The 72,089-nt window shown below is 40.6% G+C and overlaps 4 protein-coding genes and 1 long non-coding RNA gene across 6 annotated transcripts; 4 read left to right on the plus strand and 1 right to left on the minus strand.

Moving 5' to 3' along the window:
- Positions 1-516: 516 nt before the first annotated feature.
- Positions 517-4,095, minus strand: LOC145443597 (uncharacterized). Its single transcript, XM_080321543.1, has 2 exons — positions 3,847-4,095; positions 517-3,354 (listed from the first exon to the last, which is right to left on the minus strand). The coding sequence occupies exons 1-2, from the start codon at positions 3,908-3,910 to the stop codon at positions 881-883; spliced, it is 2,538 nt and encodes an 845-aa protein (XP_080177669.1). The 5' UTR covers positions 3,911-4,095; the 3' UTR covers positions 517-880.
- Positions 4,096-9,803: 5,708 nt separating this feature from the next.
- On the plus strand, positions 9,804-11,198 carry LOC145443798 (uncharacterized). Its single transcript, XM_080321762.1, has 2 exons — positions 9,804-10,289; positions 10,553-11,198. Exons 1-2 carry the CDS (start codon positions 10,094-10,096, stop codon positions 10,735-10,737), a joined length of 381 nt encoding a protein of 126 aa, XP_080177888.1. The 5' UTR covers positions 9,804-10,093; the 3' UTR covers positions 10,738-11,198.
- Positions 11,199-11,360: 162 nt separating this feature from the next.
- On the plus strand, positions 11,361-12,504 carry LOC145443805 (uncharacterized). Its single transcript, XR_013916541.1, has 2 exons — positions 11,361-11,983; positions 12,468-12,504. It is a non-coding gene; the product is annotated as an uncharacterized LOC145443805 (long non-coding RNA).
- A 16,946-nt stretch (positions 12,505-29,450) lies between these two features.
- Positions 29,451-29,834, plus strand: LOC145439145 (alpha-(1,3)-fucosyltransferase 4-like). The gene has a single exon (XM_080316630.1). The coding sequence runs from the start codon at positions 29,451-29,453 to the stop codon at positions 29,832-29,834; it is 384 nt and encodes a 127-aa protein (XP_080172756.1).
- A 5,225-nt stretch (positions 29,835-35,059) lies between these two features.
- Positions 35,060-49,474, plus strand: LOC145443812 (4-galactosyl-N-acetylglucosaminide 3-alpha-L-fucosyltransferase FUT6-like). Of its 2 annotated transcripts, none has more exons than XM_080321776.1 (6): positions 35,060-37,104; positions 37,891-37,986; positions 43,346-43,419; positions 45,758-45,874; positions 46,490-46,999; positions 48,673-49,474. In XM_080321776.1, exons 1-6 carry the CDS (start codon positions 36,682-36,684, stop codon positions 48,935-48,937), a joined length of 1,485 nt encoding a protein of 494 aa, XP_080177902.1. In that variant the 5' UTR covers positions 35,060-36,681; the 3' UTR covers positions 48,938-49,474. The 2 variants fall into 2 exon arrangements, with proteins under 2 accessions (XP_080177902.1, XP_080177908.1); XM_080321782.1 differs by having other exon boundaries at positions 37,891-37,965.
- The last annotated feature ends 22,615 nt before the right edge of the window (positions 49,475-72,089 follow it).

Below are 72,089 nucleotides of genomic sequence, written 5' to 3' on the forward strand. Positions count from 1 at the left end.
AGAATTGTAAGTTTGAATCGGATTATGATTGGGAGTAGGATTGGAATACACAAAATTTTCAGATTAGGTTTAGAATTAGGATTTGAAGCATCGGATTTGGATTGGATTAGGACATAAAAATTTCAAATCCGCTCAATTCTGGTCTGAATGCAGTTGCTTTCTGAAAATAATGGCTGATCACAAAATTATTTTAACACTCTCATCTTTGATTGGAAACCATAACATATTTAAAGCGCAAAGCCATTTTGAAATTAACTTTTGTAACTGCAACAGCACTTTCGATACAGTTGAGAACATTCCGTCCGATTTTCAAGTGGTTGAAATCGGAGTCAGAGCACCTTAATAAATTTTGATTTCTGTGACCCCAAATGCTACATACTGCACAGCCTAAGAAAACGTCGACTTCTTATGTCGCTACCTGTCCTGTTGGTAACGTAATGACGTCGTACTTTATCTATCGACCCCTCCAATACATGATTACGTCACAAAGTCCAAATCATGAATTTGAGAGCGAGAATACCTTTTGCGAATTTTCAAGCATACAGCGGATGTCACAAACACGAAAATATTATGGATGGGAAGGTATATATTGCACATAAATCGTAACCATTGATACCTGCCGAAGAACAAAATCATCAGAGGTTGTCAAGTACTCATAATTAGCTATTATGTAGAACTAGACGTAGAAGAAACCTATATAAGAAAAGTATAAGTAGTGATTTCCAAATATTCCAGGCGTCGTTTTCATATACAACAATTGAGTAGAAGTGGAAATAGTACATAAGCACTCACCACCTGAACGAGAAGTTCAAGTAGGCAAAACCTACCTGAGTACTTCAAAAAAGTACAAATATATTTCGCTACCGACAAACTCTGAAAATTACTTACGCCGACAGAATATTTTGGTAATTAGACATAAACAGTCCGAATAAAGGATTGGATTTAGAGCGCTGTTGATGGGGAGCAGCCCAACGGCCGACACAGTGTACGCAGTGCTCGAAATATCAAACCCGAACAAATGCATGAACCCGAGTACGCATATAGGAACCCAGCATACGCAATCGGTGGCCACCAACAGAAATATGCGAGCCTGCATTTTCTGTATTTCGTTACGTCTCTTGATAAGTGTTCTACTCGTGTTCGATGTTTCGCTTCTCGTGGAGCGAGTGTCTTTTCGTGACTTCCAGAACTTTTGCAAACTGGCAGAGGGCAGTTTAATGTTCCTATTCGAAGGTATATTGTCTGGGTACCTTTCCGAAGGGTTGCGTTGAATAACCCTGCTGCTCTTCGACAGCTTGTATATGATGAGATACGCCGCGAGAATGTACATAAAAGCCGCTAGATTTAGCGATAAAAACACAGTGGTGTGCTTCCAAGACGAGTCTCCAATCGAGACGAAAAGCGTCGGCAGGCAAACGCTGTGCGCGCTGTAAAAGCCGAAATACTTCCACTTCGAAAACGAGGGAAATAATTCCGCGGATAATCCCTCCAGCTCACCCCAGGACATATCGTTTTGTGAAAATCCGAATCCGGTGGAGTTGTTGGAAAACGCGATAGTCTTCAACAAAATGTCGTTGGCCGTCGTGCGGTTTACGACAGGTGGACGAACGTGAGGCAAAGTTATCCAAGCTTCCGTGGCATACGAATATACGGTACCGGGCAAAACCGGAATAAGCGCAATCAAGAGTGATATGATCCATATCGCGACGCACACCGCCGCCAGCACTTTCAGCCGTTTCAAAATCCGCAGTCCGAACGGCTTAACAACAGTCGCTAGGCGTAAGGTCGTCAAACCCACGAGAATCAATACTGAGGTTTGGCTTGATAAAACCACTATCACGCCGAGAGACTGGCAGAGACAGCTGGACCTCCAAGCTCTGTCATGCTCCCAATAGTTTGAAGTCTTCGACAGCGACACGATTCCCAAAATTATCAGGTAGACCCCCATCAGAAAGTCGGCCGTGGCGAGGTTCAAAATGAATACGCTGTCCCATATTCTAATCGACTTTTTCCACCCGCTCGGTACTCTCCTAGTCTTCACTTTACGAGAGATATCATGAGCCTTGAAGCGGTTGTGACATTCAGCTAATCGTGGTCGAGTTGAGGAAGTCAGAGACATAGCCAGCGAACGTAACTTAGTCCAGGGGTGAATGCGATGAAGCGTTAACAGTGACTGCAGGGTTTTGACGATTACCATGGAGTTTCCAAATATTGCAAATATTCCCACCAGCCACATAAAAGTCAGAATATACCAATCCTTCACCATTCTATCCTTGGAGGCGAAAGACCATTTCCGCTGTTTGATTGCGAACCATTCGTCACTCCCGTCTTCACAATCGCTCACTCCGTCCGATATTGCCGACGAATTCACGTAAAGAGGACTGCCGGATTGGCAGTAAAACCTCCGCGGGCACACCATCTCGTCAACGCCACCGGGACAGTCGATTTTATGATCGCATATCAGGGACCTGGTCAGGGATTGATTGCTTGATTCCGTGTCTAAGTACAGAATTGATTTAGCTGAGAAAAAAGACGGCGAAATTTGACGTAACTGTCGCGGCCAAGGCTCACTTCGGGATCGCCTTGATTCGAAATCATTCATCGACTGATTCATGGCTAGTCTGGAATTATATGTCGACTTTGCTGTCTCAATAAATGAGTGGACACCGATTCTCAGAGATTCACATGTCGCTACAACTTTAGTACCATTGCTGGGCTTGTGTTTCTTTGGCCTTCCTTTACTGCTTCGCAGTCTATCCTTCATATTTATTTCGCAGTACCTTTCGTCCTCGCCTTCTGGACATTGGCGCACCCGGTCGCAAACCTCAGTCGGGCTCACGCACATTTTGTATTTGTTAGATTGATTCGCGATACTGTTCTCCATATTAGAGATGGATGAAGAGCATAGGATTTCTTTGGGCTTGCATACGTCGCACGGAGACACGTTTGTACCGTCGTCCTTCGTCAGCACTCTGCTTATCCCCGGTATGCACGCTCTGTTGAGGAAATCCAATCCGTTTCTCGGCGTACGCCAATTCCCCAAGATATCATGCAAGCTCTGTGCTTTACCGCGTCTGTTCCATATGCGAAATGTGCCGTTTCGTGACCGTAATAGGTCCATGCCCCTGTTTACCCCGTTGTTCATTTCCGGATGGGTCATAGTGCATAGGTATTCATCGGATAGGTCCGAGCAATGAAATTTGCCGTCACATACGTGTCTTTTCGGAATTGGGCGCGAAGTAGAGATGCAATACGCGATGTCTCTGTCGTCACCGCTAAGGAAGCTTTTGCACGGGTGCTTATCGTTGCAAAGAGGAAAGTCCGGTCCCCCGATTCTGTTCATAGGCCTCGACTCTGTTACGATAAAGCAGTGTTGGTAATATCACATCTTTGTTGCATCTGCTACAGGCTGGACAAAATAGATTATCTGGATGACTCGATTTCAATGCGAGTAGAATATTCGCGCATCACTCAGTAAACGATTCAAGAATATGGAAGAAATGGAAAGTTCAAATAGTTATCTATTATGTGACCTCAAAGATACTGATGTCAGTTCTAAGCGTATGGGCAGATGAAATCCAAAAACTTTTCACTACGCCTTTTTGATTATACTTCATACAAATGCTGTGTGTTGATCTGGACTGCAGAGAAATTTAATCATGAGTAATGTGCGCATAGCTTTGTAGGCCTACTACATACTGTGGGTGCTGTGTTGCGGCTGAAAGAAATTTCAAGGCAGACACCATGAGAAAATGTACCGAAACTATGATTTTCGTTGATAATACTTAATATAACTCTTAGTGAAAAGGAGGGTATAATTATGTGCAATAAGAGGCGATCTCTTACCTGCGGTCCATCGGAGACAGTAAAAGGCGAGTTCGACAAGTATGAGGAAGAATCGGCTTGCCATCGTAGAGTTATTTGGATTATCAAACTAGTTGTATTAACCTGCAATGCAATAGTTTCATACAGTTTTAAATGTTTAATCTTAACCAGCCGGTAAAATGTACATGCAATGTCGTTGATTTGTTTGTTTGTTTGTTTTGAGGTATTCATGGTGTTTGTCGACTACTATTGTCATTTATACACCAGGCAAATTTTCTTCATTTTTCCCGTAGCTGCCGACTTATAGCACGCCCCACTTCTGGGCCTTTATAAGACACCGCTTATACGGATAAGATGGCGAAGAGGAGCCTGGATAAACCTCCAACACTTAGGTAGAAATTCAGGAGTCGACCTCGGTCGGACTCGAACCCGTATCCCGTTGGTGTTGCAGCTGTGATCATACCATTTATTTAACAAAAACTGATGTCAGAACTTCGCATGCAGACATCGCTGACAAGGCCGCGCAGACAATCTCGCCAAGAGGATATGACTTGATAATAGTTCTGTATATGACCATTGGTAAAGGACGCAAATGAATGTATTGCTTTTTGTCAGATTTAAATGGATGTATTATCAGATAAAACGCCACGGAAATCTACCAGCATTTGCATTTTGATCATTACTTTGCGTGAAGCAATGGTGCTTTTAGTTAGAAACTGAGAAAATATATACAATACTGCGGATTGCGCCACGTTAAAACAATTGGGCTCGAGCAGATGTTGTCCCATTGACTTACAGCAGCATATGGATCGTGTGGCATTCATCGGTCCGAATATCGTATTATCGATTATGTAGTACAGTAGCAGTGTCATTGTCATTGAGTGATGAGATCTTTTGTATTATCTACACCAGTTGATTTTCTACGACAATTCATTTTCGATCACTCGCAATTTCTCTTTACTACAGCGATACCCTCGGGTGGTGTAATAAGTATACTTTTAGACTATCAAGACTAGAAGATACCCAGAAATAGCCTGTTGCCGAGACGCCACTGCGAATGGCGCGAAATTCAAAATTAAACGACTTCAGCGCTCTGCTCAACAGACATTTCAAGTGCTGCTTTTTTGCAGTCAGTAAAGCTGTTTTCACTATTTTGCCTCCAGGCACATTGTTTGTGTCGCGAGAGCTAGTGATACGTCGTCAAGTGATGGTAATCCTTATAAATATTGTTTATCGCTAAGAAGATCAGTGTGTTTCAGTAGTACCGGGTATAATTATCGGATAGTATTATCGATCAATACGCTGCTATTGTGGGTGGCGATCGGTGAACGTTACGAGATAACTAAGACGTACTCGCCTACCTCAGATAGCTCAAACGATTGCAGAATACGTAAGGGCTTGCAATATATTTAATCATATCCCATGGCACAAAGGTAAATCTGCGGTCATAGTCACGTGAAGTATCTGGCGAAATTACAGTGATATAGCAAATCTTATTTGACATAAGTGTGACAGCGAATATCACACACACTGTTGTAAACGAAAATCATGTATTTATTTGAGTTCCATCATAACCTAGGAAGCCAATCAGGTGAACGGCACATTCTGGCACAAAATACTGCCTACACACCGATTCTAATAGGGGAATGCGAATCAAATACACAAATTCTCACGGAGATAAATCCCAAGGATGAAATGCGGGGCTCTCTTTTTTTGCGCTACCCCAGCACGGGGCAACATTGTTGTACGCAAGCGGAAACCACTATAGTCCTGCGATATGAATGCGTCAGATTGCGTAAGAATCTCTCTACTAGTTTCTGACGATTGCCCGTAACCAATGACCATGAGTGTCATGCGAAAATATGTGCGTTTATTTCATTATGAATATAATATTTAATTGCATTTGATGTGCTTAACGTCCAAGAAGCTCTTCGTGTGAGTAAGAATTGGTGTAGTTGACTCTCACCCACAAAATGTGTAAATCAGCAAAAAGATACCTGAAAGTGCCGTGTACCTCATTTCCAATCTACGCTGTTGTGGAAATCTATCAAGTACACGTATTTACACCGATGCCTTTACAATTCACGGAGTCATTGTCGTTGACAACAATTTCGCGGTATTTGACATAGCAGGAGAATCACGCAGAGTCTAACGGTTGTGCAATTAGCAAGCTATCGAATTAGAGCTGCTCTTATGCATGTGTTCTCTGGTTATAATCACGCCAATTCGTGCAAACAGGTGAATGAGAGATTTGAAAATTGCGGTCGCGCTTTTAATGCAAAAGTGCTTTGCGACATTTACGCTGCCGGGTGAAATTATGTGAATAACGTCCCGTTACGCTGATCGCTGTACATTTGACCAGAGGTCAATTTCCATACTATCGTTTAGAGTGGCTCGCGCGAACAGCTCATGCGCGATATAATCTTGATCCAGCCTATGCATAGGTTATCCATCAAGATTATTGTATAACCAGTTATATACCAGATAGCACCGGCGTTCGAACCAAGTCCCGTCGTTGTTTCAGAGTTCCTGTAATAAACACTACGCTACTCGCTCCACCGTTCAGAGAAAATGAAATGATACTTTAGATCGGTGGCACTGCCATCTTGCAGCGGAAATTTGCAATCTGTCCTCGATTACAAGCCAAGCCGTCACATTCTTTCGGAATCCAGACAAGCACTGCGCATTCCGCAGTTGGATTCAGGCCACGCCGAATGGGATAGATAATGTGAAGATTAAGAGATAGTACATAATGCGTCGTGTTAGAATCCCCTTGTGAATTTTAGAAATTTCAAAACGCATCTGCTGCCGTGCATTTGCGGAAATAGTTTAGTTGTTTATTATGCGTACGCACTATGGTTATAAGATTTCGATGGATAACGGTTTACATATAGCCCACACAATTGCTTTGCCTTTGTAACCGTATACTTAAATAGTTCGCTTTTCAGTGTCTTAGACATAGGCTACCTATGCGGATCATGTGACCATACCGGGCGGTAGGTTGTAAGCATTGCACGAAAATAAAATATATTGCATTCGGTTGATTGGTCAGAAGTACGCAAGTGGTCGGAATCATCACAGAAGTCATATTTTACCCGGCTCTGTTACATAAAGTCCTTGACAGTAATGCCAGCCGGTTTGCTGATCTCATGAAATTTCGTGAGCGTGTTCTATAGAACCGACTGACCAGTGGAATAAGATCGATACGGAATAATTGCGGTGATTATATGTTTGTACTCTGGTTGTACACTACAGATTCCCAGACAAACTGCAAATATTCGCGGTATAATACCTATTGCAGCTGCATGCTCATTATGCATAAATACGTAGCTACCATCTCTGTAATATAATGTATGCACAGTGCACACCGCATCTTGTAATGACGCTTGGTTCCTGTTGCCTTGCTACCTATAAAATTACGTCCTCAAGTGATAACAAACAAAACGTCTCGATACAATATCGAGTATATGGTGACGGACGTGGAGTTACTTTATTTATAGTGACGGAAGCTGCAGATTTCTCTACATGCCGCCTATTTTAAATTTAAAAGTTCAAGATTTTAATGCTCAAGGCAATATAATCGCAATACGTCAACATTATCGGTCGATTACTGTCGATAGGTTGCCAAGTTTACTATCCGATCAATGATCACGTGATATTCAAAAGTTTTACGCAGCTTATATCGTAATATTTGATTGGCGTATGAGTGGAATTGTTTATCTTCCTCGATCGAAATTATAGCAAGACTCTTATACCTTCAATTATACCTTACGCCCTGTAATAGTGATCGTTATATCCGTTTTATAGCCGGCATGAATATAATTGCGAGGCCAATGTCATTAATTATTATCGTCGTGATGGATGTCAATCAAAATCAATGTCGACGAATTGAATGCGGAGAATTGAAAATATCGGTAACACGCAATATTTTGTTCTCACTTCCCAATTAATTTTCAAATCTCTGACTTCTACTTGAGTGTAGCATTACTGACTAGATAGACCAACTCTGCATTAAACTACGCTAGCATGTAGTTGAAATTGTGCGTTACTTTGTACTTCTATATTCGTTGGTGGGATTGTAGTGTTAAACGTAATGCTTGCTTTCAAATTGCTTGGACATGAGGAAGTTGGCTGAATACATAACTTAGGAAGCGATCGGCAATCTAGACGACTGTCACCTTTATTTCTCGTGTGTCACACTTGATCATATTGGGTATAGAATTGGTTCATGCCGAAAGAATGTCGATACTTTATTTCGTGACGTGTTTCTTGGTGCAAAGTTCACAAATCACAAATGTAAGCGCCAATCGTATTCTGTACCGCTAATCCTGTGTCAGGAACATAAATAAAGCTTTCATAATCGCTCGTCTGGGCGGCGCTGAAGATTCAATGAATCTACATGGACTAGCTACATTGACAGAGAGAGAGAGAGAGAGAGTCTTTATTTTTCAAATATCAATATTCAAGGAACTGCTGTGAGAAGGACGGAAACCATATGGATTAGAGCTCCATTAACCAATATAAATATGATACTGGCTAACACTGATTTATGCGCTCTTGATAGCGAAGTGAAGAAGTCATTGAAGTTTTTGCGGCAGTGACCGCAGTGGATTTGATACATAAACTTGTATATTTATATGTTGCGCGTACACACAAAAAAATCTGGTAGATTCACAAACAAATTTCTGTAAATTTTACAACGAATTACCGATCGCAGCTAATAGCAGCGTGTAGTTTGTCATTTTACATTTTGATATGTAATATTACATTAATTTAGCTGCTAAGTCAAGTTACCAGAATTTCTTCGCAAGGTTACTGACAGTTACGCGCTACGGCATTTTACCGAGCTATTGGCAAAATTGATTAGCTTCCAAGCCCCAGCAACCGGTGGATACGTGGAAGTTAGGGTTGTTCAGAATTGATCGACTTTCAAAATGTCGTGGTTTTCAGTCCGATTCCCATGCCTTACACCATAAAAACATATTCTAGGTACTTTTTTTCGTAATTCATCCCTTGCATCCGTGTGCACATTGAGCTGGAAGAATATCGGCTAAAAATAGGGGATTCCCCTAAAATTTGAGTGTCGCTATTCGGATTAGGCTAGTAAAACGTCATATATAAGCTGGTTTTATGTAGCTATTGCGGTTGGAGTGCTACATAACCTCACTATAGAAAGTATTGTCAGTTCAGGACACCATTTTCATGTCCCACACTGCCTTAGAACTCCTCAAAACTGCCTAAGACTGATAGTCATTTTGTTGGATCACCTATCCTACACTCTTCAACCCTACCCGAGATTGTTCATCAATTGCCGGGATCACCACGTGCAAGAATACAACTGTAAATGTATCATTCACTCACAGCCACATTATAAACATCACATTGTTCAAAGGAAACGAAACAAAAAGGCAAAGAAACAGATCAACTTGGCACATTGAATTGCAATGGGATGCAAAGCTCACGAGAAGTCGTTTCGGAGGGAAATTTGAGGCCTTGGCAGTGCTGACATAGTCTGCGTATTCCAACGCATTTGAGAAAGGCAAACTTCTTGGCAATCGAACTCTGGAGAGTGCTACAGGAAAAGCACAGGCTGATCTTTCATTTGAACTGCTGGAACTTTATAATTTAACAAATAATGTCAGAGCTCTTGTGTTTGACACAACACCGTCAAACAATGGAAAAAATAAAGGTGCGGTTCTGTTACTTGAAGAATTGATAAACAGGAATGTTTTCTACTTTCTACTTCTGCTTGTCGCCATCATATTTATGAACTAGTCATCCGGGGAGGTCTGGAAGTGAACTGTGTTTGGATCCGCGACCACAGGCCCTGAAAACACAGATTTTAATACCTTCCAAGAAGTGAAAGATATTGATCAATTAAGAAGCTCTAAAACACTTCAGTTTGATGAATGCAGCTGGTTGGCGATCAAAGCTGATGAAGCTAAGCAAAAAATAATTCCAGTGATGAAGCCATATAATGGAAAGCAGAAAGAAGTCTTGATAATAAATGACTACAGAGAATGTGCAACAGGCACCATGGCGATTGTAGCTGCCCAATATATTGATAATCGTTTTGGCAAGCCTGGTGCTACTAATAGCACTGGATGGATGAGTCAAGTGCTGTACTGTCAAAAATGTTCATGTGGAGAGAGCAAATGGGCTATTCTGAAGAGTTCATTAGAAAGTTTCCCTGTTTTATGTCCCAGCTTGCTTGAAAACTGGTAATGCATGTGACGCACAGTATATTGATCTCAAATTTCTTCATGGCATGACAGACTTTTCATTGTGCGATTTCACAGTTGCTGATGTGGCATATAAAAAGATGCGAGAACATCATTGGCATCTCACCGAGGAAACGGTGGTATCAACAATGTTCTCGGCTAAACCAAAGATTCCTGACAAAGTGAAGGAAGCGATGGCTGCTAAATTGCTGCAAATGCCAATCCTTGAACAATTTCGCAGAGGTATAGATAGGCTATACCTCTGAGTCTAATCTCTGACTCTGTCTCATAGTCAATGAGTATGGTTGCTTTAATTGAACCGGAATCATGGTTTCTATCCAATGCTATACATGTCGAACATGATTGGTTTAGTCTTCCAGTTTCGGAATGGCATACTGATTCGCATTTCGTGACTGCTCAAGAATTTGTGAGTAGCGTTGAAATAGTTAACGGCGCAGCAGAGCGTTTGGTGAAATTGAATACCGACTTTGATGCTTTCAAAACAGATGACAAAGAACAGCGAGCGAGCCTCTTACAAGCCGTGGAAGATAACGGGAACAGATATGCCGATTTCTCTAAAGCAACCATTTCATCCGGACGTGATTTAAGTAGTATTTGCCAAGTTGATCTGTTTCTTTGCCTTTTTGTTTCGTTTCCTTTGAACAATGTGATGTTTATAATGTGGCTGTGAGTGAATGATACATTTACAGTTGTATTCTTGCACGTGGTGATCCCGGCAATTGATGAACAATCTCGGGTAGGGTTGAAGAGTGTAGGATAGGTGATCCAACAAAATGACTATCAGTCTTAGGCAGTTTTGAGGAGTTCTAAGGCAGTGTGGGACATGAAAATGGTGTCCTGAACTGACAATACTTTCTATAGTGAGGTTATGTAGCACTCCAACCGCAATAGCTACATAAAACCAGCTTATATATGACGTTTTACTAGCCTAATCCGAATAGCGACACTCAAATTTTAGGGGAATCCCCTATTTTTAGCCGATATTCTTCCAGCTCAATGTGCACACGGATGCAAGGGATGAATTACGAAAAAAAGTACCTAGAATATGTTTTTATGGTGTAAGGCATGGGAATCGGACTGAAAACCACGACATTTTGAAAGTCGATCAATTCTGAACAACCCTAGTGGAAGTGCATGTCACTGTGATATCATTCTCGTTGAGATTTGACCTGATTCAACCTCGTTCGCGAGACAGGATTAGGTCACACGGAACTGGTTGACCCTAGTACCAATTTCGGTATAGTGCGTAGTTGGTTGCAAGAAGCAGCTGACAATGTAGTTACATCATATACATTATATTATAAGGCTATGGCTACACGGTCGGTCTCGGCGGTTAGATTTGTTGTAACAGATAGGGCTAATGAGTTACAAAAATCAGTTTAGGATATATAATCTTATTCCTGAAACTAGAAATATCAGCACAGCAGCAGGCTCAGTTGACCATTTCTTAATGGCGGACACGGCGACCTATAATAGGTTACCGTAGGTTGCGCGTTGCAGGTTTTTCTGAGATTCGTAGTAAACAACCAACAGTCAACTGTGACATCACAAATAGCGTCCGGTTAGGTAAGTAAGTAGGGAACCACACGTGGACCAATAAATATCAATATATACGAAATTAGATGCAAAAGAAAGGGACTATAGGTGTTGATAGATGTTTCTGTATGAAAAACCAACCTGGATTGAACATTATAACGTGGACAGTAAATATTATTGGTGGCATATGTGAGCGGATGAATATCACTTATTTCAAAGTCGTCTGCGTGTCGAGCCGAGTAGCCGACTGGTCGGCCATTAATATTGAGCTTTGGGCATGCAAAGGCTGACGGTGCGAAGCTTGTGACTTGTGATTGAAGAAAGTAGAGACTTTCGTTGAAGATTGTCAGGACTGATGAATGGGATGCGCATCGTAAAAGGTACAGTAGCCTACTGTATAGTATTAGTTACCGTTAATATCTACGACTGTGCACACCACCCGGAAGACTTTGGTTTCATGATTTAAATATTTCAGTCGCCTTATTCTCAGTTCTATTTTGGGATATTAGTCAACTTGTATAATGACCTGCGACACCACATACTCTGCCGCGGAGTAGTTGAAACTGTTGGCTTGTTATTGACATTTATTAGGTCATAGCTTAGATATGTTTTCATCCACTGCTCGCTATGTTTGGCTCACATGCCGCATCAAATGAGGCACCTTTTCTTTCAATACATTGATCACTTAAGTCATGAATCTCTGCTATATCATGTTAAATGAGGAGTCGTCAACTCACAATGTACCAGTACCGGTACTTCAAAACTTGTTATATTTTTGTTAGCCTATTTGTCTTAGTCTTTATAAGTCATGTCTAGGTTAGCAACTTGGCTTAGTATAGCGACTTACGCATGAATTATTTTTAGTGGAACTGCAAGATACCAGTCACACAGAAGGAATGAAGACGAGAAAAAGAAACAATTGGAAATTTATCCGGCGTTGGAATTAATTCACCTTTTCTTGGGACCACTCGTGCTATATTTGCATGCCTCCTAAACTAAACAAGAATTATACCTCCAGCAGCAATACTTTTTCATCGTGAATCATGAATGAATATACAGTTGTCCTAATGTCGTCTTGAGAGCGTGAAGAAACTTTTGCGATATTTTGGCATCGCGTTGCTTTGGGATAGGTATGAATGTAGGCTGAGACGTGAATTTACAAGCTGGCATGTAATCTGATTTACAGGGACAGCATGTAGGGTTGTAGGTAGGTAGGTAGGTAGGTAGGTAAGGCGGTAAAATTACAGTATCGGTGGTAAATGTACACAGAAGAGAATGTAGATTGAATATACCAGAGGTGACTGTAACATTACAGTCTGGCATGTAAAGTTAGATTACCGGACAGTTGTAAGTTGAATTTACATTGAGTGACGGTAATGTTATATTACTGCCAAGTGGCTGGCCACCCTGCTTCCAGACATTTCGCGATAAATCGAGGTAAATTTTTTTTTCAGTGTATCTTTTGTGTTTCTTTTGAGCAGGAGGACCCGATGTTTTCGTTTTTGCAGCGGCTTCAGAGCGCTAACAGTGAATTCCGAAAACGGCTATCTTTCGCCCTCTGTCCTACGGTTAACCCCAACCTTAATGAAGTATATTTATCAGACCATAATAGATCCAGCGGGAAGTGGTTTTGTGGGTGATTGATGTCGCTGAACAAGAGAATGACCGCGGCGATAGGTTTTGCTATATTATCAATGTAAAAGCAATCGTTTACAATTACGCTTCAAGCATGAAATTACAACAAGATGTACACTGGATTCCAACTGTTTTCGAAACACATATTTCTAATCTATATATACGCAGGAACATTTCCAAGAGAACGGATGTGTCTCATTCTGGTTTTTATTTCGTACCTGTTCGTTATCGGTCTGTTATCATTACATCTATGACATTCATGGCTAGTGCAACGATGCTATTTTTGCTATGCTTCGCAATATTACAGCGGACAAATCGCTAAAAATAACTCTGCCACTGAATACGCTTAGTATTTGCGGCCGGTTTATATTCGGTTAAAGTGGATTAGTTGTTTTCGGAACAAAGTTGAGATCACGTGCTTGCTATCAACAATTTAATAATATAGATTGATAGAGATCCGACACCCTGTCTATGTACCGATTAACTGATCCTATTTGATATTATCGATGAGAGAACATTCATAAGAATTAAATGTATAATGACGAAGTGAGTTCCTGGTCTAGCGCTTGAGCTGTTGTTGTTGTTCCTCTTGAATATATTTACGGCGGATATGGTCACTATACAACTGGCCGATAATCTTATTTGGTTATTCCTAAGCTGCCGACATATAGCACGGACCAATGTTGGCGTGTAGGCTTTTGTAAGGCACCGCTTATATGCGGATTGTGGCTGCATAGCGATGAGGAGCCAGATAAGTCACAAGAAGTTAAGTAACAAGGTGGTAATGCATTTCAAGACATGTCGACAACAAATTAGCCGATAATAAAACCTTTTGAACAAGGGGTACGCAAATTGCCGTATCTTAAATTTAGATTTATTCTTTCCTATTCGAGTAGTGGACGCAACTTTTCTTCCACACATATACAATAACGGTATCCACTGGTCAAACTGAGGCCGTTTATCGCGTAAGTCGATAAGAATGTGTTGGCCGTCGCCAACATGCAATTCGAAATAACGAATTGGCCCGCAAGCCAGTATACGGAATAAATATCATAATCACAGATGAAGTTCGTCGTTCCTTGAAAATTTTAATCGTAGGCCTACTTCAAGCGAGATTCTGTCAGATCTTCACCAGTTTCCCAGTCGTTACCTATCATCAATCTATCACTGCCACTGGGATTGATTTGCAGGTCACCACCATAGTCGTCAGTATGGAACGAAATACTACTGAGCTTTATTGGTTATGGTTATTAGGTTGTGTTTCCAGTAGCGTTTGGTCAGATAGCGCGGACACTTTCACGTTTTGTCCTGAATCGATCTACTTGGTGAGTATTGTCGTTGAAATTTCAATAATTCCCCATGTGTCAGTAGTACTAGCAGCCGACAAAATTGTATGGAATCCTTTGAAGTCAACATTATTTTAAACGCTACCGCAGCTAATCGTTACAGAAAGAAAACGCATGATGATACCCGCATATGATAATTATATATCTTGGTGCACCAGTACTTTTTATGTGATAAGCTCCGCTAATATAATAATAATGATGATGCTCACAAATGGAGACGCCATGAGCTGAGCTGAGCTGTCGCAGGAGGCTTTTGTACCCAAAAAGGCACCGCCCTGTTCGTAAGAGGGTACTTTCTGCTTCTACAATTAGAAACTGAGTGTTTCACAAGGAAACAGTGATGGCACAGAAACCACAAGGGTTGTCCGCGATTTGCAATCCCCGGTAGTCAATTTAAGATGGATATTTGGTAGTCGTTTGCGGTTGTCGAATATCATGCTCATGTACGTTATAAAACAGAAACCGTCATATTAGTGAGTCATTTAAAACAAGTGATATGGTAACCAGGACCGGAACAGCACTTCGTCACCCCCCTCCCCTAAATATAGTTGGTCTTAGGCCCCCGTAGGTTAAAAGGAATATTGTGCGGCCGTCGGCACGTAATTCAATTGGTATGTGTTGGCGGCCGTTGACATGCAATATGAATTCACGAATTGACTCCCGAATTTTAGAGGGATTTCCATTATTTTGGAATTTTCTTCGTGCGCTGGTCGATTCAATGCGACACGTTTTAATGTAGTAACTCACTGTGAGTCCCACAGTATACATACAGATGAGAACAGCGGAACGCCGCGTATAAAAATACCAGCTTGGAATCGTGTGGTACCACGTTTAGGCGATTCCAATATCATTCCACTATACCGAACCGACAATCCTGATGAAGGGTAAAGAAATAGCTGTAACAAAGTGACTAAAAACTGCATTTTCGAAAACACTCCCTCCATCATTTCTATCGGTGAGTCTGAGCACCTGGGCTGCAGACGGATAAATATTTGATAGTAATATGTGAGACTACATATATTAGACGAAATTCACTCGTGAATCTGAAAAAAATTTGCGCTTCGTGCCATGACGGATGCCAGTAATTATTCATAACATGACCACTCGCGATTTCGGTGCTTATAGTTGGCCGATATGAAAAAGTGTATTAGTCCGGAGTTCGTCGGATATGGACAGTTGGACATGGAGGACGGTTAACAGGGGTATAAGGCGTCCAGATTGTGTACGGATATGTCCTGGAATGCGGCCGTAGGCTACACAAGAAAACGAAATGAGACCATGAAAAGCAAAAAGGTTAGCCACCCCAGCACTTGGGTATCTCGCCACTATCCATATTTTGTAGTTGCATAATGGGGATGTATACGTCTTACGCTATTCGCCTTCGTAAAACAGTAAACATATACGATGAATGTTCAATACAGGGGGCACGATACGATTACTTATTAACCCTAGACTGCTCAGGTGGATTATCGTTACACGATCGCTCTGGTGGGGTCGATTAGACCCCATCAGTTAATATGCTTTTTGTCTTACCAATTTCGCTATACAGCTGTCTAATAACCTCTTGCATGACGTTATAACGATGCATCTTCCCTTTTTGAACCCTACTGTCTACCCATTGTAAAGTTCCGGCTGAGGCGTAACGCCAATACGCAAATGGCGATATGGGGTCAAACACCCCTCATCAATTAATTATAATAACAAAGAAATACCAACAAGACAAGACAATACAATACAACAATGTAACAGAGTAACAACGACAACAACATAGTAGATTCAATCCGAATCGTCCGGCTCCATGCACTCTTGACATGTCACTATTTTCACAGAGTATGTTTGGCAGACAAATTCCCCACATTTTCCACTTTTCTCTGTTGTTTTCCGGTCTTATGCTCTACCGCAAAGACAGCATCTGCCACGTGCAGCTTTGGAGAGCTTTGCTGGTGGAATTGTACTGTCTTCTCCCGGAAAAATTCTTTTAGACGCGATTTTGTGCGGACGCGTAAGTGAGTATTTTTTTCTTTGCCTGGACACTGCATTTTTCTTTGTTAGGGTCAGTGCAATTTCCATTGCAAATCATTTGTGTATTTGTTTCTTCACGCGGTTACATTTAGCCAGCAAAGATAATATATAGCCGTTGCATGCAGACAAGTTCATCAATTCAAAGAAGATCGTCAGAGGCCAGCGCTTACTATTGCGAGAACAGGAATAGTTTGCCACCATTCTGTCTGCCACGTCGACGCCACCTTTTGTTTGATTATAAAATGTTATTATATCTGATTTCCGAGCGTCACCAGAGCTTTCATCAATTTTATCATCGTGATGCTGGCTGCTCACCGTGGTAAGAATTTTCTTTGAGCCTTTGCCCTTTGGAAGATATGACAGCAGTGTCATATATTTTTGAAATCCAAAAATGCTGCTGTACACCTCTCTCCCCCGCAGAGAAATGAACGCAGGAGGTATCTCTCTCTCTTGTTCTTTCAAAGGGTGCCAACTGCTGTCAGTTTATGGTCGTGAAGCAATGATGTCATCAAGGGTATACTGGTGTACCAGTAATCGAATGTGATGTTTCGGCCAGATCCTGATATATCAGACACCAGCCGTGTCACTTCTTCTTTGGCCGAGTTGTCGACTTTATACGGCCAGTCCAGTTACGTCCCGCAATAAATTTCAAAATTGTAGGTGTAGCAAGTCTTTGCATCACACAGGGCATGTAGTTTGATGCCATATTTTGCCGGTTCGTTTCGAATAACTGTCGGAAAGAACACCGTCCTCGAAACCCCCAAAGCATTTCGTCAATTGTCACAAATTCAGACAACACGTAATTTTTCTTGAAGGTGTTCAATATCATATCCGATATTGTTCGAATTATCGCAAATTTTTCATTTTTCTATCTTCGCGTGTGGTAATGTCATCAAGCCGAAGACATCGCAAAGTGAATCGGAATCTTTCGCATGACATTGTTACCTTGAAGATATCAAAACTCATCAAGTGACAATCATGAGCTTTATGAACCCCAGCCAGAAGAAGAAGACCAATGACAGCTTCCATCTCCACCGAATTACTTGGCCCTACCCTGCACTTCTCTTTGTAGTTTCGGGCTTCTTCAGGTGTCTTCTTGTTTGTAAATTCAACAAGTAAATCAATCACTTGTGGTGTAAAGAAGAGCTTCCAATAATCAATGCAGTTATCAGCTTCTATTGCGGGCCCAGTGAGACCCGGTGAAAACTTTATCATATTCGCTGCACTTCGACTGGCAGTCGGAGCAGTCTTTCTCCAAAACGTGGTACCGTCTTTTCCTAACCACCCATCACTGCCAGCTTCACCTTCTTCAGGATTTTCTTGATCATCTCGTAGACTGCAAGTGACAGAACCAATGCCAAGCAGCAACTAAAAGTCGAAATCCATCCGATCACAATGAGGAGATAATTACTTAGTCTGCCCACTATACTTGCAAAATCAGACCCATGCGCAATCAATAGCTCATTGCGGCGAGGTATTAGCGATAATCAGCTAATGCTTTATTCCGAATGATAGTGTATAACACCATTGAGGATTACATGTCTGGAAAGAGCAATCCGACCGCACAAAAAAATATGGCTCACATTTTTGTTCGCCTGGGGTCTTTTTGACCCCAACCTGAGCAGTCTAGGGTTAAGAGAGTAGATTAGCATGAATCGGTCATATCAAGTGACACATAGCAAAGCCGGCCACACGAGAAAATAAAGATTAGCACTAATTGCTTTTCCTATACAAATCAGTGTCCAAGCAAAGACGTCAACGTAACTGCACGAATGTAACACTGTGAAGGGGGTATTGCAGTTGTTGGCGGTTTGATGATATTGTTTTTCAACTGCAATAGTCATTTACACCAGGCTATCTAGGGCTAGGCTCTTCTTTGTCACGTGATCCGCGTCAGCGTGTGTTATAAAAGCTTAGAAGTAGGCCTTGCTACAAGTCGGTGATTAAAACACCATGAACATCAAACAAGCAAGCAAGCAAACAAACAAACCAGGCGTCCACGTCGTCCAGATATCATTTGATCGACCGAAAAGATCATCGCTCTATCAAATATGCCGGACCTGACGTGTGGAAAAGTATACCGCCGGCCATCCGACAGTCGACGATCATATCCACATTCAAGTCGAAATAGGCCTACAAGCTACTTCTACTACATGAATACTAGTCCGCCCTCAAGATTACCGGACCACGACCAGACCTATCGATATCGCCTTCGTCACTCACATACCACCCCATTTATTCTTTTACTTTTCATTCAGTGTGCATGCCTCCTGTTTACATCGCCTAGGCCCTAGGCCCTAGGCTAAGGTGGGTTTCTGATTACAATGACTACTCCAAATCGCTTCGACACCTTCCCATCTTTTCATTGTATCGCAATTTTTGTGGTGTATTGAACTGATAAAAATTGCTAATAAACCGAACCGATATTATTTATTGTGATTCCGTAACTGCCGGCTTGTAACACGGCTCACTTCTAGTTTTTTTAAGACACTGCACACTGATAACCAGAAGGAACCTAACGAACGGGATGTTCGATTAAAAGTTATAGTGTACACATACAGTCGCTGAAACAGCTAAAATCCCACAAATAAAATTTCCGTGAACAATTCAGATCTATTAATTTACCGCTCTACATAAGCTGACATCGTATTTTGTCGTTACGCGGAGTATTATTGCGTTTCGGTGATTGTATGAAAGTTTATCACTTTTGTAAAAATCTGTACTTGAGTCGAAAGATGAGTTAAAACGAGGGACCGGGCTCCGCGGAGGACTTTTCGTTACTTTAACAATGGACATATCTTCTTCGAGTTACTGGTATGGAAATGTAGACCAGATCAGAGTTCGTTAAAGTATAGTCCGCGTTAGTACTCAAGCAGAAGTATAGAAGTACCACACATCCACTTCAGCCTATATTTCTGCCTGGCAAAACCGAGAATAGGATAATGATTCGACTTATGCATGTGTACCAGAATAAGACAATTCTAGCGTTGCATGTTCCTTTGTTTATTTTCACAATTTCATAAACTAATGTGATCAGCATGTCTTAATTGTAGTCATTAACAACAACCACTTAGCACTTATGTTGCAGGCTTGTTCCCGCTGGCGGTCCCCCTGGATCAAGACTCTCAACCGGGTGTATCGTACACGCTAGGGCTAAGGTATGTTGCCCGTCCCTGCACTTGGGTGTACCAAAATATGTAAATAATTGTAGGGCTAGAGCAGGGGTGACCAGCCTGGTGTCGTAGAAAGAAATTTGTGCGGCCGTAGATACAGAACACCATAAGGTCTCTCCGGGGTGCGAAGTTTCCAGTAGCCAATTTAACATCACTATATGACGTCCAGATAGGCCATGACGACTCAGTCGGAATACGGCCGTGTGCTATATATGTAAACGAAGTATGGCCATGGATTGCGAAAAGGTTGAGCACCACTGGATTAGGTTTACTATATGGAATCAATGCGTTATGTGGCCAGAGGTGTGGGTTTCGAGTAAACGTTAAAATAGTGTACCACATGTTGCTAACTGGGTACATTATTATTAGGCTGCGTCCTCTGTATGTGGCTTGGTAAAATAGCCTTGCTGTTTTGTTAGTTTCGCTAATAGCATGTCCGCATCAGCAGAGTGTTTGTATTTCACTGCATGATTATTCTCATAATGCCAACTCAAATTTTATTCCTTGAAATCGGAGACCTGCTCAGTACTCACCATAAACTAAAAAGACCGGTTCACGGCTGACTTTAGTAAACACACATTTAGTGCCCCGAATCGTGTTAAAACCTTGATTCTGCGCTTGACATAACCTGCACCGTAACTGCCGCACCCCAAACTCCCTAATTGGGGGGGGCGCGAGCTCGAAGGGGGCCCAAAATTATTTCGTGAATTATAGCATAAATCATAAAGTATTTTTTGAAAATTTATGGATTTAAAAAAAATCACGAATTCAAGTAGCCATTTATCTTTATTATTGGGTATCGGGCCATTACCACGACACGACCCACTAAGACATACAATCAAGTTTTAGGAAATATAACATGCGACTCCAAGAAGTGTGCCAGAACGATCGGCAGCGAAAAAACCTTGGCCGAAAAGGTCTATGCCCTTAAACTGACCGAAGACTTCGTTATATATACGAAATACATATAGGTTTAATTGTCCATAGGCGCCTAAATGACTGGCGCCGAATGTTCCTGTCTTTGCAATCTGAACCTCACAAGACAAATACCATCCCACTGTGAAAAATTTTATGCCAGTGAAGAAAAACCAATTTGAAATCGTGTGCGTCTCTTAGTTTAGAAGCCTACGTCTGGGCGATTCTATATTTTTTGATATAGCAGACTGGAAGTCACAAAATAACATCATGTAACGAAGTCATATCAACGGGTCCGCACGCCCGAAGATGTTCAATTATTATTTACGGGCCATCCCGTTTTCAAGAGACTTCACTCAACTCTACCAGTATATCTAATTACGTGAGTAGAGAGGACCATAAATTGATAACATAATATATATGCAATCGCCGATCTGATTGACCGATTTTATCATAAATTATCGAAAATTTTCGCGCCTCGCGCTGGCTCTCAATACAGTATGGATGATTTCGTGACAAACGCGAACAACGTGATGGAAGGGTCGTTTCATCACCCTATGGGAGCCCAAGACCCACATTTTTGGGGGCCTGACGAGGTGCTGTTTCGTTCCTGCCAACGGGTATACGCCCGAAGATGTTTTATTATGATTGAGTGGCCCTACCTTTTCAAACACACCTCACTCAGCTCTATCGGCAAATCTGATTACGCGAGCAGAGAGAAGATAAAAATTGATAACAATATATATGCAATTCCCGATCATACTGACCGATTCAATCATGAATTCTAGATATTTCCCGCGCTTCGCGCGCATAGGCGACAAAGGCTGATTCAGCAAACGAACTCCCAACCAATATGATAAATAGCGGCAAACAGGGTATCGTCGGAGGGGGGTCTGGGGTAAACCCCCCCAGAAGTTCGGTCTATAACCATATGGGGGGCCCAAGACCAAAGTTTTGGGGGGAGCTGACGAAGTGCTGTTACGGCCCTGGACATAACATCGTTTATGAGTGAAGATGGCCGCTAATCACGGGCACTGATTGCATTCTTTTACAAATTAGGATTTTGAAACGTAAGACGTGGCAGTTTAAGGCGCAGACTTGGCAACAAAAGAGATTTTAACATGAATATGAAAACAGTGACTTGTAACTTTAATTGCTACGACATTGGCTTTATTTTGCATCTGGATTACTCATACGATGTACGTAGGGGAAGATGCTAGCATGAAAAGAAATTCATCACTGAACGAACTTGCACTTTGTGCCGAGAATACATTGCTGTCTGATGTAAAAAATCTTAGTGGAATCTATCTTGATTTAATATGTTTACTGTATCATAAAAACCAGATTCTGCTACTGTACAACTTGTTTTTTAGGTAATATTTGTCGCAACCATAGAAACCGGTTTGTTACTCCGATCAATATCGATGTAACAATAGTCTGAACACGCCTTTCGAATACATTTTGCGATCTAGCCTACACCGTCAAGGCATAATAATATATTCCCTTGCAAGTCCTGGTCGAGATGGTTGGCAAAGCAAAGGAAAATATTAATTTTATGGAATTATCAAAACCTTTGATTATTACAGTAGATAAATTTGACGACGTTTAAAAAGTCAGCATGTACTTTAGCATTGTGGCTGAGTCTTCGGGAATTTAAGGTTGGAATTAGCAATATGACGTCACGTGACGTCATGGGCTCACGTTCGCGTTCACATTGATAGAACCTGTCAAACAGGTTGGCGTTCACACGAACCAGATCTTTTCAGGCGTTCGCACCATCCCTAATGGAAACTGTAGAACTTTATAAGATATAGGTTACACGCATTACCCACTGAACGATACTACACAGTAGAATGAATCTTCATAACTAATACGTAAGGCGATGAACGAAGAGATACTAAGGCTCATAATCGCACCCTTATCTATATTAATTCTCTGTACGACCATATACTTTACCATCGCGGAACAAAGGGTATTTTTGATCGAATAGATATTAGCTTGGATAGGTATAAATAAAGCAATTCCGACGTAGTTTCCCGTTTTGACTATTGCAGAAAGCATCAGTAACTTAATCCAATTTCAACTGGTAATCCTTTATTGGCATTCATCGTATAGATAGGCCACTAGATCTGCCAGAGAGATGTGAAGGGTGTGTTCTGTGTTGTAGGCTCCAAGAACTACCTGGCGAGTATCAGCGTCCTTCACGAAAATATTTTGTTCGACTATGTGTACGAAGGTCCGAAACCTCTTCTTTTTTTCTACTTCATAATTTTCCGAATAACTATAATTTGCCTTTAAATATATTCTTCCGAAAATTTTCCACGCGCAACCTCACTTTTTCATTACCGGCACTCCACCTTCGTTACCTCTCAAATAGCAATATTCGCCAGTTGAAGGGAACGGGGTAAATGCATGACCATTGAATTTTATTTTCTGGAAAATTCTAGGGAACTTACCCAAACGTTTACATAGGCAATCAGTGATGAATAGGGCAAGTTTTTGCAACTTTTGCAACTTTTTTCACAGCTACTGGAAGATTCCGAAATACTGAGAAGTTATGTAGTATGGTGTTTTAAGCTGTTTGAAGGAATCTTACATTGCAACTTTTGCAACTTTTCTCCATTTTTTCAATCATCTTTTTGCATCTTTTTCGATTTTTCAAGCAACCTTTTGCAAATTTTTCGATTTTTCATGCTAGTTTTTGAAAGCTTTTTTTGAATTTTCATTCAACCAACGTTTTTACTGAACATATTTGGCACTACATGTATATTTATTGCTTGATTATTTCACCGTCGTTTAAATTTAAGGTCCTTTCTGATTTGACGTATATTCAGGCTAGGCCGCCGAAAATGTAATTTTATCTGGGTCAATTTTTTCAGGCTGTTGATTCTGTTGAAGTCGCCAACACTGAGTTTTGCTACAGTTCCTTGGTTACGGATCGATTCGAGTATCTCATATCCTAATGATTTCAAGGAACTTGTCCATAAATGCAACTTTTTAGTGCAACTTTGGTGAAAAGTATATGCAACTTGGTACAACAACGTTTGTGAAAAGTAAGTGCAACTTTCCACGGATTTGACAAAAACATACCCTAGTGATGATATTAACGAGTCCTGTCACGAAATTTCATAGAGCTCCTTGAATTCCATACATCGTAAAAATAGCAATCAGAAGCGGTCAAAGTATAGTCAGCGGTGCTATTCCAGTGGAGATAGAAGTAATGTGGTAAATTCCTACTCAATTACCACTAGAGGACATGTCAAAGTGGCAAGTACTGCAAGTGGCAATGGGAAATAAAAAGTCGGAAAAGTATATACTAAAGAAAGTTATCTCAGAAAGTAGATAGATTAGTCGCTCACTTTTAACGGTTAATTGTAGTTAAGTGCTTTCGATGTTAAAACGTGCATCGTAGCTAACAAACTCCAAATTGCTAATGACTAGGGCGTTTTTTTTTACCTAAAAAAAAGAAAATTTTGACCTAAAAAATCCAAATTTTGACTTTTTTTGACCTAAAAAAACTGAATTTTGATCAAATTTTGACCTAACGTATGCAAATTAGGTGTTTTCCCACATAATGTTAAAATTGTACCCCTTATCTTCATATCTGGTTGGATCTTACTGTCCTAACGAAGAGGTTTGGCCTGAAAAAGCGTCTTTGGCTTAGAAACAGGCAACTTTTTACATGAAAAAAACAATATTTTAACGAAATCTGGCCCTATGAAGAATTCCAGTGGTTACAATATGTATTATGTTAGAAATAATTAAAATATTTTGTAGTACAACGAGAGATACTTTCCTACGTTCTTGGGTAGAAAGTGCACGTCCTTACTAAGAAGCTTGCCAAGGAAGTTCAACAGCAGCAGTTGTTGGCTGACAACACTCAAGTTGTGCGTACACTGCTGGTGCTGGTGACACACCGTGTTGCTTCACTCTGACAATGTTGTCTACATCACAAATTTTCATCATGCGCTTCTTAATATAAGAATGATGCAATGCACAAGAAGTCTTTCTTCAGTTAGGATATTGCGGTTCGTTGACCATAACACCATGTCTACCTAATATTTGTTTTATTTGACCGTTTATGATTCACAATGAGCAGACGATTAGCCGTTTACCACGGCAGGCCTATAAAATAGGCTAACAGCGGTCAAATATCAAATTATAAGTTCACCAACAGTGCAAAATCTACGATACAAACAAAATGCAGACGTCAAAAATTTTTTGACTTCATGAAAAATTTTGACAAATTTTGACCTAACGCTACAATTTTGACAAAATTTTGACAAATTTTGGCATGTCAAAAAAAACCGCCCTACTAATGACACTACGCATAAGTGGAAATTTCGGTGATATATTCGGTTACCATGATACCGGGGATATTTCACGCGGTTCTTATGATAATCTCACTCATATAAGTCAGTGCTTATCAAAGTCTTTCTGACGGCGTACCACCTATTTGTTTTTGTTTTTTACTACACTGCGTACCACTTGGATCTTGAATGATCAATTTCACTCAAATGTACTGGTATTTATCAAGTATTACAGAGGTATCGCTCTGTAATACTGCCAATGCATGGTAACAACACACAATGTAATGAGATTGATATAACTGTTTCTACTGCACAAGCTTGTATAATTGTATATCCCGGGTATAACATTACTCAAAGTACGTCTGAAATCATGTCCAGACTCAATCAGACAGTTCGGGCACTTGGACTTGCTGGACATCAAGAACGAGCGAGCACCCTTGCTCATCTCGAGTCTACTTTTTTGCGTGTTCCCAATCAATGTGTCGTTCTACCAGGCTGGATTTCATGGCCGCGTTGGAAAATTTCATTAAAAACGCTCGCTGTGGAAAACATTCTCCTCAGTTTCAAGTTGCGAAGAATCCATACTTAGGCTATGTATTATGGGCTCATTTCGACATAATTAAAATGTAGCCTGCTCAATATACGCATGAATTATAGTTATAATTACGCCCCAGCCGAGTTAGCCGATCCCGCCAGTTATTTGGTAATCTGTGTTCTGAATCTGCTGCGATATTAACACCAACGAGAAAGTGTTGCACAAATGAAGTAGTTGTTACATCGTGTATTTACAGTGGACCTAACTAATAACTTAACAATTAAAAACCGCCGAACTCTTCGCGTACCGCTCAGAAACGTCTCGCGTACCACAGTTCGAGAACCACTGATATAAGTCATGCTTACAAATCCCAAAATTACTTTCTACTTTTCAAAATCCGAATTACAAAGGGTACGTTATTTTGCCTAAAAACTGTTCAAGTTCGGCGACAAGATAGCGTAATGGGGACGCGTCCGGCTTCTTGGTCGATAGGCCATGGGCTCAATCCCCGGCCGGGTCAGACCAAAGATCTGGTTAGTAACACCGGTATCCATGACTTCCCGGCTTGGGCTCAGTTACCGTGTTAACATGGAGGGGCAGTGCAAGACTCAGAAAGTCTTACAAGTCTATATCAGCACCTTCCTAGTCCAGCGGCATATGCACATCATGCACTCATGGCATGCATATGCACAGATCGTGTTCAATGTCCATATATCATGAGTCGGTGTATATGCCGCAAAAACATCGCAGTCACCTAGTCTTGCAGGTGGATATGGTGGAAAAACATATTCATTTGTGTACGTAGTGCAAGTATTCAATACCTATATGAGTATAACTATGCAGAAGTATTACTTCATTGTTGCTCAGAGATCACCTCTGGGATCATTTCAATATAAATTGTCAACGATGTTATTCCGGATAAATGACAACAGAACGGAGGCAGTCGTAATTACTTACGAGTTAGCAAACTTACCAGGCATTCCACAATCGAGGGAAGTTGAACAAGTCACACTTAATTTACCCAATCAAAGTTTGTGAACTTTGAGAAAGTTTAATGGTCATTATGAAGCACCTTGGAGCATTGATTAGATAGGGGGAAGATATATAGCCACCAAAATCGGGGGGGGGGAATAGTCGCACCGGTTGGTTGTATCTCTATTTCAGAGGTGATCAAAATATTATTTTCTGATACTCGGGTACAGGTAGAAGTAATGCCACAAAGTTGTATCTAATTATAAGTAGATCTAGCGATTTTCCAATCACCCTAAAATGACTTCAAGTAGTAATATGAAACGATATTTAAAAGAAGTTATGTTGGCAGTTTGGAGAAGTAAATTGAGACTGGGCTTTGCAGACGTTTGATAGTCCATCGCCTGTGAAAGTTTAATTTCAAAATACCTCTTCTTCACGAATAGCGAAAAATGACTTGGTGGCGATGAATGTAGGGGTCGACTTCGAGATTATAATCTGGGTTGCCATGGCAATCTCACCCATGAAAGTGGTGTGAATCTAACTTCCTACGTTTCAAAATGTAACTCGCGGAAAAACAATTAGTGTCGTGTCAAAAACGGTTCAAGTAGAAGTGGAATGATTGATCACTTGATCAAATAGTTGAAGTAGGCAATTGCCATTTGAGTGCTTCGATATCGTACAGAGCTGTATACTTCGTTACTGACAACTTTCGCCGTTTTGTCGCAAATCTGAACCACATTCTGACATACTACCATGTCATACATGATGCTATAAACATACCACACCATTGTTGTTTGTCACTAAAGTAAAAGTCAAGCCGGTGTGAGTTAAATTTCAGGCGGAACCACTAACACTACTTGATATGGCAATGTGGAGAGGCGCCGCCTTCTATGATACGAAACAACTGGTTACTACACATTGATCAAATTGGATTTAACGCATCATTAACCTATCGGTAAATATCGAAATGGTGACAGGATAATCGATGAATATGTAGGAACGAAATTGCTACTGTATGAGAATTGTTTTTCCACAAGATAACACGATATCAAGTGTGATTGTTATTTTGTGTTATCGGGTCTTTGGATATGGGACCTTGCGACATAACAGTACATCCGTAACGCTTAGCGCGGTAGTTCCCAACCTTTTTAAATATCGGAGCCGCATTTCAAACTTCAGAGTACGTATGGAGCCGCAGGAAAACACTCGAGTAGTCTACTTTTAAGTAAAAATTTAAAGCTAGCTAGCCTGCCTACTCGAATAGGCTACTTATAACGAAAATTTGAGGTAGCTACTAGCTAGCCTACCTCTGGACCTCACCATCCAGATAATTCAAAAGCATCCACATAAGGTCTATGGCCAGCAGAACTCGAAAGATATCCTTGTGTGACGGGTAGCTATTCATCCATGCGTTTGACGCTGGTCTGCAATAATTCTCTCTCCCGGTTTTCAGAAGCGGCCTTGAACGACTTCAGACACAACTGATATCCCTCATTTTCGCATTCATATACAGAAATTGACTATAAATATTCATGGAAACAAACAACAACTGTCGTCTATTATATTTATGTGGCATATTTAGTGGTCAATCAGAGTCGCAAGAAGGCTAGCCTGAGCCGCGGTTCGGAATCACTGGTTTAGCGTGTTGAGTCTAACGCGAAACTTGTCATCAATGTAGCAGCTCTGCTAAATTCTGTTGCATTCATTGTCATTGATAACGATGTCTGTGCAAAATGATCAGAGTACTCCAAACTCAATCGAGTACTAATTTTAACGATTCGCGTCGACAGGTGAGATATGAATCTTTCGATTGCTGAAATTATGCATTATATATTGCGTGCCACTAAGAGTTAAGTTGTCAACGAAAATTATGGTTTCGATTTTCGGCCGTGGAAGGCCGTAAACCTCGATTGGTCGTCTCGCAGCATACGAAACATAATAAAGAGCTACGTACGTTAGTGGAGATGGCATATTTACGGACCAGCGATTAACCCACAACATTGTGACGGAGTGCAATGAAATAACTATGGTCGAAAAATATCACATAACATTTAATGTGATGTAGAACTGTCATTATATTATTTGTGGTCGCATAAAAGGTGCATATAAGAACTATCCACGTCATTCATACTATTGAAACGTCATCATGAGGGATTCTAGATTACTCGAGTCCACTCGAAGGCTACTATACTCTATATACAGAATCGAATCACTCAGGCTCTCGAATGTGTCCGGCCCTGACGATAACACGTCGATTTTCTGCCTACTACAGAATCATCATCATCATTGGTTTATTAGCAATTTTATCAGTTCAATACACCACAAAAAATGCGATACAATGAAAAGAAAGGAAGATGTCGAAGCGACTAGGAGTTGTCTATGGAATCGGACACCCACCTTGGCCTAGGCGATGTAAAGAGGAGGCATGCACACTGAATGAAAGTAAAGAAGATTGTATAGAAAAAGGAAGCGACAAGAAATAGGGCGGCATGTCACGGGAAGCGAGATCGATAGGTCAGTCGTGGTCCGGTAATCTTGAGGATGGACTGTATTTATTTAGTAGTAATTGCTTGTATTTCGACTTGAATGTGGACATGCTCGTTGACTGCCGGATGGCCGGCGGGATACTGTTCTACACATCAGGTCCGGCATATTTGATAAAGCGATGATCTTTTCGGTCGATCATATGATATTTGGACGACGTGGACGCGCGTGTGTTGTACTTGTGCGCTTTTGATTGAGAGGTAAAGAAGTCATTGTCAGAAAGTCAGAAAAGACTTGGATTTTAAATTGAACTACGGAAATGCGGTAGCTCGAGTCGGAACTGAATTGGACAACCCGGTGGCGCATAAAAGCATCTAGCGTTGGTCGTTATTTCAAATTGCGATGGTACACCCGCGGCCGTTGTCAGACTTGAGTATGTCCAAGAATTGCTAAGAATGGGCTTAAAACTGACAGCCATCGGAGGATGCTTTGGAAAAGCACCAGTTCCTCGAATGGACTACTTATTAAATGAAATGATAGACTACACAGCGCAGTACAAATTTTACTTGGCATTCGAGAATTCCTATCACTGCAGAGACTACGTGACGGAGAAGTTTTTACGCGCCGCCATAAAGGCCAGAGTCGAACCCGTCGTGTGGGGCTCGACTAAAGAGACGTACGAAGCGCATATCCCCGCGAGCGGATTAATTTTCGTGGAAGATTATCCGTCCATGCGACATCTCATTGGCCATCTGAACTATTTGGATCGCAACGACACCGCTTACCGGGAGTATTTCAGGTGGAAATATGGTTTGCATACAGGCTTGCAAGATGGGTAGCCTACATATGTCAGAACCTAACATTAAATCTAAAACCGAATTGAAGTATCATGAAAACTCAACCTAAATAAGCCTAATACAAATACTACGGTAATCTAGCAGAGATAGTCTGTAACGACATACTTGTTAGGGATGGTGTGAACGTGAGGTTCACGTTCGCGTTCTGTGTGTGAACCCAAGAAATTTTGAGGTTCACGTTCACAAACGAACCTTTGTAGGTTCTGCACTGTAAACCTTTTCTTATATTACAATTTTCACGTCATTATAGCATACTTGGTTGAAATTTATTGCTTCTCAACTGCGGGCCACTCTACGCATGACGCTGACAGCATAGAAAACCAGCATTAAACGAGCATGCACCTCGACAATCTCAAGATTTTACTTTTGTTTCGTTACAAAAGTTTGTTCAAAATATCCAGCTCTACGTTTGTGAATATTTCGTGACTCTCTGCCGTGAGCTTTACACGCAATCACAGAACATTAAAAGCGAAATACGCTACATGTAGGTAATCAGAGAATGATGCTTATTCAACCAATCAATGAAATTGATATCGTTGCATGATGTAAAAATGTAGCAAGCGTATGGGGGTCCATCACGATTTCATATATATATATATTGCATCATAAAAACCAAATCCGTGCGCTTGAAATGTTGGCTACTGCTATATAACTTGTTAATGGGGTATTATCCGTAGCAAGTATGGAAACCCGTTTTACACTCTACTTTTGGTCTTGCTTTTAAATCTGTTTATATCCCTTTAGTGTGCCGCTAACTCTCGAAAAGAGGCACCCGAAAATTCTTCGAATTCAATAAATAATATTTTACAATGGATATTGTATTGAACGCTATATTCAAGTTCTGTACCACGAACCAGCTACTCTGCTCAACATCAACGTAGCAAGGCTAAGACGAAAAATACATTGTCCGGCCTGGCCTGGACCATTAGGGCGTAAGCAATGCTTACGAAGTATATATTCCCTTGTAAGTCCTCGTCGAAATTGTTGGCACGAGTACAACATTTTAATCCGTAATTAGGCATGCACGTAGGAACGGTGACCTTCTCTGCAATCCAGCACGTGACTATTACAGTGACGTGCTTGTGACGCGTATAGGCTCGATCTACTTGTGAGCTATACTCAACTGGCGGACCGCGGTCTGCATGCCTACCTTTTCAGTCTTGATATTCCGTACCTTATCTGTTTCCGTGCTTACTTACTTTTCTCGCTGATTCGCAACAGCTAAGTGCAGTGTTTTCATGCTTCTGATCAGCTCCGCATTATCGAATATCTGCAAGTTAGCGTTATCGGACATGACGTTTATCAATAATTGATTTTGCATGTATCTAACCAGCAGTGAAAAACGTTCTTCACTGCCTTTAACTCGCACTGTAACCCGTTTAGAAACGATTTTTAAAGAGCAATATCACGGGATAAACAAAATTCCAATTCTCCCACCAGTTGGGACAGACAGCATAATAATCACATTCCGTATTAGGCTTTTTCTAATACTGGTTTATTTGATTTTGTATGTATAGTTATACCGTATTACATTTGCATGGCTATAAATTATTTCATGAAAGCTATAACGGGCCTGAGCAAAGTTCGAACTGCTGTAACTGAGTCTTTGCTAAAATATAATTGAGTAGCTCTCTATAATCTTCCGTCTGACAAAATGTACTTCCAGGTAGCGAACGCAAAGAAAGCATCACCCACATAATAAAAGGGAATAGGATTTTTGTCAAATTTGCTGTGGTCGCTTCGGAATACGCCTGGACGACAGCTACAAAGTTACGTGTCGGGACTTTCGAGAAAACTTCAGTATCACAGATTCCCGACGCCAATCAGTGTCCGTGTTCATTCGTAAAATGTGGTTGTTGGAGGAAGATGATCCAGATTGTCTCAAGACTAATCTTCACTTGGACGACAACGGAAGAATACTCTTCGGGTGAAACAGTGCTTGTTTCTGCTTGGAAGTACGACAGAGAAATCAGTGAAGAAGTGCTTTCAGTTCACCTCGCACTCTATCGTTGTTGCGGATAGTCTCATAGGGGCCCTGTAGCACTACCCCATCTATAATATTAATTCCATGCCATAACACTATAAAAAACAACTATATATTTACGGACGTACAGTTACGAAAATAGAGAAATCGCGTCAGGAATCGTGGTATTTTCTGTGATTTTGCTTTAAATACATAGCCAGGCATACCGTTTCTTGCGCCAGTTGCGCTCACAACTATAGCTTTTAATTTTCCCTGATTCGTTTAATTAAAGTGTATGTGTATTTACATACTTTAAGCACATGTGAGAAAGTAGAAAAAATTGTTTAGATCAGTGGTTCTCAATCCGGGTGGTGCGCCCCCCTTGGGTGCGCGGCAGGCTCTCAGGGGGACGCGAGAAATTGACAAGGCATGTATGAATTCTGACTAAACGTGTTTCACAGCTATTCTGAGAAGACGATTGTTGAAAATGAAACTTATTTCGCAGTCAAGAAAGCTTGCCAAATACGAACTCCAGCAGTCCCGATCAACGTAGTATAGGTTGATTTCAACTTAATTCGAGCAAATTTGTGATATTCCTTGAAGATTTAGAGCAATTCCCACGTGTATGTCATTCATTACTTCATAGCTTTGGCAGTAGCTTAAAGCTCGGTGCGCTGGGTAGCTGTTGTTAATAGCTGACAAACTGCACTGCCCAAGACAGGCTTCAAAGATGAAATATAGGTTGCCCGGTTTCGCCCTCAATTAGGCTTCCCTAAATCAACATCATTAATTCAATTCCAAAACTGATCAAATTTAGCATGACAGTACAGAACGACGCCGTGTTCTCTGTTGTCACTACCAGCATTAGGAATAGTCTCAGTGCAACCTAACTTGAAATAAATAGATGTCCTGTTCAATGTTTTTTGATCTTTTCAAACAAGTTTGGGAAAATTTGTCAGAAATGTTGAAGACGCAACCACTAGAATGCGGATTCAAACTTGGCGTAAGACATACCATATGTATACTATTATATCTGGGATGGGCAACCTGCGACCGTATTAGATGATGTGCTCTTTTTGACATGATGATAAGTGCAGGGAGGTCAGGGGGCCGCTGGTTCAGATGTTATTGGAATACATTTGATTCATAATTTGGATAAAAAGAAGGTATTCCTTTGCTATTTCAGCTTGTACAATGTACATCTTTCAACAGTTTATTGGTCCCGGTTATAACATGTCCAATGTTGAGATATATCCTACCACCAAAATACCGAAACAGAACTATTGCTTCCACACATTTTCCTGTGTTACGTCAGAATGTGATTACCAATACTTAGCTGCAGGTACCAATACTGAACTGAAGTTATCTATGTCAACAAGGACTTCATGGGGACGGCTAAGCCCCTTGGGAGTCCGGTCTCTAGAGGTGAGCAAAATAGCGATTTTACTGACGTACAAGCAGACGAGCCGCCGTCAATTTCTATTAAATAGAAATAAATATTTTCAAGCCCGGTCGTAATTACCTCAAGATAAGAATGGAAAATGAAAGGTCTGAAAATTACGCATGTGAGTAATTTGAAAAAGTATATTTAGTCTAAGCGAGGCAAACATGATTTACTAGCTCATCAGAGATGGCTGTACTTTCAGAATTGCAAAATCAATCTTCGCGACTAACGCAAAATGACCAATAATAACACTACAAGTGGCGAGATAGGGTAGCGGTATAATCCACAACTGCAACACCAATGGGTTGTCGGTTCGAGTACGGCCGAGTTAGACTCCAGAATTCCTACTTGAGTGTTGTTGGTTTATCTAGGCTCCTCTCGCCATCTCATCCGTGTGAGCGATGTCTTGTAAAAGCCTTAAAGTGGGCCGTGCTACAAGTCGGCAGAGACGGCATAAGAATGAGGAAAATCGGTCTGATGTAAATGACAATAGTAGTCGACAAACACCATGAATACCACAAACAAACAAACAAGCAAATAACACTACAAACATGTGAATTTTCGACAACATACTCATTTGCGGTGATACTGAAGCGATATTACCAGATTGCTATGATAATTTCAGTCATAAAAGCGATGCAAAACCAATCTTAAACTAGAAACTAAAGTATTTGAGTAGGGAGCGCAAGTGTATAGCTAAAGCTACTGAGTACTCCGAACAAGTAGGGGTACATCGTTATTGACCACGTCTAGTATCAAGGAACTCGGGCTTAGGAGAGGATAACGTATAAAATGGGGTCACTACGAAATCTAGAAACGCACTTTCCGATATTAGCTCCGGGCGATATAAACCGGATTGTTTTAATATCAAAAGCTGTGCCGCACTATATGCGTCTTGCAGGGTGTAGTAAACTGATCGCTTTAACTATTACCGTATTATAACTTTATCATGGAAACCCAAACGTGACATCTCAGTGACAGATGCAGACAGACATGCTATGCTGATCAAATCCTGTCATGAAATCAGTTTTGTAATTTACTACGATGTTGAGTGGCTATAAAATTACTGTTCAGTACATATTATCATCCTCTACATACTGGTGAAGATATATTTTCATGAGATACGATATGAACAGCGACAGGCAATACGAATCTAGACTGATTCGAAAGTACAGTTTCAAAGCTATTGCAGCGCCGGCACGTCGTATATCTATCATTCGGAAAAAGCAGTTTTGATTGACAGCTCTCTGTATCGAGATTAGGGCTGGGCAAAATCGAGTACCTGAGTGATTCGATTCTGAATCACGTAAAATGCTTCGAGTCGAGTCGAATATTCGAGTATCACTCATTATGACGTCACAACAGAATGTAGTATGTCAAAGTCCAAATATGAACCTTTTATGCCACCACGAAGAACATGATGCCTGTTATTCGTCACATTAACGATACGTCGGTATTTTTTCGTCCATACCGATTTCATTGCGCTTCTTGACAATGTTGTGGGATGATCATGACTTCAGAAATGTGTTATTTCCAGTAACGTTCGTAGCTTTGTACTATGTCTCTTATGCTGCGACACGGCAAATCAAGGTTTCAAGGCTGCATCAGTGGAAAATAATATCAGACCAATAATTCTCGTCAGCAAATTAACTTTCAGTTGCGAGGAGCGCATAATTTCAGTACTCGAAAAAATCGTATTTTACTACTCGACTCGAATCATTAAAATTAATACTCGATTCAGATTCGAGTACTCGAATCATTGTGCCTAGCCCTAATCGAGATATGCTAGCTTGAGCGAGTCGATTGCGCTTTCGAAGATTCCGATCAAGAGATTGCGTAATGTGCATACAACGCGCGCCCGCACGGCGCACACACACTACAATATTGTGTGCACTGCACGTTCTAACTAAATCAAAACGCCGTTATTTTGAAGTACGACTGGTTTTCAGAGGTGCCAATAAAAAATAATTCATCGGAGTTTTCAAGTCGGTTTTGCCTACTTAAGCTACTTGCTCATAGGGTTATGGTTTTGGATCAGGGCTCCTCAACTGGGTGTATCGTACACCCCGGCGTGTACCATAATTTTTAAAGGTGGTACCACTCGGATGGGGTGTACTGGATTGTACTAGATCCGCATTACAATGGACCGATGACAAGCTATCACAATAAATAGGCAAGTTTATGCTTCAGAACAGGTTGAAAGGATGTACAATATCGTATACTGTACTGTGACATATTGGTTCCTTTTGGAGTAGAACAGTGTGGAGGTAATTGTTAACGCGTGTTCAGCTTGCGATATCTGTCTCTACATAATGATTCTCGGGGCAACGGCCGCGATATCTCAGAAATTTTGAATTGGTACTTCCTGCGAGATGCTTACAAATAGAGCAATGTACAGTACATAGTTGCAGACGCGTAGCGAGGGGGTCTCTATCGGGTGTCGAATCTGAGAACCATATAGTGTTATAGATGGTAGTCCAGTCCAGTCGTTGATTTTATTTAGCATTTCCTCTACGTAGCAGCCTTGTTCATCCTTATTTCGATTAGGCCAGGGGTGGCCAACCTGCGGACGTACGACCGCGCAACCGAAAAACTATAATTATGCGACCGTCTGCATATAATTAAATTAGCGTGTGTTAGCGGCCGTCAATATGCAATCTGAATTTACGGACTAGTTCCCAAATCTTTGAGAAACTTCAATTCAACCCAAAAATTTTCTTGACGCTTTGCGCCATTCATGGAGACTTGAATTTTTCGTTTTTACATAAAAGTGACCTTACAATCTGAGCCCCACCGTACACCGCGCGCAACTTTGAGAACAATAATGAGTCCTATAACGAAATACCAAGTTGGAATCGTGTGCGTCTCACGAATTAAAATTTTTCAGGTACGCTTTGGAGATCACACTATATTTTGACTGTATACCGACAATCCGGACGGGAGAACAAGAAATAACAACCTGTAACTAAGTCGTTCCTAAAAACCGGAAAATGCATCATCAATAATTTTGTGACGAAATTGTTCGTATACTTACACACCCTCCACCAGGTCTACCGGTTAATCTGATCAAGTGGGCTAAGAATAGATAAATATTTGACAGTAATGTGTGAAACTTCCGATATTATCGACCGTATGGTGTAAGAGAAGTCGGGTTATGCATAGCAATAAGGTTGAACATCCTGGATTAGGCTTACCATGGCATCGGTGTGATACGAGGTCAGAAGTGTACGAGTTGTACAGTTTAGGAGAAAATGGTCGATGGTTCCGGGGATATGTGTTACCCTGTAGTTCCTTCCGAACACAGTGTGGTACGACGTGGACGCGCGTGTGTTGTAACTATGTACTGTACACACTACCCCGAATTCAATCCAACGGAATCATGACTATTATTTAACATTCATTATTCAACTGAAATAAACCTAATGCATGCACATTTTTGTATTTTATTATATTCAAGGATCTTTGAGAGCTTGATCAACATACGCAGAAAGATATTAAAGTCGTGGGGTGTTGAAAGGGATTCGAAGGACCCTGCCCCACGCATTTTCCATTTGTTCGAACTATATCTCCGAGAAATGATAAGATATAGGTGGATACCGTTTGCTTTGTTGATAGCTACTGCTGCGTTGCTAAGACGGTGGTACCACGAACACAACTACCAAATACAATCGAACACAAAACCACATATCTTCGACGGAATCACTTTGGCGGATCATAACGACAAAGAGAATAACGTCAGCCAAAGTATTATTCAGACACCGTCAGCAGATGAAGATCATTACGGTTTTTTGTATGGAAACGAACTTCACGAAGCAATAAAGAGGGCGGCTGCGGCGCCGAAAAAGGTACAGATTGGATGCCCTAGTTCTGTCTATAATTAGGGCTGGGCAAAATCGAGTACCTGAGTGATTCGATTCTGAATCACGTAATATACTTCGAGTCGAGTCGAGTATTCGAGTACCATTCATTATGACGTCATAACCGAATGTAATATGTCGAAGTTCAAATATGTTGACTTATGCCACAGCAAAGAATATAATGCCTGATATTCATTACATTAAAAGATACTTGGGTAAATTTTTCGACCATACCGATTCAACTGCACTTTGTGACAATGTTGTGGGATGATCATGACTTCGTAAATGTGCAATTTCTAGTAACGTTCTCAGATTTTCACTATGTTTTGTATGCTGGGATACGTACATTCAAGGTTTCAAGGCTATACCACAATGGAAAACAGTATCGTAAATTTGATTATCGTTAATAAATTAAATTTCAGTGGCAAAGAGCGTATAATTTCAGTACTCGAAAAAATCGTCTTTGACTACTCGACTCGAATCATTAAAATTAATACTCGATTCAGATTCGAGTACTCGAATCATTGTGCCCAGTCCTGTCTATAATATATGTCTATATATAGGCTATTTTCGTTGGTGATCAGCAACGACATCCTTCTACCTATTCGAAGTACTTATTCCTGTATTTTGCCGACTTACACTATTCTTTGTTAAGTGGTTATGTTCGTAGATTAATTACATTTATAATTCAAAAGTTTTGTAACCGTTTTCTAATACCCACTTTATACAGTTAAGGTGCTGTTGATACTCAATTGATCTGTCTTCACGCAACAGGTAATACTATCATGGAATCCAGGAGGCAAGGAATCGTGTTCGTTGGACTTGCCGAGAGGGTGTGGAGGGTGCCTAGTACGTGACGATAATCAGTTAGTGAGTTTATGATATATTAATCAATGAGTTATATTTTTCATCGAAACAAGTCACACACAATGTACAATGCGATAAGACGCAATGCGATGTAATGAATAGATAGGAGGATGTCGAACGATACGCAGTTGCGATCCTTTTAATGTCACATCCACCTCGGCCTAGAACAGTGGTTCTCAACCTTTTCCACCTCGCGGACCGGAAAAAATTTCAAAACATATTTCGCGGACCGGTGGACTTTCAGAAATTGAAATCAACCCAAAATGTTGAGTGTGAAGCCGTTTTTTGCAAGTATATGGTGCTAGAGAGTGACATTTTAGGGTTCTGATCGTACTTAATTATGTTCATGATGGTATCCATGAGATTTTTCGGTAGTGAGTCTGCTGCGTCAAGGTAAAATTGCCTTGCCCAGATAAACGTGCTACCGCGGAGAGTCGTTTACAGTCTTTCGCCCCATATGCCCTGGATTTAACCGACCATGTCAACTCGAATAATATTATTCTCTTCGACAATATCGTGAGAAAAAGTGTTTGGGAGTCGAACCAAGCACCTTGTCGTGCTACCTTGCTGAATGCTGATTGCTCACTGCCACCAGACGTAGGTTACTCTGGCTACTACGGAGACAATGCGCCGCACGAAAACACCTGACAACAGCTATACCTGGCCAATGGACATACACAAAACCAGTGCCTAAAAGGCACTTTGTCAGTCAACCCCCCGAAAAAACGTTAGTCTTGGGCCTCACAGCTAGATGAATGCTCTCTCCACTGCTTGAGAGCACATCCGTTCTACTAAGTGCCGGCAGAGAGTCTACGTAGCCTAATCGCTAGAAGCGTGGAAATTTGCTATAATTCATGACCGAATCCGTCAATAATATTGGTAATTGCGTACATATTTCTATATTTTATTTTATCCTATCATAATCAGATTCTCCGGTTGAGCTGAGTGAGGTGTCGTCTTGGAAAATTTATGGCATGTAATCAAATTAAACATATTCGGGCTGGACTGTTGCAATAATTACTTTGTTGCATGTCATTAATTCATCACCTACTGTCTGTTATATAGTGAAGAGATATTGAAATCGCCCAAGCGTACTAAGCTAAAAGAAGCACGCGATTCTAAATTGCTATTTCTTCACTGGAAAATAACTTTCTCTGTGGGATGATGGCGTTTTTCCTGTGGGGTACAGATTGCCAGTACAGGGAAATTCGGCTCCAGTCATTTAGGTGCCTATATGCACAATTTGACATATTTATATCTCGGTTTGTGGTCTACAAAGGGCAGTCATTTTCAGCCAAGGTTTTGTCGCTGCCAAATATTTGGCACACTTTTCGCAGTCCTGTATTAGCCCAAACTTCATCATGCATTGGTGCGTCGTGGCGCGGCAATGGCTGACGACGAAAATGCCTGATCACTCGATATCCAATTTATTTAGTGACAGCAAATCGGACGAAGTGTGACATATTTGTTTTTGAAAGTTGGATGAAGTTTCAACTAAAATAATCTTCAGTTTATGTTCATTCACGAAATAACTTTTGGCTCTTTCAAGCTCGGCCCCTATCAATAAGGGGTTGTAGTGTGGCAGTTAGGCCTACTATAGTTACTATACTGCACAAAATGAATGAATGGAAAACGAATCATCGCGCAAACTGCGCATTTTAGCAAGTCAGCTTGTACTATGGTCGCTCACATGTCGTCAAATGACACGGCTTGAACTTCAAGTCAAATGTTTCCAGACCAAATGCTACCTCACGAAGTTCTCAATCAGTTTAAATTTTGATGCTTTATTGATTTTATCAATGGACAAGCCTTCAATATATTGGACCTTGAAATTAACGTATAAAATTGTTAAATGCCTGGCGAACCGGCAGGAAAGTAAGTCGTCGCGGACCGGCGGTTGAGAACCACTAACCTAGAGTGTCCGATGTCACAGTTCTTTTCGATGTTGATCTTTTTGAAGCCGCAGCGCTTTCTAGTTCTTTTCATTTCTTGTGAGTGCTTTCTTCCGTCGGGTCTTTTTCTGGGCTTTTTTGTCGCCGTTAAAACGGCGACAGCGGGGTAAGAGCAGCCCAGATAAATCTCCGACAGGAATCGAACTAGGTCCGCCAAATTAGTTGGCGCTTATCGTCACCACTACGCTATGTACTTGTACAGACTAAAGACTGACGAGACGTTGCACACCGCTGTGGGCATTTACATTGCTTACGACTTGCTGCTGGGTGATGAATATGTAGAATTTCCATTTCCAGGCCGAATGTTCTTTCATCCCTGTATACCATGGGATGCATTCAGCGGCTATAATGACCGCATGAAGCTTTGCGATTGCTACAGAAAGGCCTGCTTAGTAATTCACCATATATCCGTAAGGTGGCGGCAGTCACCAATATACAGATCTGGGCACAATGAATCCAGTATAGCCTACTCGAATCAGAATCGAGCATTAATTCTAATGATGAGAATAGAGAAGTGAGAGATGATTGTTTCGAGCACTGAAACAATAAGCTCCTTGCCACTACGAGATTTATGTTTCGATATTATTTTCCACTGTGGAACGCTGCAAACATCAAATTGTTATAACCAAGCATACGAAATATATAGTACGAAGTTATATACTTATCTAATTGGAAATGACATATATCTGTGAAGTAATGATCAACCCACAGCATTATCACAAAGTGCAATGAAATAGGTATGGTCGAATATATCAAATATTCTTCTGCTGCGATATAGAAATGGCAACGCAGCATGACACCTACCAGTGTAGAATCGTCGAAAATATGTTCAGTCACAATGATAAAAGTGCTATTTCTCTCAGTTCCTACGACAATTTTACTTATAAAACTCAGAGATATCTAGAACTTCTAGAAATTCCTGATAAACCAGATTCAAGCCGATCCCGGAACCACTTTCTTCCAAATTCATATTGTATTTTGATAGTGGTTTTGCCTAAAGCTGTCCAAGTATAAGTCGAAGTAGTCTTTCAAAACAATAACTAATAATGGATATCAAATGGATGTCTGATCTCAAAGACTACTCCAAGTCGTTTTTGCACCTTCCTATCGTTTGATTGTATCCCAGTTTTGTGGTGTTTTGAAATGATGAAAATATTATTAAGCTGATAGTGAATCAATATCATTGAGGTGGAAAACATAATTATTGATTACACTGGTATACAAATTCCGAAGAAAATTTGGGACAAAAACTTTAATGATTGATTTAGGCTAATTTAAGGTTGCTGAATCCGCTTCTGTGCTCAGAATTTCTCTATCACGTCAAATTTTTCCGTATGAATTTATCTCTAATCAAATTTCGGCTTTCGTCTGTGACATCACGGTTAGCATAAAACACCAACAGATCAAATATTGTTATTGAAATCATCTATCATGAAACCTGAGTTGTTGCAGTACAGAATGAGTGAATTTTGCTGAGCTTGAATCCAGTATTTTCTATCTTCGTTCAATCAGAAGCTCTTTTCGACCCATAAAATTACACTGATCTACAAATTTCAATAATAAATTTGCTCCAAATATTTTCATGATTGATTTAGGCTAATATTAGGTTGTGAATCCGATTCTGCGCTCAGAATTTCTCTATCACGTCAATTTTCTTCGGGATGTATTTTTCTCATTTTAATAAATTGATCAAATTTCAGCTTTCGTTAGTGACATTACGGTGAGCGTACAACTGCAACAAAACAAATATTGTTATTGAAATCATCTAATATGATGAAGCCTGGGTTGTTATAAAACATAATAACTGAGTTTTCGGTGAACTTGAATCCATTGGTTCTCTATCTTCTTTCGATCAGGACCTCTTTACACGTGGATGCAACTAATTCTAGTCGGTAGCAGTCATCATCTTTATATACCAATCTTCATGTAACGATTGTGATCAGAAGCTCCGTACCCAATTTAGTTTCCTGCGTTATCTTTCTTTATACATCTATCCTGCAGACTTAATCGATCAATGCATTTTGTAACAGCACACTGCTCTTTAGTAAAACGTAAAAATTTGCAAACAACAAACATTGTATTGTTGGTATATTATGTTAAAGAGAATTGTTCACTCGGGTGCATAACCTAAGTATGTGGCCCTTTAAGCTTGTTTTGAAACATTAGAAGAAGCAGGGTGCCTGCTTTTCTAAAGAAAAAAGAGGCTTATCATGATAACCTGAAAGAATTTATAATCACTAATCTACGCCGGTACTTATCACGCTAATTCTTCTTCTCCAGTTTTCATGTTGTGTTACATTTTATCGGAATCGAGGAAAGCTGTTTCTGAACGCTTAATTTTTTCTGGTTTATTGTCATGGTATAAAGGGCTTCTTTTACATTGTCTATTATAGACAACCAGATAAATGGAGACTGCTTACTAACAGCTGAACACCAAACCTGAAGTGTGTTTTACTTCACAATAGAAATAAATATGCATCGGTTTTTGGACAGTCGATCCGCCTCTATACATAGGATATTTTCTGGCCTACACCAAATACCATGTGTTTTATGCTGGAAGAGAGCCAGAAATTGCCATTGGTTAATTTCCAGTGATGTTTTATATGGTTTCGAGGCTTTTTTCTAGTTTTTGCAGGATTAAATGTCAGTTCTAAATACAACCAGCTTACATTTTGGGTGGTTTCTGATTTGCCCTATTACTTTACTATGAACAAGAGTTGGTCGAAAGGATCTGTGTTGCTACTCGACTAGCACAAGTAACGCCTTTCACGTATACTCAATTATAAGTGGAAGTAATAATTTCCAAGACATCCGAAAACTATTTCAAGCGGAATACGAAATTAAAGGTTCCAGAAAGTCAGTTAATATTTAAGTATATTTGGTCGGTGGGAGGGTGGTCGCATACATTCAACATTTAGTCGGAGGTGACTACATACAAAATCGCAAGATGCACCGTTGTAGCTAACGGATAATGACTATGATGACACCACCGATAAGTAAAACCTTTGAAAATTTTATTCAGTTACCGTGATTCAGAGGCTATTTCACGCGTTTCTTCTGACAATTTAACTCATGAAAGCGGTCGAACATTCTCTTGAACTACTTTCTACTTTACAAAAACCTAATTGCAAATGTAATTAGTTCATCCAGAATACTGCTCAGGTAGATGTTGAAGTTAGTTGTAAAACATTACAACATCAGTAAGTACTGCAAGTATCCCAAATCTACTTGATAACCTCGAAAAAGTAGAAATATTCAACATATATGATATCTCAACAACGTGATAGAGCAAAAATAACGTCATATTCGTATTCAGCGCCCCCCCCCCCCCCCCATCTCAAATTAGGTATAATTGACCTAAAGAAGTCCTGGCGCAAAAATCGTGTGGACTAGTGTTATTAACATCACAGATCAATGAGGCACGAACCGAAGCGGTCGTTATTCGCCATTACTACACATCGTGGAGTCAAAGGCCGAGAGTCAAGTAAGATTGCCTTTGCTACAGTAACAAGAAGCATTTCAAACGAGAACATACTATAGTATGCCTGATCGATTCTTGAACTGATGCGATACCCTGACCATAGAGTTCCAAGAGAGCGATTTCTCGATATCGAGGGAGCGATGAGTCTAGATTAGTTCCTCAGCTGGTACTACTTCTACCATTGCCAGTGGTAGAATCAATGTCATCCTGACATTCAAAAATTCAGAATGGTATGTCAGGGATATCTAGAAGTTTCTAGATATCCCTGTGCTATGTGTAAACAAGATGCGCCGGTTGGGGATAAGTCTTGCGGATAGCATGTGTCGGAACATAGTAGTGATAATACCATGGCAGACGGTACTGCCATCATATATAATGTTGATTCTGTGAAGACGTGGTCAAAGAATCGCAACATGACTGTAATGCCATTTTCGAGGAGATTCGGTAACCATTTAAGTCAGGGGTCGGCAACCTTTTGCTAGTCACGGGCCGAATTTCGGGCCGGAATTTTTCTTAATACTATATTTATCGCTAACGTCGGTATATTACCCTACAATGCTGCAATCTCAATCATACAAATCACAAAAACAGCAAAACACATGTATTTACACTTCAACAACGCAGGATAAATGTGACACTTGGCGCAGCTTGCTTTGTGAAAGGTTTTCAACTTCTGGTAACAAGTCACATGAAGCAAGAATCAGATCATATTCTAAATGGGCGTTCGAATACGTGATCTTGGCTTGCTTTTCGTGAATTTCATTGTTGAAAACAAAAGTAGATGCCATTTCTTTTGCATTGTTGGTCAAGCTGGGATAAAGACCCATTTCAAGAACGTACTCTTTGTCAAAGTTATTCAGCGATATGCTCTTTGTTTGAAATTTGTCATTCAATTCAATTGCATCGCATTTCAAATGGGCCCATTTGAAATTTTCTGGCAATGGTTTGGGCGTCCACATTAAACGGAGTACTGAGTAGTCAAAATTTATTTTGTAGTGAACGAATGTCGGAAAAGCGTTGCAAATTCAATTTGTTTAGATGTGACGTTAAATGTACTACGAAAGCTAGATTAGATGCCCATTTTCGATGACAAGATTATGAGTCGGCGATGTTTGTATTTTCAAGGAAAGTTGCTATTTCATTTCTCCGTTCATACACCCGTGCAAGCATAGCTTCTCGACTTGATGCGCGAACAGGGCAGATATACAAGACATCGCCATATTGATGCTCTGTTTCTAGTAATATCTGAGGTAGGCTAACTGTCGGTGATTCAGTTTGTGACACAAAATCAGCTTTCACCATTGTCCAAAACACTATTCAGGTTTGTTGTCTTCGCGTAAAATGTCTTCTGGTGAATGAAACTACAGATGACTAACCTACGGATGCTAGTTATCTAAAATGAAACAGGGAAAGTTTGAGATTTTGTCATTGCGTCTGAGCAGAGGAACGGCACCTTTATTGTCGCACCCTATCTGAGTGACAAACCCTTAAAAAAGTATGGTATACCCTCGGTTGCGCGATACACCCACTCGATAAGCACTGGTCTAGTCTACTCCACATACATTCTCCATCTCCTACTTTTAGTACGAGATAGGCTACTAGTGGACCGTCGACCGCCTTCGAACCAGTTTTATGGCGTAACAATAGACTAATACGACGTAGGATACTTTATATCGGAGCAATGCCGCATTCTTTCCAAGCAGTGCTGCACTGCAAATTGGAACTCAATACGAAACGGCGGGCCGTATTCTCGTGGTAACTAGTTATTTCGTCGCGAGCCGGACGATTTCGCTTGGCGGGCCGGATCCGGCCCGCGGGCCGTAGGTTGCCGAGCCTTGATTTAAGTCATGGAGGTGATGCAAACATACAACTAAAATACCTCTACTTTACAATATTAAGGTAAGCAGTGCTGCTCTAAATACTGTAAAAGTACAATTGAATGTAGTTAGAAGAAATCCACACTTAGTTGAGTATTCCGAAACAGTCGAAGTAGCCTACTTAGCAGTACTGACGTGACCACCTCTGGTTCAGTGAGCACAAAGACCTTACTATAGTAATCACGTAACTCTGCCCATTCAAACACATTCCAGCATACACGGTGTTCCGTGACTTATGGCTGTTTAAGTACTTGGTATTTACAGACACCTGCCATCTTGAATCGAGACGAGCCATGATAGCCCGACATTGGCAGCGCATTCTTCATGAATTCAGACTAGTTCACACCTATTTCAGGATGTCATGTGCAAGAATGGATGATGCGGTTATCTTTCCTGGTGTCAATATCATTCCCAGCTGGTGATGAAAATAGACAGCTTATTTTGAGTGTTATTTCTTTACTCAGACGCAATCCCAACCAATACTGGATCTGGAGATGCGCCGAGTCGCCACCTAGCGTTAACATTAGGAATTGGATACAAGCAGCGGATCAGATCGGTTTCAATGGCACCCTGACCTATCGGTAAGGAAACCGTGTTTATTTCAACCAATCATATATACAGTAAAGTGGTTTGAACTGAAGATTTATGGTCGCATTCACAAGCGCCATTTTCCCACTGGACAAACGTAATCGCGTAAGGAAACGACGTAGTTTACTTTTGTCCTTGATGTTTTGCGGCATACACACGATCCCTGCATATGCATACCATGAGTGCATGATGTGCATATGCCGCAGGACATGGAAGGTACAGATAGAGATTTGTACGGCTTTCTAAGTCATGTACCACCCCTCCATGCTAGCCCAATAATGCATGAGCGCAAAGCAGGGAAGTCACGGATACTAGTGTTATCAGGTCTTTGGTCTGACCAGGCCGGGGATCGAACCCGCGACCTACCGATCAAGAAGCCGGACGTTCCACCATTACGCTATCTTGAGTACTATTCAGTATTCACACCTTTGATGTGGTTTGGATATGTCTTTGAAATTGCTACTTCCGTTTGTTATTGAGCAGAGATCTGTAAAAGCAAGAAAACAGCAATAGCGGACAATTCCCATTGGTGTTACCAACACATAGCCATGCCGCGTTGTTTGACGACAGATAATGTGGAGTCCTTACGCTCGCCTCTTTTGCCGCAGGCTCGACGCTGATTTTCAATTCACCTACGGCGACTCAATAGCCGAGACCGGGACATCGTTGGAGCATCCGCTAGCAAGCAAGAAGCGTTTAGCTCTTGCTGCGGTTTCAAACTGTAACTTTTCGCCGGCCGCAGTTGTGAGGCTTCAATATTTGAATGAGTTACGAAATAGTGGATTGCGATTGGACGCGATCGGGGATTGTTTCGAGAAATCACCTATTCCGAGAGTAGATTACCTTCAAAACAAAATGGTGGAATACACCTCGCGGTACAAGTTCTATTTCGCTTTCGAGAACTCGTACCATTGTAAAGACTACGTTACTGAGAAGTTTTTCCGGGCGATCAAAGCCGGTGCAGTGCCGGTTGTGTGGGGTGCCAAACGTGCAACGTACGAGTCTGACGTTCCTGCGAGCGGATTCATATTCGTGGAGGATTTCCCCTCGATGCAGCGTTTGATTGATCGCTTGAACTATTTGGATCGTAACGACACTGCGTATTTGGAATATTTCAGGTGTGTGAGCCTGCGCATCACGCGACCTTGGTCAATACCGTAACAACACCACTCGCGACTTCGGTGCGTATATTAAGCCGATGTGAATGAATAGATTAATTCGGAGTTCACTAGCAATTGACGTGAGCAGTTTAATATGGGTATTTGGTAGAGTTACCATCTTTTGAGATCCGAAAAAGACGACGATTTAAAAAAAAATTCTGAAAGCTCTCTGTGCTGACTAAAAAATTGTCATAACTTTGTCTCGACTCCCGAAGAACCAGCTTTTTTACGATACTTTCGTGATGTTGACAAGAAAAGGTCGTCATTTTGATCGAGTCCCACCTTTGTACGATTCTGCTGCGAAATCGACATTTTCATGGCATTTTAATACTTTTTCTGAAAAAGGGGACATTTAGGCGTCCTTCCAGGACAATTGCAATTTTGTCAAGAAAGAGAACAATTCCTTTTAAAAGAGGGTGTATGGTAATTGGTAACCCTAGTATTTGGCGTCCATTCTAATTCATTACGACAATGCCCTGGAATGCGGCCTTATAGGGTACGGTACATGCGTAATCGAAATACGGCCGTGAAAAGCATTCTATTAATAGCTTCCATATTGTGCTACGAAAGCATGCAAACCTTGAGCTAAAATCGTTTCAGTGTCATGGGTACTGTCTCCTATCTATCACTGTCATAATTTTCCACGAATCCCCTCACTTTGCGAAATTTGATCAAAGCTACGCCCGTCCTCAGCAGGTAATTAGCTTAGCAGTTCATCGAGGCTTGACTATACTTTAATGAACACGCGATTTTATACGATTCGATATCAGCTTCCCAGTTGGTCTAGGGGTCAGGATTCCTGGCTTTCACCCACCCGGGTTCGATTCCCGGACTGGGAATGTCTCTATTGTCGGGCAGTTTACCGGGCACGGCGCTCTAAATATGATGTAAGATCGGGATGATGCGAACCTCCGACAATTTCCCGCTCGTGTGAGCGCGACCCTTCATGAAAGTTTCTATGTTAATGCGATCGCGAACGTGAACATGAACATGAACACGGGCATATGACGTCACGGGACTTGACGCTCTCGTCAGAGATGAGCGGATTTGGAATTTCTATGTCCTAATCCAATCCAAAGCTTGAAATCCTAATCCATAACTTTTGTATATTAAAATCCGCGTCCAATCATAATCAAGTTCTAACTAGAAATTCAGAAAAAATGCTAATTTATGTTGGGGAGTAATTAGAAATTTGTCTTTCACAACCAACAATTCTCTTGATTTATAACAACTTAGCATAGGGCTGCACCTCTCATGCTCATTGGCACCGAGTGTACCATAGTGTAGTTAAGCATAAGTAGCCTACATTATTAACTGATCTGAATAAAGTTTGTCGCCATTCGCCACACGACATATCAATCTCCCAGAAAATCGCTAAATTCAATCCTAATCCAAATCGGCCCAGAAAAAATCTCTAATCCTGATCCAATCAAAATCCGACGAAATCTCACAAATCCGGTTTGTTCAAATCCTAATCCATGCTCATATCTGGTTCTCGTCACCCCTAATGAAATACCACAGACAACAACACACCTCTACATTTAGCAAAACACTTCGCGGCGTCGCAGAGTCCCCACGAGAGAATGTACGCATTAAAAAGGTTGTTCCCTGTTGGCCTCACTTCTTTTCAGGTGGCGTACGCTGAGAAAGCATCACCCAAAGTACCGACAGAAGACTGGTTGGTGTCAGATCTGCCGGTTTTTACACGGCATCAACGTAGACGACGCGTATAAAGTGCCACATCGCGCTTTACAGAGAAACAGGTCCTTCATTGCAAGCGCGCCAAGGAAGATGATGCGGAAATCTATTAGCAAGATATGGATGAAGGAAGATAATAAGGAATGTTATTCGATGAGACTTAAATTAGACGAAGAAGGGAGAATTGTCAGTGGCTAATATTTGCATGTTGTTCCTAGTTCCGGGAGTAGGTTTTACCCCGTGGCCGTTGATCAATTGTCGAAAGCAGTAATACAGCCGGCGTTGTTCAGTAGTACAACATTGCTACTCAAGCAGGGGCAGAAGTAATGCCGTATATTTCTACTCGCAACTAGCAGCAGCGATTTCCAATACATGCTGTTATTAGTTATATGATCACCTTTGTGGCGACTCCGGTTTTGCGGAATCAGTTTGCAATTCAACTATTATTCTATTTTTGTAATTTGCTTTCCCGTTTCGTTTTTCTAATCTACAATTGTAATTGTTCGATTTTATTTTATTTGATTGTTTAATTACTGTTTTACGTGTCTCTTCTCTTGCGCTATATATTGTCTTCTTGGATCGCTTCGCTCTCCCTATTTTTCGAGCAACGGAGCAGACTTAGACAGCTGGAGAATTGACAGCTTTTCCAAATTAGATTAGAATTTAATTATAACTATACACAATTATTTCCAAATTAGACCAAGCATCAGAATTATAGCTGCACAGTTTCTTCCCAATTAGATTAGAATTACTTAATTCGCGGACACTCGGACATTGAATCCCGTTCAGTTCATATAAAGGCATAGCTCGTTCTCATGACAATGGGAACAGCAAATGCCTGTAGACCTCTGAGATGAGCGGATTTGAAATATCTTAATCCAATCCAAATCCGAATGCTAAGCCAAACCCACATTTTGTATATTTCAATCCTAATCCTAATGCTAATCAGATTAAAACTTAGAATTCCACTTAGAAAGCCTACATCTTATGCCTATGATTCTGTAAAAATAAATAAAACGGCTAATGAGTGCCAAAATGGATGAAGTATCTTTGATAAGACAAACAACTTTGTTGCAATTCGCCACAGGACATCAATCTTCCGAAAATCGGTAACTCCAATCCTAATCCTAATCCAATAATAAAAAAATCTCAAATCCTAATCCAATCCTAATCCGCCAAAATTTCACGAATCCGGTTTTCCCAAATCCTAATCCTAACCCATGCTCATCTCCGATAGGCCTACAGCAAGCTAGCCACATTTCGCACTGTAGTTCTCCTGTATGTCATTTACAGGAAAACCAGAAATTAGATCAGAATTAAAACTGGAGCAAAGAACAGTTTCACAGATCCTGTTAGATTACCGGCATTTCGATCTAATTGTTATTTCCACTTAGAAAACCAAGATTATCTAGTTTTCCGCAGGTTTACGTCGGAGGAGAAATCAAAATTGCGGATTTACATTAGGATCGTTCTGTTTCCAATAACTAAATCACACGTCTATATTCGATTCGGTTCGATAGTCCATATTCGATGCGGGTTCTTTGGTTGGATTAAGTGAAATGCAAGACCGATATGCAACGTTCCCGTAGTCCGAAAGCAGGTATTAGCTGAGCAGACAGGATTCAACGTCTGATAAATCGTCACTACCGCTGGAGCGTCGCGTCAAAACATGTCTTAAATACTTCACGTGAAAATACAAAAGGACAGGTCTGAAAAAGTACTCAAGTAAATATTCTCCAAAAGTAGATTTGATCGAGGGGTCGCGTACTTTTATCAGTTTATCGTGGATGGCTAATTTCGGAATTGCAAGTTGTATTGGCGACACCTAAGTGGTAGCATCATCGTAGCGCTGGTTGCATAAGAAATTCGAGGGGGCGCGAAGAGTATGTCAATTTAACGCAAGAATTTATACTGAACATTGTACAATGTACATTGAAACTATCGAAAGATTGGATACTCTGCACACGCGCCGACCAAAAATATTTAGGGTTGAGATTTCGGTATCAAATTAGATATGCCATTTCAGGATTTGTCAAAGATTAGCCTACTACAGTACTACTCCCTATAATCCTGGGATTTTTCGGGATTAGCAGAATATAATAATCTGCACGCTACACAAACTTTCTTCTCCTGTAGCAATGCGGCTACTGGTTGGAATTGAACCAGATTTGAGGTGCAACTTCAATTAGGTAACCTAACAATTGTATCAAGTAGCCAGTACAATTTGAGAAAAAAACAAGTCGTTTTTGAACACCCCTACCACAGATGCAGCAACTCCGCTAAGCCTATACCAACAGGAATAGCCCACTTTCCTTCCCTTCATCATTTACTTGAGGCATAACGCTAAATGGAAATTTATGCATTTTCGGCTCTTGGTCTCGGACTTGACTCGGTGATAAATTGAAAATGACTCGACTTGACTCGAGTCAAAACTACAAAAGTGATATTGACTTGTGACTCGGATCCTTGTGACTTGGTTACAACCCTATAGAGCTAAATTTGAACTAAAAGTAAGGGGTCCGACAGATCCGTGACGGTCCAAAGGAGGTCCGCGAAGACAAAAAGGTTGAAAACAACTGCACTAGAGTAAGTAAGAGCAAGTAGTGCAAGTTGACAAAACCTATTTTACTAGCCTACTCCTAAATGTCGAAGTAGCTCTTTCTGCATTTTTATTGACGATGCTCCTCGCCATCTGATCCGCGTAAGCTGTGTCTTAAAAAGCCTAGAAGCGGGCCGTGCTACAAGGCGACAGTTACGGAATCAGTTACAGACGACAGTTACGTAAATGACTGTTGCAGCCGAAAAACACATGAATACCACAAACAACAAGTACAACAACCCCTCTGCATTTAGCTGTACACTTCGCCACACAGGCCTCCTGTGCCCACGAGAAAATGTACTTATTGAGAAAGGTTGTTCCATATTAGCCTCATTTCTTTTCAGGTGGCGTACGCTGAGGAAGCATCATGCAAGGTACCAACAGAGGACTGGTTGGTGTTATATCAGCGGCTTTTTACACGGTATCAATGTAGACGACGCGTATAAGGGCCATATCGCTCTTTGCTAAGACACCTGTCCTTCATTTCAAGCGAGCCAAGGAAGATGATGCGACAGTATATTCGTAGGATATGGATTAAGGAAGGTAACACGCAGTGCTATTCAATGAAACTTAAATTAGACAAAGAATGAGGGGATTCTCAACCACTAATACTTGCATTATATATATTCATAGTTTAGATGCAGAAAATTATATGAGTATATTGGTTAAACAGCAATAAGAACTGCTAAAATGAACCGTAAACAGTCAGAGTTGGTCAGAGCAGTGCTGCTCAAGTTGAAGAAGAAATATTGCCGTAAATTTCTCCTCAGTTGGAACTAGAAGCAGCGATATCCAGTTAGTTTCAAAACTATTTCAATTGAAAGCAGAAATTCAAAGTTCAGATAAAGTAGTTTCAAAGATTGGAGTTGAGACTTGAAGGATACTCTGGCCTACTAAAAACTGTTAAGCAGCAGTGATAAGAGTCTAAAATGTATGAGCACTTGAGTAAGTTGTGCAGGTATTCAACGCCTACACCTGACTAGTTCAGAAATGTAGAACTATTTTGTTGCTGACCAGCTCGGATGTGAAGTTATGCTCTGTTCAAGATTTACTCTTGCTTGCGTTAGCAGTAATATATGGAAATGTCAACACGATTGCAATGCAAAAAGTTTATTTAATATAGTACACACTGCATATTTATCAGGATCGAATATTTTCGCAAGTGTTGAAAATAACAAATATAATGATAAAGGCTTATAATGGGCAGCATCAGTAACGGCGAACGAAATAACGCATCCAAAAACCCAAACATAAAAATATATATGCTGCATGCCATGAGTGTCAGTGCCATTGCATCACGCGGAAACAATGTGAGGTACACATCATATTTTCAACGTAATAGCCTAAGTAAATGGGACTGTAAGGTTGAGGTCGCGTCGATAAACTGCAACATTGATGAATAAGAGCCAGAAATTTGGCAAAAGGTTGAGAAACCGTCACGCGCGATGGCGATTGACCTCGACCCTACCGAGATTGCTTTATGTTGCATATTACCAAAATCGTTCAGCTACAGTTCCAATACGGCCACTCCCAGTGAAAATGGCTGCTGCAAATGTTTTTCCAAATTTTAACTATGATTTAAGACCAGATCATATTTGGAGAGATCTAGATATGAACATAAGTACAATATACATTTACGTAGGAATATGCTGACTAGCCCACAATGTGAAAAGTATCAAACGATCTTAAATAACGATGGTATGTATACGGCGTTGCAACATAATCGGGCGTACCGAATTCATTGCAGGTAGGCCATATCAACAGAACGACAACCATTAACGGGCCAAATGTTATTTACAGCAATATAAATTGGAACTTCGATTGCATAGTATCTGCAAACACCATATTGTCTGTATTGCCAGATACGGATAAGGATATGTGAAAATGGTCTATGTAACTGATGATAACAGACCCTGAATATCTTTAGGATTGCAGCTTAATTCGTTTCGGTTGAGTACAGTTTCCTACTCTGCTCACAAATATTATGGACAGAAACTATTTGTAGCTCTCGCGGGCCACATAAAATGATAGTTTGGCGTGTGTAAAGGGATGCTGAGGGTATATATACTATACGATTTCTACATAGGTTACTCTCTATGAGCTGTTGATTTCATGATAAAGTATTTTGAGTGTAAAACAATGCTGATTGGCAGCTTTGTTAGCATTTCGTCAATATCCAATGTAAAAATACCGTATGAGAACTAAAGTAACACGACGCCTCCGATGATTACATTTCGCTCCTGATAATGTGTTGATGGCGAAGCAAGAATGCTATTTTAAAATCTATTCTCATACACAATTACAATGTCCATGTTCTAGATTGGGGAATCATGTAGCCTATATATGTGTTACTGAAAGTCAGTGGTTTGTGGACGAGCGAAACTACATTGGAATGAATTCATATACCGGAAGCTTATGTCTGAGGAATCGTTTATTGGCGCACAGGAAGGGTTTCCGGAGGGGAGTATTTCCTGTCTCCCTTGATGGGCTCTCTGACATAATACCAACCATGGAAAAAATTTTAATTTCCAATCGGCTGAAATTAAATTAACGCAAATTAGACTGATCATCACGTTTAAGCCACTAATACTTTGCATAACGTGAGCTAGCTCCACGAAGTTCAGAAGCAATAGGTTCATAGTTGTATCCGTGACCAGCAGTACTGTTGTCAGGATGGTTATTCTTTTTAGTAATCTAACATATTTACGATCGGTTGGAATATTTGAATTGCGATTATTTTGCATGTTCTTAATCAAGGGATAGATGAATAAAATCAAGAGTGGAAACTGAATGGTCCACAGAGCTGCCATCCACATCCACGTGAGCCGTCCGGACATAATTTGCGCTACGATTCCCTGAGAGTCCACCATCATGAAGACAGTTAAAAAAACGACAACGACTGTCAAATAAACGATGAAGTATTTACTGATCAATCTTGTAATCTTATTTGAAAGATGAGCCAATGTTTGTTCCCGATAGAACGCTCTTTGCCATTGCCAAATCACTGCATATATGGTCAGAAACACAAATACCCAGACAGCTGGGAGGTATTGTGACACTGACAACAAATAATCGTAAACCGATCCACATTTGGCAGGTAAGAGTGTCGACAAAAGAAGGTACATATCAGCAGAATTTTCTCCGGTGTCAAATAAATTGTTGAAACTAAACCGCTTAGAATTGTTTTGAAGCATCTCAATCAAAGTTCTTTGACCTTCGGACAAATTCTTCTTTGTACTATTCAAATTCAAAAACGAATGCCGCGATATGTCTTTCCGTTCGTGCATCACGAAAGAGCAATGTCGTTTTAACAATATCGCACCTGATATATCCATAATTTCCGAAACAGCGAAGACAGTGCAGCTAACAGAAAGCATAATGTTTTCAACCCGCTTTTTTGTCATCTTACAATCACAGCAAGGCTGCTCATTTTCACGAATCAGATGCAACCACAGAACAAAACACATGTAGACTGCGATGCCACACACCACAGATTCACACGCGATTAAAGTGTTGACGCCAGGGAAGATATCTTCTTGTTTGGCCATATTTTCTTCAATAGGCTTTTAAGGATATCAATTAATTCAATATCTGTAAAATGCATGTTGCGACGTCAAAATCCATGTAGCGGAAGAAACAGCAACATACCATCAAATTATAACGCCTAATTAAATGAAGATTAACACTGAGCTTGAGCATGATATACATATAGTATGAAAACCAAGTAAAACTGGACGACCGGTAAACGGCTATACACAATCCATAACCTGCATAATCTTGATATGACGAGATTAACGACAAAAGCTCTACAGCCGTGGCTTTTAACCGTTATCGTCCAGCGCCCCGTGTCAAAAATTGTCTATGGCGATGACGATTTAATTTTGTATCCCTCGAATACAAGTACATTTAGCTAGTCATTTTGGCCAAAAAGATTCAAAACATATTTAATGAGCAAAGGGCTATCACTTTCAAAAGTGGTACAGTGCCTCATTCTTCGATTTTGGTACGCTGTGCGCTACAGGATACAATACCTAGTTCGATATAGTTTGTGGAAAATAACCCGAGGTAGCTTGAGGCGAGCATTTTAACGAGGAATTGGCTATCGAAAAGTACGCACAATTAGTTCTGCATGAATTATAATAAACCACTATATACATGGAAACGTGTTGCAAACATCGTCCGTATAGATGTCAAACGTAGCGCGACGACAAATTTCGAGATTTCGCAGAATTTGTCAGAGCTTAGTTCACAATAAGAACTCAGGGATATATAGAATTGTCTCTGCCACACCATCTACTGTAACGACGTTTTTTGTCAGCAATCCCAAACCCCCTGAGCCCAGTGCCCCACATATCTCCCCCTGGACGTTCCGTTTCCTTAAAAATTCAAATTGCCCCCTGGATCCGTGGGCACTGTAGCCATAGTTAAAAACCGCTGCTCTGCAGCTATCGTGCATTAGGTGCTGGCTGTCGGGAATATCTATACGTCCACGATGTCACAATTTAAATCAAACTAACTACGATTGAGGCAATTATGATACGAATTCTTCATGCGAGCGGTAAATTCGTCAATGTGATAAATGCGAGTCGCCATTACGTATTCAATTGTAGCTCATTCTTCACGCCACCTGACTCATGCGCTTGCATGGCGTGACTGTCGTCCTCATTACAAACCCTGGAGATATATGTATGTACCAATGTACCATTGTACCTACGTCCTGTACAGGATATTTGCTTATTTGGACTTAGACTCTTAGAACTGCATTAGCAATGAACATACACAATCAACTTTTTCAGTCCGTTGGAGTTGGTGCATGGACTGGATCATGTCATTGATCGTGTCGTTGATCATGCTATTCCTATTTCTAGCATCGATCGATGACGGCTAAGCGAAAGGCCGATGAGTCGGCGCTGCAACTTTTTCTAAGGCGCAAAATCTAATTACTAAATAAGCTCATTCTTCGCTGGAAAACCAAACTGTGTCATGTCCACCTTAAGTAATTTTGAATCTTTTTTGCTTCTATTACTATTTGAACTTATATCTTTTGTTTTAACCGAGTTCCAAGTTACCTAAGTAGCATGAAGTTGTAGTGACGTTGCGATTTGAATCTAAATGTTCAAGGTAAATTGAAAACAAACCTGGTTCATATCCAAATCACGGTCAAAATTTCCAAAAATGGACATAGCACTGTTTGGTATTTCCAGCGACGATACGGTTTTGTACATTGACTACAAATTTACGTTGTGAAATACTTGACACCATACTTTGATGTTAAGATACAGAAAAGTTAGAGGTACAGGTAAAATACAGAGAATTCTGAAAAGTTCTTCCATAGGGTAGATTGTTAGATTTTCCAGACTGCAGCCGTCTCATAGACCGTCACATCTTTTTCCGTCCCAATGATAATCTTGCCATTTCATCGCATCTCGAAGAGGGTCAAAACAATTCCTTATATCAACATAAAGCATAAAGTATTTTGCTGGGATATTTCTTCAACTTGAAAATTTTCTCCGCTCGATTTAGTTTCGCTACATTACCCAATTTTTGCATGGAAGCTCACCCCGCCAAGAAAGGGATAGGCATAATTTATAGAAACGAATCCTAATTCCCAATGATCAGAGAGCGGTATTTTAGTAATATCGTTTGATACCGTTAAGATACCTGATTATAGGGTCAGACATTTCAGCGCCGGCCATTAACAGCGCCACGACACACCAAGACATGCGACTCCGTGAAGTGTGCAGACAAAAAATATCGACGGTAGGAAACTTTAGCCGAAAACAACTGGCTGAAATGAGCCATGTTTGATGAAATGCCAATTTGGAACCGTGTGCACTTCAATAAAGAAATGTTTTTTTTTTGGTTTCCAGTGGTACGTTCGGGCGATTCCAATAAAATTTGAATACATTGACAATCCTGACGGGCTGTGACGAAATATCAAAAAGTAACAAAGTATAGCCTACTAAATTATAACAACGGGCCGACCAGAACACGAGCCTAAATCTGATTATGTAGACTGATATAAAATCAAAAATTAATACCAATTAACAGTTTGGAAATCACTGCATAACAACTGTAGGTTTATGCAAAAAACAAATTCACCAACATATATGCTTACATAACAGCTCCAAAGTCCATCAATCTACATCCATGCCATCTGTTACTGACACCGATGCTATTGCCGACCGCTGTAAATATAAAGCATGTTGCGCGATAATCCTTCGGATAACCTATATTCTAAAAAAGAGAATATGGCATTTGTCCTCTCTTCTGGCCGTGTTTTTCCTGCCATATTATAGCTCGACATAAAAACGAGTTTTTAAGAGTCGATGTATAGGTTCGAAACTGGCACCACCGTCTGTACTAACGAGACTCGAACCTGGTTGCGTTTCTAGTTAAACGTATCATATTAACATCGTGGACTTGCGCTTTATGCGGAAGGAAATCATGTAGCCACGCTTTAGTTTATATTTAACCCGACGGTCGAGACTCGCAGACCGTATTTGGTAAAAAAATCGTGGAGTTTTTACAGTCGTGACGCACCTTTTGTTGTGGCATCGAAATACTGAAAATAATATGGTTTTGTGACGTTATAATGACAATGAAACTGACTTTCGAATGGTGTATGTATATTCATATCGTATGCGAATATGACAGTATAACAATATTTCATCAGTGTTGTGACTTTTGTTGGTTTCAGTGAATTTTGTTATCTAATCTCCTTCTTTCGCTGACGTGGATTATGCTTCTGGCTTTCATAATTTTCATGTTAAAATCTGAGCTACAGTTTTATCGCTGTCTGAGAGCAAAATAGGCCAAGTCTTGGATGAAACGTGCACGGATTGTAGGGCCCAGCAGTGACGTGCGGTCAGGGGAGGCAACTGAGTCAGTTGCAAGTTGGCGAAACCTATTTCTGTACTTCTAGACCAGTGGTTCCCAACGTTTTTGTCTTAATTCCCCACTTCAGATTTATTCCGAGTCTTCATTACCCACTATCCGAAACTATCGCCGTATTCCCTCTCAACTTTTGTCATCACGGAGCATCTATTTGCTTGTTTGAATATAAGACACACAACCACGCCAGTATGCAAGACAATTGCCTATAACTGCAACATAAAAAGTATTGTAAAGATGTGAACCGATACCCGTAGCCCGCAAAATTAAGCGAAAGGGTTATTTCACGTCATAATGATCGTGCTGGATGCGTTTGTGACGCCATCATTGGTTATTCAGAGTAAGAATGATACACGCGATACAATTTTCGATACATACATTCCAGAGCAGTTAACTGGTAATGGTAATCGTGCTTGTGTCTCAGTAAAAATGTAGACTATCCTGTATATCAGTGCTCTTCAACCTTTCTCGTCGTACACCCCTGACCAGATAACTCACTGATTCATCCGTATAGTAAGCCTAATCCAGCAGAGTTCAGCCTCGTTGTTATTCAGGGCCGTGTTCCGGCATACGGTCGCATTCCAGCAGAGAGTGGCTGTGACCCGTTTTGACGTCATATGCTCATGTTAAATTGGCTACTGAGAACTTCGCACCGCGTAAAGCGCTTGTGGTGTTCTGTGACATCACTCATTTCTTGAGATATACCTTGCGTATAAGTTTTTAATTGTTGGAGCAGAACATCCCCGCAGGCGTGCTATCTATGCACCAAAATCGTGAGTATAAATGTTAAGAAAAGTTATCTGGATTCCCATTCTTGTCGCGCGGACCGCAAAAAAAAATTACATTTGGAAAATTTCATTAGTCGATGATATTGGTGGTTTGATATATTACTGTCAATCATTTATCCATTTTAGCCCACGCCATCAGATTAAACGATAGAGCTGGTGATCTTCGAAAATGTTGGGCACAAATTTATGATGATGCATCACCTTCCGGTTTTTATTAATCACTTTGTTGTATGTTGTTATTTTTGACCTCCTATAATGATTGTAAGCATAGTCGAAATATACGTTGGAATCGAATAACGTAAGAGAAAAACTTTCGTTACTGAGACGCTCACGATTCCGAATTGGTATTTCTTTATGGGATGTATCATTTTGCCCTGCGGTTCGCATTTGTACAGTCACCCTGAATCGCGCGAAGCGCGAATAAAATTGTTAAGTTTAAAATCTCTAAACGATTTGAGAGCCAATTCCTTAATGTAAATTGCATATTAACGGTCGCCAACACACGCCGAATAATTATTGTTCAACGGCTGCATGCGACCGTACGTCTGCAGGCTGGCTACCTCTGGTCTGTTGAAATAAGGCTGCAACTTATTTGCAATGCTAAATACTAATTAGGACTCGAGGATACCGGACCACCTTCTAGCACAGTGGTTTTCAAACGCGACCCCCTGAGACACTCTGTCTACGCCCCTGCAATTATGGGCATTGCCCTATTTGTATAAGCATCTCGCAGATAGTACCAATTCACTATCTCTTAGCTCTCGCGGTGCATGGTTTCCTCGAGAATCATTATAGACAGATATCGCAAGCGGAACATATGTCAATTTAATCCTGTTGTACTCCAGAAGGAACCAATTAGTCCATTATCAGCGTTTAAATAATGGGGAGAAACTCAGAAACATTTTGTTATGATATCACAAAAGGAATGTAACTTACAAGCAATACGTACAGCTGATATGAACATAGTACGACATTGCACACCCGGTCAACATGTTATGAAGCGCAAAGTTGCCAGTTTATTGAGATAGCTAGTCATCGGTCCATTTTAATTCGGATCTGGTACCCCCCTGTACACCACATCTGAGAGGTACACCCTTTCCAAAATTTGGTGCACTCCTGGGTGTACGAAACACCCGGTTGAAGAGCCCTGCTGTATATAATGTTTAACAAATGCGTTTATTCCCGCAACCGGTTGGGAGCCACTTTTCTAAACTGTAGAAGTGGATATTTCGTTACCGGCCACCACTACATTTTTATCTAGGCTTCACCACGGCCATCTGAACCGCGTAACCCAAAGCGGTGTCTTTAAAAACAGTGAGGTGGGCCGTAGTCGGCAGGTACTGCATCAAAATGAAGAATACCGGCCTGGTTTAAATGACCATTGCACTCGAAAACGCCATGAATACCACAAACAACAACACCTATGTATTTAGCAATGCGTAACACTTCGCCGAGCCGTCTCCGGTCCCAACGAGAAAATGTACAGTACACATTGAGAAATGTAGCTCCATGTTAGCCTCACTTCTTTTCAGGTGGCGTGCGATGAGGAGAAATCACCCAAAGTACCGCTAGAAGACTGGTTGGTGTCAGATCTGTCTAAGATGACACGCATGAAGTGTTATATCGCGCTTTACAGAGAAACCTATCCTCCATTGCAAGCGCGCCAAGTAAGATGATGCGGACGTCTATCAGCAAGATATGGATAAATGAAGATAATAAGGAGTGTTATTCGATAAGACTTAAATTAGACGAAGAAGGGAGAATTGTTAGTGGTTAATATTTGCATTTTGTTCGTAGATACGTGAGTAGGTTATATATCACGTTGATATACGGTCAAAGAAGCCGTAATACAGCCTGCGTAGTTCATACTTCATAGTAGTCAGCGTTGCTATACTCAAGCAGAAACAGGAGTGCGCTAATGCCGTGAACTTCTACTCAATTGCAAGAAGAAGTAGCTATTTTCAATACATGTTGTTATCTGTTCACCGTAGCTTGATATAGTGATGATTCGTGTTTTAGGGTGTCAGTTTGCAATTCAACTGTTATCCTTTATCTGTATTTCGTTTTCCTGTCTCGTTTTTCTAATCAACAATTCTAAATGTCCGTTTGTATTTAAATTGATTGTTCAAGTACTGTTTTACGTGTCTTTTTACTCGTGCTACACATTGTCGTCGTGAATCTTTTCGCACTCCCTATTGCAGCAGATTGGCATACCTACTTGCTCTGCCTAAAGTACAATGGTGGCTAACCCAATATTATGGGTTGCGCTGTATCAGTAACTTGACCTACCACGTCCTTTGCTGTCCTGGTATCGCGAATTCTCAATCCACAGATACACTCAATGCGGTTTATTTAGATACGTCACCATTGTAGGTAGCATGAAAGAGTCTCACATCTTAAAACCTTGGAAGCCGCTTTGTATACTCAGGGTTCATCATGTAATAATGAGATAATATCGAAGTGCGAAGTAAGTTACACTGATATGGTGAGTAGTAGGGCGATCACGTGGTAAATTATTGTTACTAAGAAATTGTAATATTTCCTTAATATCAGATACATTACCGCCTTACTATTCTTCGAGCACCGGAGCAGACTTAGACAGCTGGAAAATATATAGCTTTTCCAAATTAGATGAGAATTAGAATCATAGCTACACAGTTGCTTCCGTATTAGACGAAGAATCAGAGTTATAGCTACACCGTTATTTCCCAAATAGACTTAAATTAGAATTATAGCGACACAGTATCGTCCGAATTAGATTAGAATTAGAATTATAGCTACACAATTGTTTTCATATTAAACAAAGAATCATAATTATAGCTACAAAGCTTTTTCCCAATTAGAGTCAAATAAGAATTACAGCTAGACAGATTCTTTTAAATTAGATTATAATCAGAATTATAGCTACACAGTTGTTTCCGTATTAGACGAAGAATCAGAATTATAGCTACACCGTTATTTCCCAATTAGGCTTACATTACAATTATAGCTACACAATATCGTCCTATTTAGATTAGAATCAGAATTATAGTTACACAATTGTTTCCATGTTAAACAAAGAATCATAATTATAGCTACAAAGTTATTTCCCAATTAGAGTCAAATAAGAATCATGGCTAGACAGATTCTTTTAAATTAGATTATAATCAGAACTATAGCTACACGTTGTTTCCGTATTAGACGAAGAATCAGAATTATAGCTACAAAGTTATTTCCCAATTAGAGTCAAATAAGAATTACAGCTAGACAGATTCTTTTAAATTAGATTATAATCAGAATTATAGCTACACAGTTGTTTCCATATTATACTGAAAATCAGAATTATAGCAACACAGTCATTACCCAATTAGACCCAAATTAGAGTTATAGCTACACAGTTTCTTCCAAATTAGATTAGAATTATAAGTACAGAATTCTCGAAAACTTGGATATTGATTGAATGAAGTTCAGCCCATATAAAATCATAGCTCGTTCTCATCAGAATGAGAGCAGCAAATGCCTTTTAGCCTAAAGCAAGCGTGACGCTTTTCGCATAGTTCTCCTTTATAGCATTTACAGGAAAACCCGGATTAGATTAGAATTAATATTAGAGCAAAGAAAAATTTCACCGATCAGATTACTGAGAGATCAATTTGGATACTCCGCACACGCGCTGATCAGAAATATTCAGGGTTAGGATTTCGGGATCAAATCGGATATGCCATTTCGGGATTTCTCAAGATTAGCCTCTACTCCATATTATCCCAGGATTTTTCGGGATTTGCAAAATATAACAATCTGCAAGCTACACAAATCTTATTTGTTAAGTCAATCGATTCAAGTCATTTTCTATTCACCGCCGAGTCAAATCCGAGTCCAAGTCAGCTAGTAGAGGGTTGAGTCAGAGTCAGAGCGTTTTGACTGACTCCGAGTCCAAGTCAATATGGTCACTGTGCAGTTTTCATTTCATTCCGGTTCAACCCTCTCTTTTCAACTCTGCTCGGGTGATACAGAATGGCTCGCATTCAAAATATAGTAATTTTCCTCAGTCTTAACAGTTTCTGGCCAAATTTTCCGAGTATCAGGACTGATAGACGAAATACCAATAATGTGGTAACTTTACTATTCTTCGAAGTTACAATGAAATGTCTGCCTTGGCCGTCCTTGTCTCGAGTCATATGACCTGGTTCGAGTCATGCGCGATGACTTGAGTACAAGTTGAGTCAATTCGAGTCAATTCAAGCCCAGTCGAGTCATTTTACGTATTTGAAAAATGACTCGATTCAAGTCGAGTCACCAAAAATCGTGGCTCTAGTCGGACTACATAATATAATCTACTATCATGCAGATTGGTACGGTGTCATAGTGCTATAGATTGGGGATAATGTATCTATCTGTGTTACTGAAAGTCAAGGGTTTGTGGACGAGCGTAATTCCTTTGGAATCGGGAGACTGTATTACAGGATTTGCTTGTTAGCGCACACGAATGGCTTGCAGAGGGATTATTTCCGGTCTTCCGTGATGGGCTCTTCGACACAAGAACACCCAGGGAAGAAATTTTAATTTCCAGTCGTTTGCAATTAAATTGACGCAAATTAGATTGATCATCAAGTTTAAAGCAACAATACTTGTAAGTGGGTAAGCAATTTCAATGAACATCAAAAGTAATATCGCTACGGCTGTGTCTGTCACTAAGGTTACTGTTGTCAGAACAGTCACTCTTTTTAGTAATCGAACATATTTATGGCAGGTTGGAAGACTTGACTTGCGATTATATTGCATGTTCCTAATCAATGGATAGATGAATAAAATCAGGAGTGAAAATTGGATGGTCCACGGATGTGCCATCAGCATCCAAGTGAGGCGTCCGGACGCTAAATGCGATACGATTCTGTACGACTCCCATTCCATTAACATAAAGACAGTTAAAAAAATGATAACGACTGCCATATAAACGATGAAATATTTGCTGGTGAATCTTGCTATCTCATTCGAAAGATGAGCCAGTGTCTTTTCCCGATAGAACGATCTTTGCCTTTTCCAAATCACTCCGTATATGGTTAGACGCACAATTCCCCAGACAGATATCAAGTAAATAGATACTGACGACAGAAAATTGAAAATAGATCTACATTTGTCAGGATATAGAGAATTCATGTATTCCGCGTGCTCTTTAGTTAATCCTCCGCCAGCAATAAAATCGTATACATCAGACTTGCTCGGATTGCTTTCAATAAACTCAATCAGAGTTCTTTGAGCCTCGAACGACATTTTATTTGTACTGTTCAAATTCCTAATAGAATCATCGATGTCATTCCATTCGTCCGTCCCGAGAGTGCAATACTGTTTAATTAATATCCCACTTGCTATATCCAGCATTAATAGAACAGCGACGAAAATGAAGCTAACAGCCAGCAGAATGTTTTCAACCCTCTTTCTTGTGACCTTACAATCCCAACAAGACGGCTCGGGTTCGCGAATCACATGCAACCATAGTACAAAACAGATGTAGAGAACAATACCACACGCCACTGATTCACACGGTAACACAATGTCGACAGCACCAAAGGTTATATCCATTTGCTCTTGCATAATTTCTTGAGTCTGCTTATAACAATATCAATACAGTTAATCTGTCAAAAGTAAAAGGCAATTTGCGTCGTCAAAATTCAAGTTGCAGATAAAGTAGTAATATATCCTCAACTTATAACGCCCATTTATAAACGAAATAAAATGACGATTAACACTGAGATGTATATATAGGCTGTGCAGTATTCGGACATGGTCAATGTAGTGAAGGAGGCTCCTCAAGTAGAAGTAGGATAAGCGTGGCATCATTCTACTCAAGTACGAGTAGAAGTGCATGGTGATATCGGAAGGTTCTGTAAATCAGCCTAAAATACGCCCTCGCTGAACGTCGAAACTGTAAAGTGACATATGCGTAAGGCGGATCGGAAAAATTATTCCCTGGATTGCGTATTATCAGTTACAATCTTTGGTGATCATTGCGCATATTTTAAAGAAGACCATCGTTCGACATGCGCCGACATTTTACCTGACTATATCGAGAGACACGGAACGATCAACGCTGTTTTACTAATGCATCGCTGTTATCAGGAATCTGTTCATGTTATCCGTCGACCGATAAAGTGTAGGTCAACTTATTCTTCGACTCTTGTTGCGGACCCTAAACGGAACGCGACGTTTTCTCGTACTACTGTTGATAGCCGAACGCGCACCATGTGCGTACTGTGTAAAGCAGGTATGGGTAAACTTTTCAAATCTCGGACCGCATTCAACATCTGAATCACTTAGCGGGCCTCATTATAGTATAGTCGGAATTATAAGCCACGTCGCAAGCTTTCATTTGATTATGTAGTAACCAAATAGCAACCGAAGACACGCAGACAATACACAAACCATCTAAACATTGATTTGATGAACGCACATGCGTCAGAAACATTAACGATATTTTACAAGCTGGCCATCCTCAATCACTTCGTCAAAATTAGGCGTGAAAGGAGGTTGCGCCACTTCTCAATAAAGGATGGGAATTTGAATGGGAGCAGTGATCGGCTCGTAGATATATGTTGAGTCTGCGTTTGGTCAACTTCATAACGCACAATGCCGACAGCGTCATAAGGAGCATATCACCTGTAAGCAGAAACCAAATGATAACGAAGAAAAGCCAGAGGCAGTCTGACAGAGACGTATATCCATCAGACGTGGGGTAATCGCGATTAGTAATCATAATCGATTACGACGATTATAGCATTTCCAAGTAATCGTAATCGCGATCGATTACATTCGAAAAAAATCCAAAGTAATCGTAATCGCAATCGACTATTTCACATATCTCATCGATTTCTTTGTGAAGGAACGATTACTTTTTATTTGTGCAAGGATTATATAACATGAACTGAACCGTGATCATTCTTGAACAATGAAGAATGCGATATTATACCAGGTTATTGCTGGCAGAAACGTCGGCTTTTCAGATGCTACCGCCCATTATTATGTCACATTAAGTATTAGCTTTGCACGTCCTTGCGCAACGAATTATCCACTCGCAGTAAATAGATATTCAATTTACATTATACATGTCGTTGTGTGATTGTAAGAACACGCTCCATGCCTTATACCAGGTTATCAATACACTCAGAAGTCACTAACTTGTAGCAGGATAATAATCACCACTCTGCCTAGTTTCAAATGGTAACTTACGTATTGATGTTTTTACTATATGCTTGGTTAAATCCAGTTTGACTGTTTCTGCTTGACGAGCAGTAGGCCTACTTACGTACGCCGGAAAAAGATTTGAAATTTTGTGCTCGTCAAATTGAACATGACGATTTCCATATCGAAGAATTAAATATCAACCGCGGCTGATATAGATCATAACGGCGTCGTTATTTGCCGTTACGCGTAACGGTATTTCACAATATGTGGATTGTAGGCCGAACACTGTGTTCCATTTATCTTATTCTCATATGGCCCTACTTGAAACGGGCACCAATCGTTGTTTCGCAATTCTTTACTCTTCATTTGGATCTACCACCATAGCTATCCGCTTATACAACATCCTAGCTTGGATTGCAGCTAGAATCTGGACCAACACAGTATTGGTACCCAACACGTTGGGCTCTGGCCCCCACAGGATGATCAATAAAACTTATGGCGGGCGTAGTCCCCCTCGCTCCCCTTTTACGGCCTGGCTTTTAGCCACAACAGGAGAGCACGACCTGTGGATTTGATGTGTATTTGCTTTCAACTCGCGCCAATTTCTGCGAGAAATATCTCAAATTCATGACTGAATTCCGTCTATAATATGGGTAATTGCATATATTACTAAATATTTTTGATCCTCTCTGAGCCCCGTGGTGAGATATACCGGTCGATCTGGGGATGTGGTGTCTATGAAATTTAGGGCACGCAATTTATAATTATAACTCGGGTGGGCTAAATCCGTGGCCTCCCGTCTGCAATAATTAAGAAATATTGGAGTTACCCCAACGTAGCAGACTATAAGAAAACTAAACAAAATCTTTCGTGAGATGCTCACACAAATTGTCGTATGTTCACGGGCGCATTTTCCTCTGTGGGTGACCTGGGTGGCAATTGTATCGTGAGGCTCAGATTGAGAGGACAAGATTATTCGTCGCATCCATCCTGCGTGGTTATGGACAATGGATACACACACAAAATTTCGCCCAAGCAAAGTCTTTCTTTGGTAGAGTGAAGTCACAGGTTGATCGAAACTGCATAGCCTATGTCTTGGCGCATCGTGGCGCGGTAGTGTCCGGCACCGAAATGCCTATTTGTATAAATTATGCATATTTTTTTTTTGGGGGGGGGAGAGGTATGCATTTCAAAATCAAGGTATTTAGCGACATTCAATCGCAAAGCGCAAAAAAATTAAAGTTACTTAAATCACTCGCCAATACCCTATAATTTATGTTGATTTCGAAATAATTTTGTGTCGCCTTCGAATTTGTTCCCCACCCTCTTGGGAGGTTTGGTTATGGCCCTGGCTAGAATGCAAATAGTCATGACGTCTCTTACAAACGGATGTTGTTCTCTCATGAGGCCTTTTCATCACAATCCTACTATTGTCTTCAAATATGTGTTTAAAGAAAATTCTGAGAAACGAAATAAATGTAATCGCGAGTAATCGTGATTACTTTTCCAATGTAATCGTAATCGACTACTTCCTGATTTTCCTGTACTCGTAATCGTAATCGCGAGATTTAGAAGTAATCGTAATCGCAATCGATTACATTCATAAAGTAATCACCCCATGTCTGATATCCATAGCGGCTATGACATGTCATAGACATGTCCTTAAGTAACCGTGTCATCACTAGAGATGGCATAAGGGTAATATTACTTTTAAAACAGAAATCTATTCAATATTCATATTTAAGGGGGCACTACTAGTTGAAAATGAATTTTACAGGTGTTCACGTTTGTGGGCATATCTCCCACAAGGTAGATGCGAGGTCCATGATCCATATATTGTTGGAAAGGGCACGAAATTTCCTTTCCGAATATGGTCTTTATGTTAAAATATAAGCATACCCCTCAAGGGGATAAGAACTCAAAAAGTTATGTAAATTTTCACCACCCGTTCACCAAAATCCTAAAAAGTTTAAATGCTCTATAGATACTCATCTCAAAATTGATGGAGGGATAGTACAGACATATATCTATAAGCCAATGTGGGGATTTTCAAAAAAACGTTTCGTTATTTTTTTGTTTTGAGTAATGAATTCCCACAGACTGCCCTATAAGATTTCAATACAGCGGTTCGCGCGAGTGCACGGCATGTAGTGCTCGAATGCGGTTCCTGTATCAATGAAATGTCATTGTAACGATGGATACATGTATCTATTTCTTACTACGAATATATTGGCTATTTTTGTCAGAAAGTACACCAGTATATCTACAAGTGTCGCTACCTCCGATTCACACGTCATATCGAGCCAATGCAGATTCTGACTCGAGTCAAGTGATACCAAATTATACAGTACGAGACATGATTGAAGTCATTGGATTTTTCATGATGTTTAAAGTACAGATTGCGTTGGTATCTATTCTGAAACGAGAAACGACTCGACTCGAGTCGCAATTTTTCGGTTTCTCGACTTTCCTCTATTTATTTTGTTCAATCTCGAAACTGACTCGGCTCAACTGAAGTCACTTTATGTATTCACTTGACTTGACCAGCGATATTGCTATGACTCGACTTAGTAATTAATAACCTTCCTTTTGTATCTCATATTTTGTTACATGATTTAAAGATGCGATAATCTCATCATTGTTGCATGATGCGTGAGCATTGAGCAGTTGAGCACTCTGAGCAGTCAATACACCACGAGTAAGCGCACTCATGGTCATCGTGCTCTTAGTTGTGGTGCAACATGCGACGACGCAATGCAGTTCACAGTTTTATTAATTTGAATCAATGGTTCTTAACCTTTTTCCGCCAGCACCATCTTTCAGGGAATTTCATGGTCTGGCGACCTCACATTATGAAGAGGGCTGTACTGAAGACGATGGGTGATCGAAGACGGATTTGCAGATTCGGGCGTGTATTCCGAAGAATCTTCAGGCCCTAATCGTGACGGATGGTGGTTGACTATCGAACGATGCGAATATTGTTTATAATATATGTTTTGGGCAATCAAGCTGTTATTAAAACATTGGGGAACTGTCTTAAATCTACATTACTCAATTTCACATTTACTTCCGATATGGCCATTACAAAACTCCAAGCATATGCTCATCAGTCCTGGTTAAATAAATAAATGCAGACTATATAGCAAATTTCTGAAAACGATACATGCAGTAGAGATTATATAGCAGGGTGGGCAAACTGCGGCTCGCGAGCCGCATGCGGCTCTTTCAGCCTTTGATTGCGAGTCTTTAATGACCGCACAATGCACATGAGTTTCGTCATTTTGCTAGAGAGGTTTCACCTAATTATAAATTGATGCATTCTATCGCGTATTAAAAATATACGTATTGATCTCTTGTTGTTTCTTTCCATCTGGTTTACGCAATCAATGATATTGATAAATGATTGTAATCAAGTACAGATAACTCCCGTACGTAGGTTAGTTCTATAATGAACTTGATAATTAATCACGCCTGCGCAAATCCAATCATTTCCAGGCTAACAGTGGTGTATCATGCTCTTCCATTTGTATTGTAAAGGCTAGTAATAACTGCAGAGTTTGTCCATGAAAAATCCGTCGAGATTACCGAGCTGAAATCTTCCTTGAATTTACATCATGACTTGAAGGTGCTGCTCTGCACTGCTCGGACGTCATAGCAGACTGGTTTCAAACAACTTGCATCTCAGGTGGAGACGCATCGTATCACCTCACAATAACAAAGTCATTCAACTATGGTTACGCGAACGTAAACCTCATGACGTCATGTGACTTCATATTGCTTATTCCAACCCTACATTTCAGTGAAGTGATATATTAATGTACGTGATACCTAGCGACGACTCGGGCCAGATAATGCCAAAATGCTGAAGTACATACTGACCTTTTAAACGTCGCCAAATGTCTCAACTGTGGCAATCAAATGATATAATAATCCTATAAAATCGATATTTTTTGTCGCCTTTCCAGCAATTTCGACGAGGACTTGCAAGGGAATATAAGCTTACGCTTTAACAGTCTAGGTCAGACGACGTATCCGGCGTCTGAGTGTTGCTACGTTTATATTGAGCAGAGTGTAAACGGGTCTCCATAGTTGCTACCGATATTACTCCATTAACAAGTTGTGTACAGCAGTAGCCAAAACCCCAATCGCGCGGATTTGGTTTGTATAACACAACAAACATATAAAATGGATATGGAGCCCGTAAGCTTGCTAAATGCTTTACCTCAGACAACGATAGCCATTTCATAAATTGGTTGAATAAGCATCATTCACAGACTATAACTACAGACAGGGCCGTAACAGCACTTCGCCAGCCCCTCAAAAAACGTGGGTCTTGGGCCCCCCTATGTTGATGAACCGAACTTTTGGGGGGCTTCGCCCCCCAGTCCCCCTCATGCTATTAGATAATTACCGCGACTTACATATCATCTACATTTAGAGCCGTTTAGTAGGTCAGCTTTTCTCGCCTAAACGCGCGAGGCGCGAAATTTTTCTATAATTCATGATTCAATCGGTTAATATGATCGGGAATTGCATATCTCTTGTTATCAATTTTTATCCTCTCTCTGCTCACGTAATCAGATTTACAGGTAGAGGTGAGTGAGGTGTGTTTGAAAAGGTAGGACCCCTCAATATTATAATTAAACATCTTCGGGCGTATACCCGTTGGCAGGAACGAAACAGCACTTCGTCAGGCCCCGCAAAAAATCTTAGTCTTGGACTCCCACGGGGTGATAAACCTACGCCACATGATCTTGTTCGCTTTTGCCACGAAATGAGTGGTAGGCTACTGCCGAGTGAGCCAGCGCCAAGCGCGAAAATTTTCGAAAATTCATGATAAAATCGGCGAATAAGATCGGGAATTGCAAATATATTGCCATCAACTTCTTGTCCTCTCTGCTCAGGTAATCAGATTTACCGGTAGAGCTGAGTTAGGTGTTTTGGAAATTGTAGGGCCCGTTGGTATAAATCCTTAACATTATGTTATTTCGTGACCTCCTGTCTCCTATATAAAAAAATATATAGAATCGCCATAACGTAGGCTAGGAAACTAAAAGACGCAGACGATTTCAAATTAGTATTTCTTCACAGGCATATAATTTTTCCCTGCGGGATGGTATTGGTCTTGTGAGGTTCGGATTGCCAAGACAGTATTTTGTTTTCGGTCAGCATTTAGGCGGTCCTTTACGGCCAAGATTTTCTCGCTGTCCATCGTTCTGGCACACTTCTTGTAGTTCCATGTTACATGGCCTACTTGGTGCGTCGTGGTGGGGTAATGGTCAACGCCGATATGCCCTTTTCTATCAATCTTGCGTATTTTTTCTTTGGGGAAGAGTACCCAAAAATCAAGATAATTGGCAACTTGAAGTTGCGCGGAGTGGGAGTGAACTTCAACCTCCAAATTTCTGAGGTTCACACACAGAACGCGAACGTGAACCTCACGTTCATACTATCCCTAGTGTCTATTACACAATAATACAGTATACCAGGGGTCGGGAACCTATTGCTCGCGAGCCATATATGGCTCTTTTGGGTATAGGATATGACTCTTTGCCAAATTTGTAGACCCAATTTATCAATATTGCAGCAACTCGTTAGTAAATTTCAGCACGGTCAGAATGATTATTCTTGTGACAGTACAAAAAACATGTCTTTGAGACGTCAAGACCATGAGGTATTCAGGGTGAGGGGCTAGGACCCCCCGTTTCAAAATCATCATTTTTGATTATTTCGATTTTACTATCTGCGTCTCACGAATGGATTTCGGTACAGTACTATACCATTTTTGATAAAAGAACTCAAAGATTTTCAACCAAACTATACCGAATTACTTTAGTGATAACCGAGTTGTTAATGATACGATTGTGCGTGTTTTTAATGAGAGTTTGATTCCAAGGCGACAAATTAAAAC

This window comes from Botryllus schlosseri, chromosome 1, assembly GCF_051294905.1.
Source record: "Botryllus schlosseri isolate E-star chromosome 1, Bs_hap1, whole genome shotgun sequence".
Taxonomy (NCBI): Eukaryota; Metazoa; Chordata; class Ascidiacea; order Stolidobranchia; family Styelidae; genus Botryllus; species Botryllus schlosseri.

Excerpts from the sequence above, each read along its gene's own strand:
- LOC145443597 (XM_080321543.1), bottom strand. The coding sequence starts at position 3,910 with ATGGCAAGCCGATTCTTCCTCATACTTGTCGAACTCGCCTTTTACTGT. Across the intron at positions 3,355-3,846 it reads CTGTCTCCGATGGACCGCAG|AGTCGAGGCCTATGAACAGA; the intron begins GTAAGAGATCGC and ends TTATCGTAACAG.
- LOC145443812 (XM_080321776.1), top strand. The coding sequence starts at position 36,682 with ATGCATGCACATTTTTGTATTTTATTATATTCAAGGATCTTTGAGAGC. Across the intron at positions 37,987-43,345 it reads TACGTGACGATAATCAGTTA|ATCAATGAGGCACGAACCGA; the intron begins GTGAGTTTATGA and ends TTAACATCACAG. Across the intron at positions 45,875-46,489 it reads AATGGCACCCTGACCTATCG|GCTCGACGCTGATTTTCAAT; the intron begins GTAAGGAAACCG and ends CTTTTGCCGCAG.
- LOC145439145 (XM_080316630.1), top strand. The coding sequence starts at position 29,451 with ATGGGCTTAAAACTGACAGCCATCGGAGGATGCTTTGGAAAAGCACCA.
- LOC145443798 (XM_080321762.1), top strand. The coding sequence starts at position 10,094 with ATGACAGACTTTTCATTGTGCGATTTCACAGTTGCTGATGTGGCATAT. Across the intron at positions 10,290-10,552 it reads CCTTGAACAATTTCGCAGAG|ATGACAAAGAACAGCGAGCG; the intron begins GTATAGATAGGC and ends CTTTCAAAACAG.